The sequence below is a fragment of the Coffea arabica genome, chromosome 7c (genome assembly GCF_036785885.1).
Source record: "Coffea arabica cultivar ET-39 chromosome 7c, Coffea Arabica ET-39 HiFi, whole genome shotgun sequence".
NCBI classification, from domain to species: domain Eukaryota; kingdom Viridiplantae; phylum Streptophyta; class Magnoliopsida; order Gentianales; family Rubiaceae; genus Coffea; species Coffea arabica.
Window position 1 is genome coordinate 8979680 of NC_092322.1, and position 67404 is coordinate 9047083.

The 67404-nt window shown below is 37.0% G+C and overlaps 11 protein-coding genes and 1 non-coding gene across 13 annotated transcripts in view; 7 read left to right on the plus strand and 5 right to left on the minus strand.

Annotated features, from left to right (window-relative positions):
* The first annotated feature begins 2056 nt into the window (after positions 1-2056).
* Positions 2057-12550, plus strand: LOC113699488 (replication protein A 70 kDa DNA-binding subunit B-like). Of its 2 annotated transcripts, XM_072056483.1 has the most exons (18): positions 2057-2136; positions 2216-2247; positions 2391-2415; positions 2577-2681; positions 3991-4022; positions 4166-4190; positions 4354-4378; positions 4548-4624; positions 9925-10069; positions 10159-10429; positions 10514-10610; positions 10725-10849; positions 10950-11028; positions 11126-11255; positions 11344-11495; positions 11599-11719; positions 11799-12027; positions 12105-12550. In XM_072056483.1, exons 9-18 carry the CDS (start codon positions 9926-9928, stop codon positions 12230-12232), a joined length of 1476 nt encoding a protein of 491 aa, XP_071912584.1. In that variant the 5' UTR covers positions 2057-2136; positions 2216-2247; positions 2391-2415; positions 2577-2681; positions 3991-4022; positions 4166-4190; positions 4354-4378; positions 4548-4624; position 9925; the 3' UTR covers positions 12233-12550. The 2 variants fall into 2 exon arrangements, with proteins under 2 accessions (XP_071912584.1, XP_027075658.1); XM_027219857.2 differs by lacking the exons at positions 2057-2136; positions 2216-2247; positions 2577-2681; positions 3991-4022; positions 4166-4190 and having other exon boundaries at positions 2385-2415.
* Positions 5047-9795, plus strand: LOC140010515 (uncharacterized). The gene is made up of 7 exons (XM_072057796.1): positions 5047-5440; positions 5588-5817; positions 5893-6181; positions 6373-6540; positions 6644-7555; positions 7643-8999; positions 9090-9795. The coding sequence occupies exons 1-7, from the start codon at positions 5047-5049 to the stop codon at positions 9793-9795; spliced, it is 4056 nt and encodes a 1351-aa protein (XP_071913897.1).
* Positions 12551-17818: 5268 nt separating the features above from the next.
* On the plus strand, positions 17819-18923 carry LOC113698378 (NDR1/HIN1-like protein 6). The gene has a single exon (XM_027218187.2). It carries the CDS (start codon positions 18003-18005, stop codon positions 18759-18761), a length of 759 nt encoding a protein of 252 aa, XP_027073988.1. The 5' UTR covers positions 17819-18002; the 3' UTR covers positions 18762-18923.
* A 587-nt stretch (positions 18924-19510) lies between these two features.
* LOC113698344 (sm-like protein LSM8) lies at positions 19511-22567 on the minus strand. The gene is made up of 6 exons (XM_027218131.2): positions 22410-22567; positions 21112-21216; positions 20889-20929; positions 20732-20806; positions 19895-19947; positions 19511-19781 (listed from the first exon to the last, which is right to left on the minus strand). The coding sequence occupies exons 2-6, from the start codon at positions 21146-21148 to the stop codon at positions 19691-19693; spliced, it is 297 nt and encodes a 98-aa protein (XP_027073932.1). The 5' UTR covers positions 21149-21216; positions 22410-22567; the 3' UTR covers positions 19511-19690.
* A 1000-nt stretch (positions 22568-23567) lies between these two features.
* Positions 23568-27574, plus strand: LOC113699489 (WAT1-related protein At3g02690, chloroplastic-like). Its single transcript, XM_027219858.2, has 7 exons — positions 23568-24418; positions 24520-24567; positions 25007-25129; positions 25743-25892; positions 26583-26754; positions 26853-26913; positions 27114-27574. The coding sequence occupies exons 1-7, from the start codon at positions 23726-23728 to the stop codon at positions 27217-27219; spliced, it is 1353 nt and encodes a 450-aa protein (XP_027075659.1). The 5' UTR covers positions 23568-23725; the 3' UTR covers positions 27220-27574.
* A 160-nt stretch (positions 27575-27734) lies between these two features.
* On the minus strand, positions 27735-30609 carry LOC113700043 (uncharacterized protein At1g65710-like). Its single transcript, XM_027220468.2, has 2 exons — positions 29206-30609; positions 27735-28846 (listed from the first exon to the last, which is right to left on the minus strand). The coding sequence occupies exons 1-2, from the start codon at positions 30466-30468 to the stop codon at positions 27848-27850; spliced, it is 2262 nt and encodes a 753-aa protein (XP_027076269.1). The 5' UTR covers positions 30469-30609; the 3' UTR covers positions 27735-27847.
* A 3451-nt stretch (positions 30610-34060) lies between these two features.
* On the minus strand, positions 34061-35423 carry LOC113698149 (uncharacterized). Its single transcript, XM_027217855.2, has 4 exons — positions 35168-35423; positions 34896-34971; positions 34592-34767; positions 34061-34425 (listed from the first exon to the last, which is right to left on the minus strand). Exons 1-4 carry the CDS (start codon positions 35281-35283, stop codon positions 34350-34352), a joined length of 444 nt encoding a protein of 147 aa, XP_027073656.1. The 5' UTR covers positions 35284-35423; the 3' UTR covers positions 34061-34349.
* Positions 35424-40849: 5426 nt separating this feature from the next.
* Positions 40850-46976, plus strand: LOC113698324 (uncharacterized). Its single transcript, XM_027218108.2, has 10 exons — positions 40850-40979; positions 41069-41201; positions 41903-42460; positions 42594-44009; positions 44096-44420; positions 44522-44783; positions 44936-45152; positions 45301-45659; positions 46165-46299; positions 46450-46976. Exons 2-10 carry the CDS (start codon positions 41082-41084, stop codon positions 46502-46504), a joined length of 3447 nt encoding a protein of 1148 aa, XP_027073909.1. The 5' UTR covers positions 40850-40979; positions 41069-41081; the 3' UTR covers positions 46505-46976.
* A 2390-nt stretch (positions 46977-49366) lies between these two features.
* On the minus strand, positions 49367-53737 carry LOC113699281 (uncharacterized). Its single transcript, XM_027219532.2, has 8 exons — positions 52393-53737; positions 51511-51595; positions 51194-51290; positions 50996-51059; positions 50854-50910; positions 50625-50662; positions 50438-50519; positions 49367-49682 (listed from the first exon to the last, which is right to left on the minus strand). The coding sequence occupies exons 1-8, from the start codon at positions 53488-53490 to the stop codon at positions 49593-49595; spliced, it is 1611 nt and encodes a 536-aa protein (XP_027075333.1). The 5' UTR covers positions 53491-53737; the 3' UTR covers positions 49367-49592.
* Positions 53738-55101: 1364 nt separating this feature from the next.
* Positions 55102-55183, minus strand: TRNAS-AGA (transfer RNA serine (anticodon AGA)). The gene has a single exon. It is a non-coding gene; the product is annotated as a tRNA-Ser (tRNA).
* A 2013-nt stretch (positions 55184-57196) lies between these two features.
* LOC113699222 (protein DJ-1 homolog D) lies at positions 57197-60505 on the plus strand. Its single transcript, XM_027219422.2, has 5 exons — positions 57197-57390; positions 57501-57617; positions 58367-58807; positions 59357-59719; positions 60012-60505. Exons 1-5 carry the CDS (start codon positions 57325-57327, stop codon positions 60198-60200), a joined length of 1176 nt encoding a protein of 391 aa, XP_027075223.1. The 5' UTR covers positions 57197-57324; the 3' UTR covers positions 60201-60505.
* Positions 60506-66314: 5809 nt separating this feature from the next.
* Positions 66315-67404, plus strand: part of LOC113700155 (uncharacterized) — a 1459-nt gene continuing 369 nt past the window's right edge. Inside the window, exons 1-2 of the mRNA XM_027220661.2 lie at positions 66315-67087; positions 67287-67404. The exon at positions 67287-67404 is cut by the window's right edge and continues 369 nt beyond it. Of these exons, the coding sequence (XP_027076462.1) occupies positions 66798-67087; positions 67287-67404 (408 nt within the window). The 5' untranslated portion in view covers positions 66315-66797. The remainder of the gene's footprint in view (positions 67088-67286) is intronic.

Genomic DNA, 67404 nt, shown 5'->3' on the forward strand with positions numbered 1-67404 from the left:
TCTTAATGTGTAAATTGGATTAAATTACTTAGTTTTGTAACATCTAATTAACATATATAGTTCAATGTGTGAATGCAATGGCCTCCAATTGAACCCAATTGCTGACGTGGCGCTCTCCCATTGGTTGATTGGTGGTAGTCCTCCAATTGATTCCAATTTGATGAGTTGTCCTCCTCTGATTGGTTAATTGGTGGTAGTCCTTCCAATTGTTTATAAAAAATAGTGATGTGGCCAGGTTTGATTGGTCAATTGTGATCAAATTTGTCCTTTTTTTTTCTTCCCCTACAGATTTATTTTTTTGGCTATACTCGGGTGAATTGTTTTGTTTTTTTTTTTGCTTTGTTAGATGTTAGTGCAGTATTTTTAAAATTTTTATTATCGGAAAAAACACCTTTTTCTTCTACAATTAATTGTTCATTGGTTATTTGGGTCTTTTTTTTTGGCATCCAGCGAATTATATTAAAAAAAATTGTTTTTAAAATCTCCTTATGTAATTTATTGTTCGTGTTTATTTAATAATGGTGAAAAGATCATATTTAATTGGTGATCTCTTGCAGTAAAACGTATTGAAAAAATGTTCCGTTTAATTGCCATTTTTAAAATTCCGTTTTTTCCCTTGCTGATGTAAGCAAACATATATAGTTCAATGTGTGAATGCAATGGCCTCCAATTGAACCCAATTGCTGACGTGGCGCTCTCCCATTGGTTGATTGGTGGTAGTCCTCCAATTGATTCCAATTTGATGAGTTGTCCTCCTCTGATTGGTTAATTGGTGGTAGTCCTTCCAATTGTTTATAAAAAATAGTGATGTGGCCAGGTTTGATTGGTCAATTGTGATCAAATTTGTCCTTTTTTTTTCTTCCCCTACAGATTTATTTTTTTGGCTATACTCGGGTGAATTGTTTTGTTTTTTTTTTGCTTTGTTAGATGTTAGTGCAGTATTTTTAAAATTTTTATTATCGGAAAAAACACCTTTTTCTTCTACAATTAATTGTTCATTGGTTATTTGGGTCTTTTTTTTTGGCATCCAGCGAATTATATTAAAAAAAATTGTTTTTAAAATCTCCTTATGTAATTTATTGTTCGTGTTTATTTAATAATGGTGAAAAGATCATATTTAATTGGTGATCTCTTGCAGTAAAACGTATTGAAAAAATGTTCCGTTTAATTGCCATTTTTAAAATTCCGTTTTTTCCCTTGCTGATGTAAGCAACAAAATTGCTCTTTTTCTCTTTCGCGAAAATGCATCTATTTACCAATACTTTTCAGTTAATTGTTAATAGCTACTTAATAATGCCTTTCGTTTTTGCCATCAAATAGATAGTCTTTAATTAGCGATTTGTTGCTGTTGTTGGAAAAAAAAACCTTTCTCCTAAAACAAAATGATTATCGATTTTTACAATTGATTATTAGCAATTAGTTATTGCCTAATTAGTGCCAGTATGTTGGGTTAACAAAATAGGTCCTTTTTCCTTTTGCTAGCGCCCATATTTACCTACTAATTTATCGCTGTTAATTGTTAGCAGTTGGTTAATTTTCGTTTCATTTATTCTATTGTCCAATAAAATTATGTTTACTTGTTGGTTTTTCCTTGTCATTTTATTTGTCATTGTTAATGGTTACTTAATTGGTTGTCCTGCCTTTTTACCTCTTTATTAATCTTTTCCTGACAAAAAAACTTCTTCCGTATATTTGCCTGAAAAGTTGCACTTGCCCGTTGCTTGCATCGATTTTAGAATCTATTTTCTGCCTCGGCTATCACTTCCGATTACTTTCATTTGGTGGACAGTTGTATTTGATTGACAAATTAGGGCGTCTATTTTACAATATTACCCACCTTTGAATTTCAATCCGCTCTCTCTCTCTAATTGCGGTTCCTCTTTTTCTATTTCTTAATCAGGGTAATGTTTGTAAAAAAGCTATGCCGTCACTGTGGAGTCCTGTCAACAACCGCCTTTCACCTTGCTCTCTTCAGGGAAAATCCGGTGCTTTACCTTTGCACAGTGATTTTTAGCGTTGCCTGCCTTGCCCTAGCAGGACCTCGGCGGCTTACCATCATGATCGGTGGCCGATGTGCAGCTGCTGTGTCCTTTCTTCTAATCCTTTTCAGTTGTTCCTTCGGTCGACGCAAAAAAGGTGCCCCATCAACTTGCTTCTTCTCTTGCTCTCCCTTTTTCTAGACTTTCTCGCTGCTAATCTTCTCAATTTGTTTTAGCTTGCAAAGCTGCTGTTGCTGGTGTGTTGCTGGTGAGTGTCTAGCTCGGACCCCATTTGCTGTGTTTTTTTCCCCAAAAATACTCAGCTTATTACCTTGTTATTTTTCTTCATTCATCCGCTCCTTTCTTTTCTCGCGCATTGGTTTAATTTCCTGCATTTGTTTCGTCTTGCAGAGCTCCTCTTGCTGCTGTGTTGCTGGTAAATTTCTTCCTCCAACCTCATTTTACTTATTCCCTCCGCATTTGTTGTGTTTTTCTTTCCATAAATTAAAAGCTTATTCCCTTGCTATTTTTCCTCCTTCACCCGCTTCTTTCTTTTCTCACTCACCTGTTTAATGATTGTTTAATGAACCAATCCAGTTTATTGAAACTAAGATACTCCTGGCACAACTTGCATTGGACAACTACTGTTTCTGATGTACTTTTCGACGGGCTTGGAAGGAAATCTCATTCTAACTGATTTGGGTAACTTTTCTATATCAATAGTTATGGTACAAAATCAAAGAGGGTTGCTGTATACACCAATCAATGACCTATAACAGTTTTTTCTGAGGCAATGGGTACAAGGTTCCTGACCAGGATGGGCATGTAGATTCAGTAATGGATGTTGGGAGTCGGACAATTAAAGAATGATAGGATGGAGATAAAGGGCTTTGAGTTGCAGTGTTAGAGATGGGATAGTTTACCTATATTTTCCTCCTCTTGTTCAGATTCATGTGCCCCTTTTTATGTATAACGGTATTTAGGTTAGACATCTTGCAGCTCTGCTTCTAAGGAATGCCCCTTGATTTTGTTTCCTCATTATATACTTGCGGTCTTCACTAGAAACTTCTCTTTCTGACTGCTCCCTCAGAACAGCACTTATACCCCTACAAGAGTGCCAACTCCAGCTTCGCATTTGCACTCACAATGTTTTTGTTCTCTCTTTTGCCTGAGAAAAGAACATGTTTTATGATTGGTAGAATCAATTACGAAGTCAGGAAACTGCACTGCATTAATTATTTGCATCTCATCAATTTCCCAGTCCATTAGGTACCTCAGAACAGCACTTATACCCCTACAAGAGTGCCAACTCCAACTTCACATTTGCACTCACAATGTTTTTGTTCTCTCTTTTGACTGAGAAAAGAGCATGTTTTATGATTGGTAGAATAAATTACGAAGTCAGGAAACTGCACTGCATTAATTATTTGCATCTCATCGATTTCCCAGTCCATCAGGTACCTCGTAAACTTGGGTGTTTGATAACCCCATTAAGTACTTGACGAATTAAGTGCTTATGCTATTAAGTTTGTTTGGTAACAGAATTCTCCTATCTCTGAGTACATTGAGGGCCACTTAGCTTGTGTACAAAATTTAAAGTTAAAGTTTTATCACTTCATTTGTTTAATTTTTATAAACTTACACTTTCATGTACACACCTTACATACATATACACACACAGTTTCAAACATACACTTCTCTCTCTCTCTCTCTTTCGCTATTTCTCTCTCTCTCCCTCTCCCTCTCCTGCACAGAAATACATATTTTTCGCTAACGCACACTTAAAACATAATCTTTCTTGTACAAACACAAGAACTACATCTTTCTTTGCTCAAACATGGAGTATTGCACAAAACGCATTCTCTCTCACACATACACAAGCACACTTTCCATCTTAGTAGTTTATCAGTGTTAAAAGGTGATACTTAAAAGGTGGCCCATCAGCTTGCTTCTTCTCTTGCTCTCGCTTTTTCTAGACTTTCTCGTTGCTAATTTTCTCAAATTGTTTTAGCTTGCAAAGCTGCCGTTGCTGGTGTGTTGCTGGTGAGTGTCTAGCTCCAACCCCATTTGCTGTGTTTTTTTCCCAAAAAATACTCAGCTTATTACCTTGTTATTTTCCCTCATTCATCCGCTCCTTTCTTTTCTCACGCATTGGTTTAATTTCCTGCATTTGTTTCATCTTACAGAGCTCCTCTTGCTGCTGTGTTGCTGGTAAGTTTCTTCCTCCAAGCTCATTTTGCTTATTCCCTCGGCATTTGTTGTGTTTTTCTTTCCAAAAATTAAAAGCTTATTCCCTTGCTATTTTTTCTCCTTCACCCGATTCTTTCTTTTCTCGCGCACCTGTTTAATTTCCTGCGTTTGTTTCATCTTGTAGAGCTCATCTTGCTGCTGTGTTTCTGGTAAGTGTCTTGCTCCAAACTCATATTACTTATTCTCTCTACCATTGTTGACGTTTTCCCACGAAAAAATAGCTTATTACCTTGTTATTTAACCCATTAAGTTCTTTAATTACTCTCCATCCTATTAATGCGAGTTATTTTCTCTTGTTCTCTTTCTTCTCTTTTTTAGCTCTTGTCTGCTCGATTTTATTGTGGTGTCGTTGCTCTTCTTTGCTTCTGCCCTGTCCAGTTTCTGTAGCCAGACAGGTTGGTGCTTCTGCTTCTCCCCTGTTCCCTCTTTCTTTTATATCTTGCACTTTAAATTCCATCCCCATTTCTTGTATTCTCTACTATGCCGTTGGTTGCACCTTGTTTGCATCTCGCTTCTTTAACTTCTGAATTGCCGGGACTTAGTTACTTCTTCCCAGGACTTTTGAATGACTATTTAGCCTAACAAGGAGTTATTCATCTCCTGTTCTTGTACTATTACATTTAATGAATAAAACTTACATGCATCCTTGCATTGCATACTCAGCTGCCCTTGGTTACTTACTTTATGCATCTATTTCATTTTTTCTGATTTTTGTTGCTATTAAATTTTGTATCTTTCTGCTCATTACTTGCTCAATAACTATAGCTTGGTATTTTACAAGCCCTTTGCTATTGTACGCTCTAGACAATTAAAGTGAATGGGTAGAAGTTCTACTCGCCGCAAAAGGTATGCAGAAATGCCAGACATAGAGAAAAATGACCTTCTACGTCGTCGAAGAGAAGCTAGGGCCGCCAAGAAGAAAGAAAAGAGTTTTCCCTCGCGTATTCGCAAGGTTCCACTTGGTTATGTGGAAACAGGTGTTTCTTTCCCTGAAACACTTGCTGTCCCATGCGATAGTGGAAACCAACCTCTTATGCATGGCCAAATGTTAGAAACAGGGGGTTTTAAGAACGGCCATGATAGCACCGATGTTATTGCTGAAGCGTTACAGTACATGTCATCTCATGAATCTGCTTCCGGTTGTCTCCATGGTCATTCTACTTCCCCTACTAGGGAAATGCATTCTTCACCAGCAACGGGTATACTAGGAGGTACTGTTAGTGTTACCAATTCCTGACCTTTTCTTCATGTCCATTTCCTCCTTTAGAGATCGTCTTTGCTCTCTTCTCCACGGATTGACCCTTCCGTGTTGTTGTTCTGTACGAGTAAAAAAATAAAGCTTATTTTCCGCCCTGCAGAACATCCGCTCGCTGGTACGCCTAATCTTAGGAGCTGTCCACCTACACCCCTCCATGGGAAAAGGAAAATCTTAGGCTCTCATTCTCTTACTACTACGCCTGAACTTCATCTATTTAACAAAAAGAATAGGCGCTCTGCCTCTGTATCAGTTATTGATGACCTAACAGATTCTCTGAAAACTCCTTACTGTGACAAAGAGCTCTTGCCTATGAACACTCTTTTTGAAAATGTAGTTCAGTATTGTCCTTTTACTGGATTTTCCATGAATTCTGATAAACTTTCTTCCCCTCTTCGTGAGTGACAGAGTTCTGGAAAAAAAGCTGCTTACTCTGAACCTCTTGTGTTACCTCACCAAACAAGCAGCTTTTCTCTTCTGTATGCCGGAGCCAGGCACCGCTTTTGCACTGACATACAAGTCTTACCTGATAATGAGCTTTTTGAAAATATTGTTAAGTTCTCTTCTTTGCCTGATTCTTACAATGACTTTGAAAGAAATCAGTCTGCTTTAAATGATGTCCATAGAGAATTATATCTGCAAAATGAAACACCTATCTCTGAGAAACACTCTTCTGCACCAGCTTCTACTTCTCAAGGTATATATTCCATTGCCTTTTTCCGTGTGATTGTCGATACTTCTACGGCTGCCCTGTCCGCTTATATCCTCTACAAAAATATTGTATTTGTCAGTTCTATTTGGATGGGCCTTTCATAGTTTCCTCGCTTTGCTGACTGTCCGCGGTCAAATGCTTCTGCATTTTTTTATTCAGCTTATTTCTTTGTATAGTTACAGAAATCCCTTCTGTTCGAGCTAGAACGTCTAACAAGTCTGCCAAAAAAACCCGTGTTCAAGGGAAAAAGGGTCACCATCGTAGTTCTTCTGCCCTTCTATCTAAAGATCAGCCTTCTGGTCAAAATCATGGTTCTCATGGACGTGTCAGGAAGCAGGCTCCCGGTTGGCTTTTTAATTCTTCTTCACTTTGTATATCTCGCCAGCTTATGTTATTAATTGGATTAATAAAGTTCCGTTCTCACCTATAGTTTGGAATTAAATGCAGCTAGACCTCGCAGAGGTCGTCAACAGGGTCTTTTCCAGCTTGATGAGATCCCTCATGAAGCCACTACCCTTCCAAATGTTCCTAATTGTGAACACTGTGGAGCTAAAAGGTTCTATTTGGAACCTCCTAGCTTTTGTTGTTCTGGCGGAGAGATCTCTTTAGTTATTCCAGCAATGCCTTATGATCTGAAGCGCTTGTTTATTGGAAATGATGAAGAAAGCACTCACTTTAGAAACAATGTTCGAACCTACAATAATAACCTGGGATTTACGTCCTTTGCTGCAAGATATGACCCAGAATTGACCAAAAATACGAAAGGTGTTTATACTTTTCGTATTCAAGGCCAAGTCTATCACTTCCTCAACGGTTTGACGCAGTCAACCGACAAACCATCTGGAATTCAATTCTACTTCTTTGACACTGATGAGGAATTAGCAAAGAGAACTGGAAACTCTGAAAAGTTGCGCGAAGGCACTTTAAAATTGCTTATGCGCATACTTTTGAACAATCCTTACGCCAAATTCTTTAAAAGTCTCAGGGATATACCAAACCTTGATAGCTATAGGATCGTTCTTAACTGTTACCCTGGTTTAGACCAGCGCGTCTATAACCTGCCATCTACCTCGCAAGTTGCTGCTATATGGACTGAAGATGAAAATGAAACTGTAGACAGGAGTGCTCATATTCAGGTTTACACTCACTCGCATACCAGCCATAGAATTAATCATTACTATGGCTGTTATGACCCTCTACAGTATCCTATTCTTTTTCCTCGAGGTGAATGTGGATGGCACCATGGTATTAAGAGACTATATAAGAGGAAAAGAAATGTGGACTGCTGTGAAGGCGATTCTAATGTTGACCCTTCTTCTGTTAGCGACCCTTCACACTTAATAGACTTAGAGCGCAGAGGCAAGTAAATCACTTACTGAATCTACGCTATTAAATATTCACCTTATAGCATCTTCTTCATCGAGAAAATATTTTTGTCTTATATAGCTGTTGATCGAGGGAAGCGCGAGGGAGACACGGTGTCAGCTAGAGAGTATTATTGCTACAGATTTCAAATAAGAGATGATGATGAATCAATGTTATTGCACTGCCTTAGGCTTCTACAACAATTTTCTGTTGATTCTTATGTGAAGATAGAGACTTCAAGGTTGGACTTCCATAGGCATCAACAAAATGTGATAAGATCGGAGATCCTCCAAGGTGTCTTGGACAGTGTTTCTATAGGGCAGTCCGAGGGGTCTAAAGTCGGTCGGAAGATTGTTCTCCCATCCTCTTTTATAGGTGGTCCGAGAGACATGAGACGCCGGTATCTTGATGCAATGGCGCTCGTTCAGAAATATGGTAAACCTGATCTTTTCCTTACCATGACCTGCAATCCAGCATGGAAAGAAATTCAGGACAATCTAAAGTATCATGAAAAGCCACAGGATAGACCAGATCTTCTAGCCAGGGTTTTTAGAGCTAAATTTGAGATGCTCAAATCTGAAATTTTGAATAAACAGATTTTTGGTGAGGTCGCAGCATGTGTCCATGTTATTGAGTTTCAAAAGCGCGGATTTCCTCATGCTCATTTACTCCTGATCTTAAAACCTCAGTCCAAGCTGCTTAATCCAGAATCATATGATAGGGTGGTGTGTGCGGAGTTGCCCGATCGTGCTCGCTACCCTCACTTATACAATCTTGTTGTCAAACATATGATCCACGGCCCCTGTGGAACTATGGATAAAACTTGTCCTTGTATGAGAGACGGTACCTGCAAAAGCCACTATCCTAAAGATTTCTGTCCGCATACAATTCATGCTGAAGATGGTTATCCACATTATAGAAGAAGGGACGATGGCAGAAAAATAAGGGTCCGAAGGTTTACTCTTGATAATAGGTGGGTTGTCCCTTACAACCCATACCTCCTTGCTTTGTTTGATTGCCATATAAACGTCGAGATCTGTTCTACTATAAAACTGGTGAAATACTTGTACAAGTATGTGTTTAAAGGTCATGATCAGGCCTCCTTTAAGATTGTGACTGATGGCGGTCCTCCTGATATTGATGAAATTAATGAGTTTCAAAAGGGCAGATATATTTCGGCTCCCGAAGCTTTTTGGCGTATCTATGAATTCCATCTAAATGAGATGACTCCATCTGTTTATACACTCCAAGTTCATCTTCCGAATCAGCAGTTCGTTTCCTTTGATAAAAACTCAGATCTCTTGCTGTTATTAGCCAAGGCTGATTTTTTGAAAACTATGTTAACTGAGTTTTTCAAAATGAATGCAACAAATGCAGTCGCTGAAAATCTTAAATGCTTCTATAGAGATTTCCCTCAGCATTTCGTTTGGACTCCTAAGTACAAACAGGTTAGATAATACACTTTTAAGCTATCTTAGCTGCCTACCTTATACCTTTATAGTTTCTAACTTAGTTCTTCTATTAACAGGTTAATAAGTTATGTTTTCCCAGATTTAACTCTCTATTCTCGGGATCCTTATAGTATGATCTGTAGGTGTATTCTTACTCCTAAAAACAGTTCAGTTGATGAGCTAAATGATATCCTGATTAGGAGGTTCCCTGGAAAGCTCTATACCTACACTAGCACGGACAGAACTGTTGACCAGCGTCACCAGGGTGATTATGAGGATTTTCTTAACTCTCAAAATCCAAAAGGCCTTCCTCCTCACAAGTTAATGCTAAAGGAAAACTGTCCAATTATATTGATGAGGAATCTTAATCCTCTAGAAGGCCTCTGTAATGGTACTAGACTCATATGTAGAGAGCTTGGGCATCACACTATTTCTGCTGAGATTGTTTTTGGCCAGCATCAAGGCAAGATTATCCTGATTCCAAAAATGCTTCTACAAACTCCTGATAATGAGAGGAATGGCGTTGCCTTCGTAAGAACACAGTTTCCAGTCCGCCTTTGCTTTGCATTGACCATCAACAAGTCCCAAGGACAAACTCTCGACTATGTTGGCATTTATTTACGTGAACCTGTTTTTTCTCATGGTCAACTCTATGTAGCTCTGTCCAGAGCCAGAACCTCATCTGCACTCAAAATTCTCATTGTTCCGGGGACCTTTGAGGGTACAAAAATAGACTGCAAAACTAGAAATGTTGTATTCAATGAAGTTTTCCAGTTCAGTTAACTGTATATCTATCTTACATTCAGGTATATCTAGATAACCCCATCCCTTAGCTTACTTGTTCATGCGATTTCATCCATATCCAACTTTCCAGATTACAAATCTTTTGCCTTCTTTTTTTTTTTTTGGCAGAATGGCTGACGTACTACCAATCAGAAATATCACTCCTAACATGAAAAATTGGTGTTGTCTTGTAACTATTCAAGAAAAGCAACAAGTTACTGATTCAATGGGGACACCAACCAAGAAACAAAAAATGATCTTCTATGACTCGGAGGTATTGTTTTAGAACACCTTTTCCAGACATAGCACTTCTTCGATCTTGCACTCACTTTAATGAACTCTTTCAATTAATCTTCTTAACAGGGTTCTAGAGTAGAAGGCATCATTTTCAATGCTGACATTCCGAAGATGAGCCCTATTCTTCAAGTTTACAAAAAGTACAGGATCTCAAATGCTGATGTCAGAAATATTCCAGAAAAATTTCAGACATCTGGCTTGACTATGCAATGGGTGATAACTGCTAGGACTGTTATTGAAGAAGTTAGCAGAGAAGAGGACATCATGCCTGTTAAATTTTCCTTCACAGAGTTTGCAGATTTAGCTCAATATATGGATGACAAAAGCAAATCTGTGGGTAAGTTTTAGCTACCTTTGAAGTGCAAGTTCGGCCTAATCAAACTTATCCTTACTTTTCTGAGGTGCCTTTGATGTCTCATAGATGTTCTCGGAGTTGTAATTAGTTCGTTGGACAAGAAAACGATAAGTAAGAGCACCAAACAGTCATGTGTTCAAAAATTTGTCCTCCTTAATGAAGAGTAAGCGTCATCTTTTTATAATCCTATCACTCCTTTTTACTAGATCTAGCTTGCTATTTTTGTCATCCTCTTTGTTTCTTTGAATGCTGACTTATGTATCAATGTCAATACTAGGTCTCAAACAGTGATGCTATCTTTGTGGGATAACTTCTTGAACAATGAAGGACAGATTTTATTGAATAACATTCAGACCTATCCTGTTGTTATCGGCCGAAGATTGAAAGTTAACAACTATAATGGTTCGGTGAAATGCTGCCCTTCTGTGTGATAACATTTATTTACTTATTAAAATGCTTGCAAATCATCCCTGAAATCTTTTGCTGTCTATTTATCTTCTAGGAGTTTCGCTGTCTACCTGGTTCGATTCTGCAGTCCTTGTTGACCCGCCCATACAGGAAGCAAGGGAGTTGAAAAATTGGTTCAGTGCCTTTTCCTTTGCTTCTTTCATAAACATACAATATACCCTGTTCTCATTTCGTTTTCCTTATTCTCTTATTTCATCGTTCTTTCTGTAGGACAATGAGAAATACTAAGTTAATTGCGCAGCTCATTGAAACAAAGGCTTACATTAAATACAATCCTGAGCTCTTTCTGAAAGCTGACCAGAAGACTACTTTAATTTGTAATGTTTCTCTGTCGCAGAAGGTGCTGAGACTCTCTTGCTATTTATCCACTTTTCTTAAAATTCCTCATGCATATTTAGCTTTTGATCTCATTCCTCGTTACCTTTTAGACTGCACTGGTCAAGGCAAATATCTCTTTTGAAGACATTTTTCAGAAATATTGGTATATGAGCTGTGGAAAATGTAACCGTGCTACTGCAGCAGACTATGGCATTGAGTTTACCTGCAATTCATGCAAAGAAAAGAGCCCTGCTGTGCCCAGGTGCTATATTATTAAATCATCAGCATTAAAATTACTTGTAAATTGTACATGATTACGCCATGCTTAAATCGGTTACCTAATGCACTATATGTTTACTTTTCAGATGCCGGTTCGACATTGATTTAAGTGATGGCAGTGGAGTTATACCAGCCTCCATCTTTGGAGACCTGGCAGAGAAACTTCTCACATTCACCGCACTTGAAGCAATGGATCATTTTAACCAGGTAATTTTAAATTCCTATCATTGTTAATGAAACCAGCATTCTATTCCCAATTCTCATTCTTTTTTTGCGTTGCCTGTAGAATCGCGAACTTCCTCTTGAGTTTGTTCACAGTAGCCTGAAAACAAAGACATTTCTGCTTCATATTAAACCAGTCCAAGCTCAATTAGCGGATGCTAGGCAGCGTTATACCGTTTTGCATTATTCTGAACTTGGACAAGAGATTGATTCTGCTCAGTTAATTGGCCAACCAGATGCTTTGCCTATCTCAGCTGAACACAGAGTTCAGACTGCTCAGCTGCTGACTCCAGGTTGGCCACCATAGCTAAAATTTTATCAAATAGCTTCATATCTTACCAGCATATTTAGCCAATCTTTATTCTTGTAGGGGAGAGTAGCTCTGGTTCAAAGACTCGCCTCCGCCTTGCTGATAAGTTTGATGAAGCAGAAACTACTGCCATTGATGACTTTGCAACTGCTACTGACAATTGCAGCAAAAGGACAAAATTAGGCTGAAACACCTTTATCCCCTTTTGGCTGCTGGAAATTGGATATTTTTTGCCCATTTCATCTGCACTTCTATATGCAAAACAGATATAACTATAAACCTTTTGTCTTCTGTAAATGGTAATCTATTAAACAACTTTTGCATCATCATTTAACATTGATGATTGCTTTTGTATCAGTGTTCGTGCCAGCCGTCCAAAGATGAACTGCAATCTTCAATCCTGAATAGCGGGGAGATTTTTGCAGAAATCTTTGGATTCCTTGCAAGAAACTTACTTTGTGCATCCTGTCAACTTTAAGATTTATATAATTTGAAGTGCTTTTCTATTCCTTTTCCCTTTTTTTATGCAAATATTCCATCGATTCTTTAAGCCTCCAGTTATGTATATACAGTTCCTTTGTTATTGCACCTGCCAGCTTCTTGGCTACATACACGTTATACATGCAAGTCCTATTGCTCCTATGTGTATTGATTCCTTGACTGCATATATGACAGACATGACAAACATATGTCTATTTATGAGTTCCCTTCAACCAATTAAACAGTGCAAGCCGAGGTGGATGTTAACTATATATTGTGGCCTTTTCATGCTGAATGGTCTTTTCATGTGTTGAATGGTCCCCTGCCTAATAAATACCATTGAATGGTCTTTTTTATTAATTGTTCTTTACCATCCTCTACTGCAATCAATAAATTTCTTCACTTATGATGGAAAACAGGTCTGCGCTCGGCATTAAAAACACCAGCAAAGGTGTTTGTCTGTGCTTTTAAATCTTCATAAACTGAAGCTGCCTTGCATTCGCATACTTTCTTCAATTGATGCCTTCTTTTTCTCCACTTCTTGAACCTTTCTTCTATTAGTTCAATGTCAGAAACAAGCTGCACAACAGCACCAGACCTTCATCTCGCTAATAACAATTTAACAGCTTGTTGTTTTCTTCTCAAATGCATCCATAGAGGACAGGTTCAACCTTTCTTTATGCACATCTAAATGATCTAATTTAAATGTTTACAGCAGACTTTATCAACGTTATTTATATTCTTCTTGTTATCCAGATATTTCCTTCTCAATTCGAATTATTACTTGCTCAACATCGATCCAGCACAATTAGTCTCAGAATTGGACTGCAACAATGGCCTATAATGGTCACTGACCATTCATTTGGAGATGGCTGGGATGCTTTCTGCGAACACAATAGCATTAAAAGACATGACATGCTATTACTTCGCCATATTGGGAGTCTAATATTTGACATTATTCATTTTTCTGAACTACAGACCCAGGCTTACATGCGCTGGACAGCTCCCCTGCCAAATCTTTTGCAGACAAGCTTTTCTCCTTTACAAGGTTCAAACACCATACTACCTATCATATATTCTAATATATACAATATATTACTTCTAATTCGGTTCATGCTTCGTAATTATTGTGAATAACTATTCAGGCGGTAGGCAACAGCATGTAGCTTCCTTAATGCAACCGAATCTCTATCAGAATTTATCAGCTTCTGTGTGCTTTTACCAAAATTTCCATTCAGCAACTCCGGACAGCTTGGTAAAAAAAAACCGCCCATATCTTCATTCTTTTAATCTCTTTTCAAAAAACCTTCTTCTCTTTCTGCATACATTCTAATTTAAATCAATTACTACCAGCAAATCCCGCGCTTTGTTGATCATTTCGTAAATCACGAGAGAACTCCCACGTTGCTTATCAAAACTGGATATAGAACCACTCAGATTGGTGTCAAGCATTGCCGCCTTCAACGTAATTGGAGAACTTTCGTTCGTGAACACCAACTGCAACATAATGAAGTCCTTGTGTTTATTCCGGAATCAGAAACTGTCTTCACGATTTTAATCTTTGATGATACCGGTGTTGAAAAAATTTTCCCATGGTATCACACATTTAATATTTATTCGGATGTCTAGGAATCCAACTTCAATATATGATGTACTCTGCTTATCATTAATTAAATAAAAACAATTTGCCATTTCCCATCAACTACAAGATTTACTTTCGTTAATCGGTCAATGACAATATAAAAAATATATATATTCTTATGCCTCATTTTTTTTAAAAACAATTATACCCCATGTCTTCTTCCTGTGAAAAAATAAATTATTTAAGCAACAGTAATGACAACATAAAAAAAAATCCTTCGCCTATTTTTACTATTATGCATTACCAAAGTAGTCACATATTGCAGACTCATCAATCTTAACAAATAAAACATACAATTTATTGGCTTTTGAATATTTTGTAACTCTTGTTATATTACCGCCAGTAAATTACGATTAAAGTGGGCATTACTGGGCATAATACATTCCTCCACCGCGCAACGCGCGGTGATTCCCCTCCTAGTAGACTAAATACACATGAAAACTTTGAAAAGATACTATTTGATTCTCACTTTTTAAAAAAAAGAATTATGACATGACATGTCAATGTAACACGTTTTTTCCTTTTTGGAGCAAATGCAAGGCGTGCATCTTCGTGTATGTGTGTGTGTGTAACACATTTGAAATCTCTTAATTCATTTATACCATATAAATTTGTTTTTGTGTGTGTGATTGTCTTATATTTTTGTCAATGATTTAACCCCTCTATATGGTAAGAATTTTTGTGAAGCATATCATATGCTGAAGTATAAATGGTTATCATTGACCAGCCAATCCTTTTCACGATTAGTTGACAATAAGCAATTAAAAAGATATTCATGTCTGAGTGATCGTAGTTGTGAAGTGTATTTACTTGGCTCTTTCCTTTTGATTGGTATACGTTTTGCATTTGTTGTATTCACGTCATCTATGATTTAAGTAAAACAACGCTGTTATCAGTTCAACTACTACAAACCTTAAAAAAGTTTTAATCCTTCCATTATTATAGCAGTATATTTTACCGCAACTTAGTCCTCTTTTTCATAAACCAATAGTATAATTTTTTGATTTAACATTCTACAACAACTACCACTCCTAAACTACAACCCCCCCCCCCCCTCTCCCAAAAAAAAAAAAAAAAAACTACTATGAGTGTGAAAAGAAAAGGAAAAAAAAAAGGATCAAGTCCAAAACAGTGCCATTTTTGTTGAACAACGATTGCGAGTAATGACTTTTGTTGTGGTGCTGAGAAATTGGTTGAAATGATGGATGTAATCTACGACACACGTTATCTTACTTTACATCAGATGTAACTTTCAATCTAATAGTTTGAAACGCTTGAATAATGAATACTATCCTATTGGCTTAGTCTGAAAAAAATCATATCAAGCTAATATCCTTTTTCCCTTGATTCGAATCTAGATGGAGTAATATATCTATTATCCAACTATTTGCTTGTAATTAATATCGAAATGATCTGAAAGTTTTGTTATCTTGTTACGTTAGCATTTGGATCTTTGCAATGAATACCGTGGAAATTTTTCATGGATTGCATTTTCCGTCATTTTTCATGGAAAAATTACTGTAGCGATTTGATGTATGTGAGGGAAAAAGATAATAGGGAAATGTGATCACGGAAAACAACACAATTTTTCGGCGGAAAACCGCAATCCAAACAAGGCCATTCATCAACCAAGAGTGATGTGCCGTGTAGATTCATCAAATGATTATAATTATTTGCTAATATCCTTTTAGAATATCTCATATGTTAGTTCTTAATAAGTGAGATTAAATAAATTTAGAAAACTGTTCAAATTAACCCAAAAAAAGCTACCTGTTCAAAGTTTTTTTTTTTTTTTTTGGAAGGTCAAATTAAAGGGCATCATTGGTAGTGGTGCATTATGTGGAGATAATTATTATACGGCATAGCATAATGAACTTCCTAATATTTTTTGGGGTGTTTCATTTGTTAGTTTTTGAAAAGTGAATTTAAATGGGAAAACACACTTATTTTTAAATGAAGAGATTTTTTTGTTAGTGCATTTTTTTCAAGCATCACATGAGAAACAGCAACACGTGTAAAATGAAGTCTTCTGATACCGCGTGGCGCCTGATGGTAACTATGGAAGCTTCTTAAATAGACAAATGGAGATGGGGTTTGATTTGGCGCAATTTCTTCTCATCAGACGTCAAAAGGAGTAGGCACCATCCAAGATTTGCGTGTAAACTTGTGTCGGCCATCCCATGGTAAAGGCAAAAGCATAATTACAGTGATAATCTTCCTTATCCTGTCACAGTGTATATATACTATCAGTATTGAATGAATGACAATTATATAAAATTTAAATTTGAAATTTAACTTTTGTACACTTATCATGAATCTAACGGTGATAGTGTATATATTATCAATGTTTATAAAAATTACTCGAAAAAAAAACCTTTCTATACCATGCATGTGATTTTGTGTAGTTCGATTGACAGTGAAATTCTTGGAAATGTGAAAGCTATCAAATACTTTATATACCTAGAATCCATTTTATTGAATTGTTTAAATCCTAGAGTTTGGCTAACGACTGGGCATTCGATGTTTTGAGGGTTTATTTTGTATAATATGGAATTAATTTGAGAAAATATCTGAATGTGAAGGTGCATCACATAATGCATTTGGTGTATTTTAAGTAAAGTTTATTCGACATGAGATATAATACAAGATTACCATTTTAGAAGGTTTAGGATCAACAAAGAAAATGATAAAATCTGTGTGATCAAGTCCAACCTGACTAATCTAATAGAAGAATAAAAGTTTATAGTTGGCTTAGTAACTAAGACTCAGTTTGACAAATGAGTTTTTTGGATGTTTATTTAAAACTTTACAGTAATTCACTGTAAAAGTTGTAGGTAAAAATTTTGAAGTGTGTAAATTTTTGGATATTTTGAAATGTACAGTTTAAAATTTTTGAGAAGTTTTTTTTTTGAAATTACCATAATTAAAGTTGTTAAAAAACTTGTGGCAGATAAATTTGGAATAAAAACTTGTTTATCAAACAGCCCCTAAGTGATGGTAACAAAAGCGCGCAAAAAAGGTTGGGAGTACAAAGTGGAGTTGATGAAGTTTCGATCCTACTTCTGAACTGCAATATAACTCTGATTGGTTGTAAAAGTAAATGCTCTGGAAATAATTATGAATTGGTAATTCCTAAAAGTTACTAGAACTTGACATCAGCTTGATCCTGAAATATCTTTCCTCAGAAGAAAAAAAAAAAGTCTTAAACTATCTTGATTAAGCACAAAATTTTCTATTTTTTTTTGGTTACTTTGCCAAGTCTTGGAGCTTAGTCAATGCTAATAATTTTCATCAACATGTGGTGTGTACGCGATTTATTCGTTCGCCATAATCCTTCCCCTTCCCTGAAGTTCCCCTCCAAACTTGCACAGAATTTATGACTACACGCATCCATGTTTGACCTTTAAAATCTTGAATAAAGAGCCAAAAACGACCATTCTTCAAATTAATACAAAAGGCATGTGAATACTCCCTAATCCATTATAGTATCATTAAAAAAAAAAAAAGAGCCCTCCCATCAGATAAAGACTGTTTACCCTCTCAATCTTCTAAAGTCAAAATAAGGAAACTTCAGCCTTCATGAAACTGTCTGACATAGGACTTTCGTCATTATTTTATGTACCGGTATTCCATGCTCACTTTCCTTACAAAAAAAGAAAAGGGAAAACCACATCCTTTTTCACCAAGAGCTCCTACTCCTTTATAAAAATCAACCCTTTTGGTCCCATGAAACAAAACTAAATCACAAAACCTGAAGGAAAAACAGCAGAACCTCTGTTCTATTACACGCTACCCGATTCTGGCTCTACCTTCTAAAACTTCCGACTCTTTCATCAATGGCTGATCATCAGAGGATTCATCCGGTCCGGGACCCTGAAGCCGGGGCACCCCAGAGAACAACAGTTCCACTAGTTTCCGGGGGGGCTCCCCAGTCAGAGAAAGGTGATCCAGAAGGCAACTACTATCAACCACATCAAAGAACTATCCCTTATTCATACTCAAAACCACCAAAGAGAAACTGCTGCAAGAAGTGTTTGTGTTGGACACTGGCCCTCATCATACTTCTGATACTCCTCATAGCCATCTCTGCTGGGATCATATACCTTGTTTTCCGACCAAAACTCCCAAAATATTCAGTTGACAGCCTGACCATAACGCATCTCAATCTCAACAACGACAACAGCTTATTTGCTACTTTTAACGTGAACGTCACAGCTAGAAATCCCAACAAAAAAATCGGTATATACTACGAGGGCGGCAGCGATTTGAGAGTCTATTTTACGGGGACTCAACTTTGTGAAGGTTCATTGCCAAAGTTTTATCAAGGTCACAGGAACACCACTGTAATGAACGTGACTTTGACCGGACAAACGCAGGATGCAAATGGGCTGCTGCAGTCTTTGCAGGCCCAGGAGCAGACTGGAAATATTCCATTGTTTCTCAGGGGAAAAGTTCCGGTGAGGCTGAAGCTTGGGGGATTGAAGTTGATGAAGTGGAAATTCTTGGTAAGGTGTTGGTTGAACGTGGATAGCTTGACAACTGACAACGCGATTAGAATTAGAGATAGTCGTTGTAAGTTTAGGTTTAGGTTCTAGTTATTTGCTTCATATGGAGTCTATATTCCCGCGGGCCGGCGATTGTCATTTCTTTCTGATTTTTTCATTTTTTTTGGGTGTTTAGTTCATTATTGTCAATAAAAGAAGAGGAGGATGTTTTTCCCTCCCATACTACTATAGACGATGAATAATTCTGTGACTCATCTGTATCTTCTTATACATATTTCTTTTGAGATTTTCATTGTGTTTACTTCCTGTGTAGCACAAGCACATGCATCTTGGTTTAGACGGTTACTTGATGAGGGCTTGAAAATTCTTATCCTTCTTTGCGCTCATTCTTCCCTGTTAAAACGGTTGTGGCTCGCCGAAGTTGTGGTTTGAAGATCAAGCAATTGTAGCTTAGGAACACGCTCTCGATTATAATAAGCTGAAAAATAAAAGAACAAAATTCGGGAAACTTCCTAATGTTGGAGTCTTTTAAGAAATTACCAGGGCAGAGTATTTAGAGGACATTTTATGATAGTGCCTTATGGCGGATTAGCTTCCTTTTGCATGCATGTCTAAAACCATTCGAGGCCAGATTTCCCCCCAAAAGAAACTATTACAGGGCAACACCTGAGTTCTTGATTCTGCAGACCTGAATCAGAGCTACTCTAGACGCCAACTGCATTCTATCCTAGTTTACCTGGGTAATGTAAAAGAAAGCAGCGTGTTACTTGGGGCTTAACCAATCTTGCCGTATCTCCAAAAGGCAGAAATATGACCGGGAAAAAAAAACACACACACAGTTGAAGCCAGTGAGCATCTCATCGCACTAGATAATTCAGGAATGAACAGTACCCAAGTAACGATATCAATTCAGGCAACAAGTTTGGCCTTGCATGTTACACACAAGTAAGACATAGTAATCTTGGTCCTTTGAAAGCTAGGAATTCTTAGTTTGCATGCTTATACATGTTTCTTCTAGGTTAATGAATTACTGGCTTCAAGGGATGAGCTCTCAGTTTGGATAAATCCAAGTTTGCATCTAACTCTTCATCTAATTCACCAACGATGCTTCTGCAAAAGCGAAAACAAATGGCACCAGATCAGAGGAATCAGCTTTCTCAAGGACCACCAGAACAGAGCGTGATAACCAAAAGGAGTAAATACAAGGACACATTATCACATACATATTATCACCCCTAATGATGTAGAGACCCAATACAAGTTGCTGGACACCTTCCTGTAAATTAGAAAAAAAAAAAATTAAAACTATTCAGAATTGTAAAAGAATTTCTCCATATAGAGATGCAAAAAGACAGCATGAAGAAGAACCAGAAGTGTAACACGTAGGAACTCCCAGGAATTATTCTTATGAGGCATGTAATATATTCCATCATCAACAAGACAAAAAGTTGAATCTAGCTCATACAAATTAAGTCATTCCATCTCAAACAGTTGTCTGTTTATCTGAATACCAAGACAGAGATTTTGCAATGCACCAACTAAAATTATGATCTCACCAAAGAATAATCCCTTATCTACATTTTAACTCATGGAAATTAACCCAAACATGAAACAAGCTTTTAAAGAGATAATTCCATGGACATTTGAGACTTCAAAAAGCTTTCAACATTAGCTAAAGGCAAATGGAAGCTACTATTTCAGATGGATTCCCAAGACAACCTAAAAGAGACCAGAAACTAATAAACTACCATTGACAAATTATCTTCTTTAGAACTACTTTACAGCAAGAAATTTGACAGGCATACAGAGATGAAAACTAAAATGGCAAGTTTTTGGACGATAAAAAAAGAAAATTCCAAAATGGATGAATGGCTTTCAATCTATAGATTAAGCAACAAATCAGAAAGATGAGACAGCAAAAGCACCAGTTTCCAATATAGTTCAGGAAAAGCATGCTAAAAACTGAACTAAAAGAAACTAAGGGCTCTTCAAGAATAAACAATCCACAAAATGCATCATGGGCACAAGAATGTGGCTCCTAATAAAATTCCCAATCAGACCTTTGTAGAATACACACGCTCATGAGATTCATCAAGAATTATATTGGTAGCCTGGTCAAAACCTTTCAATATTCCCTGCACAAAGAAGTTTCTCCAGTCAGTACAACAATAAAGTTTCTAACTGCATTTTCAATTGTTGACTCCAGCATGAACTGACAACTATGTTGCGCCCATCATTTGTGATAACAGAAATTGTTTCTGCAAACAGAATAATGAAATTCTGTTAATGCCAATAATATAAGGATTAACAAAACCCAGTGACTGGCTCTACAAATTATGTTCTTGCAATAACTATTCTCTAGCCAGCATTTCAAAGAACATTCACTTCATAAGCTTACTAAGAAAGACAAATAACTCAAACCAGTTCAAGAATAACTTACGGTCTACAAGAGACTCAAGTCCTGGCCCCCCAGACATTCGGGAAATCCAATACAAATAACACTGGATTTTGTTGAATGCTGATGTTTATAACTTTATGAAGAAGGCTGCAAGGAAAAAGTCAAACTTGCTAAGGCACATTATCGACTAACTAAAGTGAACAGGTTTTGATTGATGTACAGCAGATGCAGCTATGTAAATCACTTCCAATAGGTGTCCTCCGTATATCCTACATTTACTCTTCCTCCCTGTTGCCCATCACCCCAACCACCCTGACTCAAAATAGAAAATGAAAAAGAAAATTCCAGTATTAAACATAAACTAAACAGCTATTTTGGGGTTCCTACCACAATTAGAGGACTGAACATTGAAAGTCTCAATTTCCGACTCTATAGGAGCAAGTAAAATTTTTAAACCCTCACAAACCAAGTAGACTTAAAAGCTTAAGTGAACCTGGCCCGAGTCCCATCTAATATTCTCAACTTCAAATCCCAAGAAGAGAAAAGAAAAAGGAAAAGGAAAGCCAAGCTTTTAATGCAATCAGAAGTGGTGCAACATTTCTGTAACTCTTAAGTGTTAGTCAAAACCAGAAGTATGCAAAACTTATATAACACATTTAAGATTCAGAAAATAAATAAATAAATGAAAGAAATGCTTCGCTGCTATAAGCTAGCCTATTTATTCTAACTTTACTCTTCAATGTTCCTCTCTTACGTCCACCAAAAAGTCTTGACAATGTTATCTGCACTACAAACAATTCGATAAGCCCCGTTGCCTCCACGTATAACATTTGCTACCAACACTTCCTAACCGAACGTCTCAAAGCCGTAATTACTTTGTTCATCCATGAGCCTTGCACTTGCTTGGTAATAGTGCTTAAAAAAAAAACACCGTATCCCACTTTCTTGCAAATTCAATCAAAAGTTAAACTAGTTTTGAAAGAGCCCAGAAAGGGATTCTTTGCATACCTGAAAACTATGGAGTACCATATAAGTTCATTAAGCAGGGGAAAAAAAACCGTCTTGCGTTTTTAGCGCTTATTTTCCCATACAACTTTTTCACACTCATTACCTCGATTTAGACTTCCAACCTCAAAGCTACCGTTTAAATTTTTCATCAATGACCAGAAACTTCATAGCTTTTGCGGCTTCTTTAAGCTCAGGAATTTCACCAAACAGTTAGTGTACGCCAATTTATCAAACCACCCAAAAATACGTATGCAGGAATTGTAGACGAGGTTATATACATGTACAGACAAACAGACATAACATAGGAAAAAGCATCCTGTATATCTTCGTACCTTTGCAGTAGAGAAAAGAAGCCACGGGAATTCCAGAGGAGGCCCTGCAAAATTCTTGTGCTCAGTATCGAATTTTTTTCGTTTTCTTCTTGGTATTGGAAAGAAGGAAGGGAATAGGCAGAACGAGCAGGAGTTGTTTAACCTTCATTCGATTGAGCCGTACTGGATTTGGGTTGTTGGGGTAATTTAGATTGGGCCTGGAGTAAAGTTGGATGGGCTTGGGTAAGAAAAGTAATCAAAGAGATATAGGTTTTAATATTTGTATATTATAACCCCCAAAATTTGGTAAGTAATTCCATGATGCCCCTCAAGGATTTGATAAATAATTCTACTATTCCCCCAAATGTCTTCAAGTCAAAAGGAGTTGATTGGACCCTACCAATTACAAAATTGACAATTCCTTGATACCTTGTTTTAAAATGAAAGGTTGTTTCTTTTATCACACAATATCGATGATGTACGAAACTGTACTCTTAATTTTCTTAAATAATTCGATGATACCTTTTGTTTCGATTTTGCCTATTGAAAAACTTACAATTAAAACTTGTAGATACAATAATATGAGATGCTGATTGCCCCTCCTCCTCCTCCTACTCCCTAAAACAAATCTTCACTGTGACAAAGAATATTCTATAAAATCAGAAAGATTAAACAATTGCAATAATACTTTAAGTTAATTAAATTCTCTCTTTATTTTTTTTATGCTTTAGTGTTTCTGTATGGAAGACGATGGTTAACAACATTTTTAATTGAACCACAATGAGGGTATTTCAGAATATCAATTGGAGATTTGGCTTATGGCATCTTTTGAGTGTATTGTGTTATGTAGTACTCCACCTAACAAGTAAAACATGAAGGAGAGAAGTGTGATTTTTGATACCAGAGGGAGGGTTCCTGCATCTGCTCTAATCTCAAGGGAGGATTGTGAAATTTCCCCTTTCTGTAACGCAGCGAAGTCGGGTTTGATTTTGTTCCGAAATCGCTACGTGCACTGCACACTTTTTTTTCTCTAGTGAAGTCGATCCCTTTTTTGTGATGAAAAAAGAGGGGAAAAAAAACCAAAAAACAAAAACAAAAAGAAGCTACTGTCTTTGATATCCCGCTGACGTGGATCTCTTTCTTCTTGTTATTTCCCTCCCAAAGTCTTTCTATTACTACTCTATTTTCATCCTCAATTAGTCATTTATCTCCACTTCCTCTCCCAGTCTTTGTTTCCAACCTGTGCAATATCCAATCTAGCTTCTACTTTGTGTTCAAAATCAAATATTACACTGATCTGCTCTTGTATACTTCTCAGGGTAGGGAAGGAAGAAAAAATGGCGCTGAGTTGCAATTTTTGCTGTTTTTCTTCTTCGTTCTCCATTTTTCATGGGCCCCCAAGCTCCTATTCTTCTAGTAGCAAGTCTGTTGTAACCATTCTTAACTGTTGCGATTCAACAAAATCCACCAGCCTACAAGTGAAACTAAACCCAAGAACCAGGAATACTTCATCATTAACTTTGGCTAATAGTTATTTCTGCGACAAATTTCAATCTAATTTCAAAGTTAAAGCTACAGAATCTGAAGTAGAAGCGAGCCCATTTACGAAATCAGCACAAGAACGAGGAGAAGAAGTGGACTGCGTGGGTACAGGGCAAGATGTTGAATGTGTGGTGGTGCCTTCAACTGCCCCATCTTCTAAGCCTTTGGACGATAAACTCCCTCAAAACCCAGGAAAAAATGATCTTGATTCTTCTTTATCATCATCAAATTTGGCTGGGGAGTTGGTGGAGGCAGTATGGGAATGGGGTCTGTTAATTTCGCCTTTTTTCTTCTGGGGTACGGCTATGGTGGCCATGAAAGAAGTTTTACCAAAAACAGGTCCTTTTTTCGTCTCTTCTTTTCGGTTAATTCCAGCTGGCTTGTTGTTGGTTGGTTTTGCTGCTTTCAAAGGTCGGAGGTTTCCTTCTGGCTTTAATGCTTGGTTTCCTATATTTCTTTTTGCTCTCGTTGATGCTGCCTGTTTTCAGGTATCTTTTTGTTTTTTGTCTTGTGTTTCTATATTAGATTGTGAATAGTTACATTTAAGCAGCACTTTGTTCTCTTAAACGTGTTCTTTGATGGTGTCCAGGGATTTCTTGCTGAGGGATTGGAGAGGACAACTGCTGGACTAGGCAGTGTACGTATGTTAAGCTGTTGAACTTTCTTGCTTCTTGAGTAGACGTGCAATTTGTTAAGCTAATTTTTGGAGTTAGTGGAAGCTGAATTTAGGTGCTTCAAATGTGGCAAGTTGTTAATTTACTCTGGTTATTTGAAGAGAGAAGATATGTCATTCAGGAGATAATTGAGGTAGTTTCCAAGGAAAAAATAAAACCAATAGAAAGGCTTTGCACACTTGGTTTTTTTGGTAAGAAAATTACTACTTTCAAACTTGTGTTCGTTACAATGCCATCATGTTCTTAAATGCTAACGCATAACGTATTTTCATCTTAGTGGTATACGTTACTTGTCAGTTGTGAACGTCTTGGTTTAATATTCTTGGTGCCTGAACTTCTCAGTTTATCTTTCAATTGACATGTTTGAGAAACATAATAATGGTTGTGAGCTAATTATTGCAGGTAATAATTGATTCACAGCCTTTGACGGTGGCTATACTTGCTGCTTTATTGTTTGGTGAATCCATTGGGTTGGTTGGAGCTACTGGGCTCGTGTTTGGTGTCGTTGGACTTCTGCTTCTTGAGGTACAATATGCAAGACTTCTATTTTCAACGAAGAAATGGTTAGTTAATATGTTCGCTCTCTGCAATTTTTGGAATTCATGGACAAGGTGAAGTTGATTCATCATTTTTTGAAGCCTTCTCACTTTATATATTATACATAGATTTGTTATGTGCTGGATAATATGCATAAGAAGTTTTTGCTACTTTATATATTATACATAGATCAATGTAGTCTACTTGGAAGTTAAGTAGATTGAGTTTGTCTCATCTATCGTAATTAGGCAGTCACATAATTTGTTTCATCTTGTGGCTAGAAGTTTTTTTGGTCAAAAAGCACATGGTGTTTGGCTGGCGAATTTAAGTAGCTTCTTAGGCAAAATATTGTACCGCATTGCTTTGGTTATGTCTGTTGAACTCAGAGTTTGAAACAGTAAGCACAGCCCTTGCCAAACAGCTTTATGCCTGTTGACTCAGAGACTTTTTGTTTCGAGAATTATTGACTTGTTTAATCTACTTAAACCAGCTTTTTGCATCAGTGTGACAAAATTTATGAGTAGTGAAGGTCTTCGTTTTGAAAACCATGAGCTTGCCTAATCTAATTAAATGGTCTATTCTCATCACTGAGTCAATGTAGGTACCGGCTATATCTTTTGACAAGAGTAACTTTTCTCTGTGGGGAAGTGGTGAGTGGTGGATGCTTCTGGCAGCACAAAGTATGGCAGTTGGAACTGTCATGGTCCGTTGGGTTACCAAATACTCTGATCCCATCATGGCTACAGGGTGGGTAAGTCTGGAAGCTTTGTTTCTAGTTTCCAACAAGTAAATGTCTTGTTACTCTAGAGCTCCAACAAGTAAATCCAGTGTCTTCACACGACAACCTTCATATGGTTTGTGTTTTTGGTCCTGATTCCCAAATATTTTTTTTGTAGAGTTCCATTGTGGTGTAATTTTTTTTCACATACCTGTGATTAGAAAGTTGGTGGGAAAAGAAAAGGAAGATATTTCTAGGCCTGCCTTGTTGGAAGGATCTGAATAGAGTGGCGAAAAGTGAGAGGATTTAGTATAGGTTAGAAACTTACTTTCTGTTTGTCAAAAAAGACTTAACTTTTTCTCTTAATATGGAGATAAAGAGCAGAGGAGATTTAGGGTTTCCTGTATAACTACTTTGCCAAAGCAATGACCACAAAAGGGTGTGGAATGAATCTAAGATCATCTTTTTGCTTTCCTAAACTATCAAAGAAGATTAGATGAACTCATCTGCTTCTCTCTCCTATTCTCCTGTCATCACGTCAGGTTTCTCTTCTTTATATCTTTTGTTCCCTAAACTCCCAAACCAGGTTCTTGGCTTGCTGTTTCATGCTACAAATAGGAAATATGAATGCTTGAAAGAAATAATAGCTCATTCCTATATTAATCTAGATAGAACTTTATCCTGTCCAAGATAGGAACCTGAGAAGTGTGTATCCTGCTGCAGCACATGGTTATTGGTGGCATCCCTCTTTTAGCAGTCTCCGTTCTTAATCATGATCCTGCTCTCAGTGGGAGCTTTAAGGACCTTTCATCGAATGATCTTTTGGCGCTTCTTTATACCTCAATTTTTGGAAGTGCTGTAAGCTATGGCGTATACTTCTACAATGCTACAAGAGGTATGCTTCGGCTTTTCTTGCTTTTTACGTACTTCTCTTACTGTTTGACATACCATATATGAATATTGAAGTTGACTACATTTTACTTTCAACTTCAGGCAGTCTCACGAAGCTCAGTTCTCTTACTTTTCTGACTCCAATGTTTGCTTCAATCTTTGGGTAAGAGCTATTCCATCATCAGAACTGTACCTTCTTTGTAATCAAACAAAGTTTGCAACAACATGAACTGTGTTTTTTCCCCATGGAGAAGATTATATCCTCGATATATATTCTGATGACTTGCCCATGCATTGTAATCCTCTTAGATGTTTTCTTTTCTGATCTTTAACTTGATCTAATTTATCTATTCTAAAACACAGGTTCCTCTACCTTGACGAGACCTTCACTCCCATACAAGTCATTGGAGCACTCGTAATTGTGGCAGCTATTTTCATGGTTAATTACAGAACTTCTGAAGAAAAATGACTTTTCTTGTAAAGAAAAGCAATATATGGTGGGAGATATTAGATACACCGTGTGGTGATGCCACTAATACCAATCACCCACCAGCAGGTAATTGTGATGGGACCCACCCAGCAGGTAATCTATCCTTCTTGTGGTGGTCAGATTTCCTCAAAAAATGCAGGATAATATAGCACTGTACAAATGTTGGTAGGATTAAGACTTTAGGAATTGAACCGTAGTGATGATTAGAAACAAGTTTAGGCAGCAGCATAGTTGTAAAGGCGTGCTTCTAAAATGTTGTGTATTTTCCATGAGATGGATCGAATTTAAAAACGACTTCGCTCTATTATGTAAATCAGTATTCTGTATTTCAACATACCAGCATTGTTACGCAGACAGGAATTGATAATTGTTCCAAGAGGTCACCGGAATTGTGCTTCCTTTTTACGAATTTTTCATGATTATTTTCTGAAAAAATCATGTAGTAGCTGAACTACGGAAGGCATTTCGATCAAAGCTTTTGGAAGCAAAAGAACTGGTTCCAAGCAAACAATTTTCTGAACAAGTACAGTACAAGGAAAGTTGCAAGTTTGCAACAAGAATTGAATCATTCTGTAACTACATTTGACATCTAAATAGACCAATGAGTCTAGGTTGAAGCAGCAGTGACTGCGGGTACGGACTGGGGTCCTCTCGATCCAATTCGACCCCTTCCTATCCCATATTGCTGTTGATCAGAATCGCTCTTCTTTCCATTCAATCTTCCTCTAGGTTCTTCAGCGTCATGACCAGACTTGGATATGGCATGTCTCTGAAATCCCACGGGGCTTACGCTGTCGTCCCTGATATTAGACCTTGAAGAGGTCCAGCATTCAGTTGAATCAGCTGAATTAGGTTCCCAAGAGGAAGGGGAAACCCAATACTGTTGGCCACCTACAAAGCTGTTGCTTCCAGAAGATTCTTGCTCTTCCATATCTTCCCCTCCTACAGTGCCACCCCTACTGACGGTGACATACTTGTGAAAAGTTGGTTGCATTAGATCATCAGTGACGACCACCTCAGATTGCACAAAAGGAGCATTGGTATCTAAACCCTTCATACCAGCGGGATTATGAGCTCCGAAAGAAGCGTTGTCGTAAAGCTTGTTGAATTGCTCAACTGTGGGAGCCCGTCTCTTGTCCTCTGAGAAGGCACTCGACAAATTTGAGCTGGTGCTGGAATTCAGGTCGGCAACTGCTTCGAGTATAGAGCAGGCTTTGGAGAGGCAAGGTGGGAGGGAAATTGCAGGGGTGCTGCTCTTTTGGTGAAAGTTTTGTATGTCTTCCAGCAACAATGCTGTATAGGATGGTGAAGGATTTGACAATGTTTCAGGATTAATATCAAAGTCACGGGATAGCCTAGAAGACCTGCTTCTGGTTACTCCCTGGGGTTTGAGGCACTCAGGGCCTGATGCAACCGTGTTCACTGCAACATTGGAGGTGATTGCTTGCGGAGCCTGGGCCACTTCAGATATCAGATGCTGCTGCTCCTTATTTTTTAAGTTCAGATTGGTCGCACTGTGGTCTGCAATACCTTTACTGCTGCTAATTTTGTTCTCAGCACCTTGGACTGCAACTTTGTTGTTCGTTGTGTAATCAGAATTTGGCTTCTGAATGGGTATACCGAGTAGTATTAGACTAGTCCCAGGATATGTTACTCAAAGATGTGGAAATAGCTTTACTAATGATCGTTCACCTCAATCTAAAGCGTCAAGAGAGACACTATAGACTAGCCTTAATCCACACAACACTGGAGATACAATGCTGTCCAATTTGGGTATTGCAGACAAGAGAGGCTAATGTGAATGAAATCATTAATGTATCCCACATTATTTATTTCATGTATCACTAACCTCAAGCAACAGTGGTATAAAGAAAAACAGTAATAAGTAGGCTTCACTAACAAAATAGAAGCAATTAAACAAAAAAAATGTTTCATGACACCAAATAGTGCTCTGAGCATGCATACCTGGGTGTTGGTACTGTTAGGGGCCTTGCTACCAGGCAAAGACATATTTTCAGTAACCACATTTGTGTCAATCTCACTCAAGGGATTTCTCCTGTACGGAGAATGTTCTGCCTTCCTGGAATTGCTTCGACTGAGCGACATCGGATGTTGCTGGTTCTGATTCTGGCTCTCATTCAAAACGTTAACATTCCCCCTTGCAGGAGAGCGAGCGCGAGGAGAAGCAGCAGTCCTTCCACCCACAGCAGCATCACCAGCACCCCCAGCGTTTCTCTTCACCTGAATCCTCTTAACAGCAGAGGCTGAAACAGTCTCATTTCCTCCACCAGCACTATTACTCTTGTCCATAACCAAAGATGAAACAGTAGCAGGAACAGAGACCATCTTTCCAGGCCTATTACCATTACCACCATTACTATTTCCCTGTGACGAATTGACGCCAGTAGAGGCAGTAGTAATAGCAGGTGATTCAGACCTCCTACCAGGAGACCTACTCACCCTTCTTCCACTTCCATTGCTACTACTACCCCGTTCTCTGCTACCCGACCTCTGCTGCTGTTCTCTTTCCCTACTCGGAGTCCTCCTCCTTCCCTTAGACGGTGACCCCACCGTCCTAGACTGCCTCTGTCGCTGTCTATGGCGGTGGGACCTCTCTCCAACCACCCCAATGTCATCATCATCATCCTTATCAGCAGCAGCAACATTATCCTTACCATCACTACCATTATCATTGTCAAAATCGTAACTCCTTTTCGAGCCCGAATACTTCCTTCCCCTTTGGGAAGGAGCAGGATTTTCCCCATTATTATTATCACCAGATCCACATGGACCCGAAAGATTTGCCGCCTTTCCAGTGGAAGAGCTTCGACTAAGCCTTCCACATTGTATCAGAATAGCATCCACTTCTTCTTTAGTACAACTGGACGTTCTCACAGGCGCAGCGGCAACGAATATCCCACCGTTATTACTAGCATTATTATTACAGCTATTCTTCTTATCAGCAGAACCAATTTTCCCTGACTCGAGCACGATTTCTGGCGCAGCCTTTTGCTTCACATCATCCTTCTCCTCTTCGGACAACAGTCTATCGATGTCATGGCTCTTTCGATGTTTGATGATGAATACTTCTTTTTTCACAGTTTCTTCTTCGGATTTCTTATTTTCGACGTGGGGCTGGGGTTTAATTTGCTGGTGGAGTGGATTTGGATTAGGAAATGGGGTTGTACAAGAAGAACAAGTGCTCTTCTTGCTCAAACATCCACCCATGCTTGTTTTCTTGGCTAAACAAGGAAAGAAATGGGGAAATTACAGAGTATGGCAAATTTGAAAATCGTGTAACGGATGGAAAGAAAGAAGAAGGAAAAAGATAGGAAAAAGGGAGGGTGCAGGAATCAAGAAAGAGAGAGAGAGAGAGAGAGAGAGAGAGAGGAAGAGGATTTCAAATTCAAGAGAGAGAGGCGGGGGAAGGAGCCGTTAAAGAGACATGTTGGTGTTGTTTTTTTGGAACTAGGGAAAAAAATAAAGAATATTAATGATGTCAGTAGGACACCACCATTACTACATCAGTACAATTTTTTTAAAAAAAATTTTCACTCCTCTTTTTGGGTGCGTAGGAGTGGGATAGGAATCTTGATCTTGATCCTCTTAGAAAATGTAATTTCTGCAACGGTCCTCTGCTTTGGGCACGTTGTTCCCGCTTTAATTATTTGTAGGATTGGCTGGTTACTTAATTGGTTGTGGATTCACAAAAAAGATTTTTTGTTCCACGAATTGGACAATTGTTTGTTGGGCGTTTAGAAATTTTTTTGTTTCCACGACTTTTGGGGAAATAGTAGTGTGTAATGTAAAATGATAGTAGATGATTTTAAAAAGAATGTATTAAAAGTTTCTAAAAACATTCATATAATTATAAAATAGCCAATGCCAGCAAACAAACTCGTTACTAGTTATAAATGAAACATTTTACAGAATCACGTTTCATTGATCATAGTTGATATAACTTTATGATTCTGATAAACTCTCAATATGGTGATAATAAATATGTGATAGTCTCTAAAAACGGTATAATTTTAAAAATAGCCAATTCCGAGTAAACTAAATCTATCATTAATTATAGATGAATCATCTCATAGAATTGTGCTTCATTGGCAAATGAATCATAGCTATGATACAACTTTGTGATGGGGTAAAATCTCAATTCAGTAACGAATATGTGATAGTTTCTTCTTAAGAAGAGGAAGTGCATGTTGCTGATTCATTACGTATCAAGCGTTTACAAAAAGAAAATGTGTGTGAAATCTTTCTTAGTTTCATACAAGTGCCAAATTCGAAAGAAATAAACATCACATTTGCCAATGATTCTATTTCCTCATTGAGCAGCTTTTTACTATTATATGTAGTCAATTTCCAAATCATGATTTTAGTGGCGGGTGGGTGCAATAGAAAGATTTGATACTGGCGCTCCAAATAATAATTATGATTGATTTGCTCCTCTACCAAAAGGAAGAGCCATAAAAGCTTTGTGAGTCAACAAAGGGAAGGTTCATTATGGTTAAAAGCTTTCAATAATAATGAGAACACTAATACTTTTATTGGAAGGGTCATTTGAGAACTTCGTGGTTTGTTTCTTTAAATTGAGCTTTTTTTTTAAAAAAAAAAAGAAGTTTAAAGCAACAAATATTTTGTTTGGTACTTTGATTTTGTGAATAGATCCTATTGCTATTTGCTGAGGTTGCATTTACAGCGGGAGGGAGGAGGGCTGAGGGCAGGGGAAATGAGCCCATTTGCCAGTTGATTATTGAAATTCTAATATATTAATCAGCCCAAATTTTGATTTTATAGGTGGAGTAAAGTTAAACATAAGTTAGAAAAAATTTATTTTGCGTAGAAATGTATGTGACCTTCCATCGTTTATCTACTTCAGCATTATAAATAGAGAACTTTTCTGTCATGCTTAAAAAGTTTGTCGTATATCACTCACTACATATTGCAATAAATATAGGAAAATATTGTTTGCACTTCCATTTTTGTTAATTACATTCCCATTATCATTTTTATCATAAAATTTTTATGTATTAGACTGTATAATAAAAAAAATAGAAAAAGTGTAATTAAAAAAAATGGAATATAAACTACATTTTCCTAAATACTACTCCCTCCCTTTTTTTATAACTGTCGTTTAAGGAATTTGCTCCTAAGTACTTTTATCTGTCGTTTTACTATTCCTATGCAGCATTTATTATTTTTTCACATTTTTACCCTTTTATCTCTCTTACTCCTAGTAATTATTGCTTCTCTCTGCCCTTCCATATTCTTTTCTCACCCTTTTGTTCTTCTTACTCCTAGTATGTTGAACCATTTAATACAGTGAGAGAAAACATGGGTGAATGGAATAATTAATGAGGGTATAAAAGGAAAGTGGTGTATAGATTTAAGCAATGAAAACTTTTCTTAATTGACGTGCAATTCTTTAAACGCCAGTTATAAAAAAAGGGAGGGAGTATATGTTACACTTTCACTCAAAAAAGCATAAATCTTTCTCGAAAATGGAAAAGAAGAGAAAGCGTCCGGGCGCAGGTCCAAAGGCCGATGACATCGCCTTGGGCCAGTAAATGTGTGGTCAAACTACTCGTGTTGGTTAGACATTGGTGTGTGATGGATATTGGGTAACAAACCCAACGCTTCAAACTAAGAGATGGTCTGCCCTACCCAATCTCCTTCCTCGTTTTACAAATTTTTACGTAGGACTTGGCATGTTTAAATTCAATCTTTCCTGACATCAATGCGGTTGTCGCTAATCCATACTCAGCTCCATCAAAACCAATGGATATGTTTTTATAATAAGGTCTTGTGTCTAAAGAGCAATCTGGAGTTTTGTAATCCAAAATGATGATATGTTTACATCAATGAATTTTACAACATTTGAAGCTTTTGGCCTTACTTGCCTAATATTTTTAGGATAAATCTTTATGTACTGTTAGCCAGTGTATATACCGGTAGATTTAAATGCATGTCATATATAAAAAATTCAAATCGAAATGATACGACATGCATTTACATTTCTGTAAATGTATGTACGTACTATCTGTGTAGATAAGAAAGAATAATCCATATTTTTATGTATTTCTCGACTTGAAAGTTGTTGTCACTCTTACCATACACATCAAAAGCAATGGATAAAAGACTAATTAAGAATTAAACAATCCTTATATTTGTTTAATAATAGGGGATTTTTTTAAGAAATCAAGTAATAATTGTAGTATAAGAATAATCCCTTACACTCCACTCTAGAATTTTATCACCACGTGAACAAGGTAAATTGTCAGAAAATATTTTGCAATGCACGTATCATTTACTTTTTAGAATAAAAGGAGTGGTTTAATGTTTGTTTGGATAATAGATTTTTTACGGTAATTTTTTGAAAAAAAAAAGAATTGTAATATTTTTTTGATGTGATGTATATAAAATAAAAAAATAATTTTAAAAATATATTGATGGTGCAATCAAATAAATTTTGACAAATAATTCACCATCCAAACAAACATTTAACATTATTGACTTTGAGTAGTTGCCTTCTTGGTGTTTATGGTCCAGTTCTAGTCTATAGACTCCGTACTTCACCGAATACGCTCTATTGCCCTATTGCTAATAGAGAACGGAAGATACCATTTATTCATCTCATCAACCAGCGTTCTCGTTGGACAATCCATTTGTATTCCTTTATTACTAAGTTATTATCTCCTTTTCCCTTAACATTAAAAGTCAAATTGCTACAAGATCCTCGTCCTCTCATTCAGCAGTCAATTGAAAACCAATTCTGGCAATCATTATATCAGTCACCAGACAGATAAAAAAATGCTTAAAGAATAAAGGGAGATGACAACTTGTATAGACTTTTGACAGAAAGTAGTAGTATACATTCAGTCGTATTCAACTATTCTTATTCTTGACAACATCATCACATTCGCGAAGTTACCACTACAACTTTTTACTCGTAAAAAAGAGCCAAGAAAGAAAAATACTATACCTAACCAAACAAGAAAACTAGAAAGCACTAATTAGTAAAGCAGCACAGAAAAGTGATCAACAGAGAACGCCGACGCCCAAAAGGCCCGCAGGGATGACGATGCTCAATCAGGCCACACAGCTCATGACAGAAGAAGACTGACTCCAAAAGAGACGGTGCAGAAAACTAGGCCGAAAATTGCAAGCAGCCAAAATTTCCTGCGGAAGAAAAATCAAGTAAACAAACTGTAATTCCTTGATAAAAAAAAAAAAAGAATTGGAAATTTTGGCCTAATAATTTGCATGATCCGCGACATAAATCATGGAGAATATGAAATCCATTTTTTTTTCTGGTTTGAATAAATAGGAAAATGGGAATACTGACCCAAGGCCGCCGAGACGATTATCAGGGATACCGGTGGAATAGCCTTTGAAATAGAAGAAGCGAGTAACGATATACAGTATTCCAAGGGCAGCACTAATGATTGGGTGCTTGATCCCTCCTAATACCATCAATACGAAGAACAACGGCATCGATTCCAGTGAATTCTGATGGCCCCTCTGCATCCACCAACATTTAAAAGGTCAAAAAAAAAAAAAACCCCCAAAACACAAACTTGAATGATTGAAAGGGGAAAAAATTAAAGTAATGATTAAGAACTCGAACGTTATCCCAGAAAAGGGCAAACCTGAATGCAATTGAAAAGCTTAGCATCCTTATTTTCAGCTTCTGAAGCATACAAAGTTGGATAGGGAACCTTGTACCTATGCAACATCAAAATTCAGACACCGAATTAGAGAAAAGCAAAGCTCCAAAAGAACCCAAAAAAAAAAAAAGAAGCAAGAAATTAAGAAACCCATCTTTGATAAGTAATCCACCCATCAATTAGATAAAGATGTACTCGAAACAAGAATTTGAGGGGAAAAGAAAAAAGAGAGATAAAAGGGAAATGAAGAATACTTCTTGCGGGCTAAGCCAACTTGGGCAGACATATAGAAATTGAGAAAGATGTAGAGGACGATAACAAGAGGAACGTATCCATATTCTTTGGGTAGAAATTCTACTCCTCCGGACATGGCGATTCTGAAAATTTTGATCTGATTTTGTTGAAGGAAAAGTGGAAGCTCAGTGCTGCGAGAAACGAGAAGCTTGAGATTGTTATGGACTTTCTCCGGCCTTATAGGCTTATCTCGTTAAAGTTTACCTGCTTGTCTTTCTTCCCAAGGCAGATCGCAACTGGGCTATTGCGTTTTGACCCGGTCCATCAAATTACGCTGCCCATTACGAATTGTGCCGTACATTTTTTCGGTCGATACCTTTTTTTTTTCTTCCTATTATCAATTATAAATTGAAAATTCATCCTCTTGAACCAGAAATGAGAAAAAAAAAAAAAAAGGGACGATTCATACTTTGTAAAGTTCACTTGCTCTGCATTTCTAAAGTTCAAACGAAAAGGTACTAACTACTCGTCAAGAATTCTAGTCGGTCGAAGATGAAGAATAAAAAATTCACATGATTTTGATAACCATTTACAATATTTTGCATGACAAAATTATACATGCGCATATGTACTACGTATAAGGGATTTAACAAAAGATTTGAAATTCTCTCAAATCACTTCGGGTTATGTCGTTGCTCCAATCAAAATTATCCAATAATGACCAAATAAAGTAAGCTTTTACGTTCACACCGAAACCAAAAAGGAGTAAAGCACTTGCTACTTCCCAAATACTATCAATATCTTGTTTCAATTCTATCGAAATTATAAGGCTAATATAAGGCATTTTATAACTAACTTGATCCCTTTATGAAGGGAATTATTCGTGCTGCATTCTCAATACGAGCTTCTGAAAGCGTTTGTAACACAACTTATCCTATCAATTGTCACAGCCTCATTAATCATCGATGGTAGCAAATAATTACCTGCCATTTTCTGTGATGTAGAAAAGTGGAACTTTATAAGTCTCTTATGAAAACTTATATAAAGCCCTGGTGGATAAATATTTGTTATACCAGATGCAGCGGAACAGAAGAACAAACAAGAATAGACAAGAACAATTTGGGGGAAATCAGATTTTATTAGAGTTGTAATCGGAATAGTTTACAGACTAAAATAAGGTGTATATATATACAACCAAACAGACTGTACCAAAAAATAGACCGAAAATAAAACAGACACGGTAACTAATATATACCGTAAGCTCATGAATCGAGACCCCCGTACAGCTCAGCGGGGGTTGAAAATCTAATTCAAGACATCTCAACAATATTTAACCAGTGTGATGCACCCTGGAAGAGTATAGGAAAATGCTCCTTTGAGTTGTCTGCAATAATAATATATGTAGATTCAACTACGTACTATTGTTACCAAATAAAAATCAAGAAGACTCAGAAGGGGCTGCGGCGCACACAAAGTAAGAGACTTTTGAATTGAACTACAAGAGAGAACTTCGAGTCATAAAATGGTCGAGAAAATGAACTGGTATCTTCTAGTAATATGATCATTTTGTTTTTCTTTTTGCATAAATGTGTGAATGTTTTAGTCTAAACATGTCAAGCTTGATTATTGATGGTGGCATGAATTGAGGAAAATAATAATTAATTAAAAGCTCATGAATCGAGCATTTTCTTGGGTTTGGAGCACAATCTAGAAAACCAGCCTTTTTGCCTTTAGGTGTTGGAGGGCATTTAATCGACATTAATTTCCCTTTCCTATTATGTGGTACGAAATAACCAAACTGTTTGACTGCCCACAACTTTTAATGTGCAACATTTATGTGATAAGTTGATCAATTTGTGGTTTCACTAGGGAAACATTAATTAAATACCAAAATTTTCTGTTTTAACCATTCGTTAAAAATATCTCTCACATTTTGTAAAATGATTTTTTTCGTCCCTCACTTTTAAAAATATATTTTTACGTCCCTTACAAATTCACATTGGTCAAATTTGATCCGTACCTAGATTTTCGACTAGTTTCTTGCTTGAATTCATCACGTGCATTGCATGTGATCATTTTTAGGGGTATAATTGTCAAATTAAAATTTAAATAATTAGATCTATAGTGTCTTACATTTCACCAAATGAATTGTTTCGTCCCTCACATTTGACAAATTAAATTTTTAATCCCTCACATTTGACAAAATAAATTTTTTCATCCCTCATTGATCATGTGTATAAATAGTTTTTTTTTTTAAATCCATATATATATATCTCTATTTGATTTCACCTGAACAATACGAATAGCATGTAATATATCTCTATTTAATTTCACCTAAACAAACTAATTGTAATTATATATATGTTATTCAATAGATATATACATGGGTTTAAATCTAACAATTGTGTTTTAAACCCACACACATATACATTTGATTTTACCATGTGAATCTCTTCAATATTTGTAACATTTCTCTTTTGGTAATAATTCATTTATTGAGTTGTGTAATAAGGCCATCTAATTAATTGGTCTTATTTCGAACTCTATAGTCATGTTAACAAATTACAGTTTAAATATGAAATTTTTACTCGCGCACAATAGTTGAATTTCTTACCTTGTAATTGGTTTAAAATTTGAAAGTGTCAATCACTTACTTCTTTTTGTCATACTTTTCTTTTGTTTATTTTTTCTGTCCAAATTTAATTCGATATAAACACTTGATAATATTTAGGATTAACTGTCTTCTTTATTTTCAATTTTCGAGTAAAGAGAAATGAACATGAGTGAAAAACTAATAATTTTTTTAAACTCCTGTATATATCTATTTAATTTCACCTAAACAGTACATTCAGACAAAATCAAATAGAGATATATTACATGCTATTCATATTATTCAGGTAAAATCATATATATATATATGAGTTTAAAAAAAAAGTTATTCGTACACATGATCAATAAGGGATGAAAAAATTTATTTTGTAAAATATAAAAAATGAAAAAATTCATTTTATGAAATGCGAGGGACGAAATAATTTATTTTGTGAAATGTGAGGGACAAAAAGGGTTATTTTATGAAATGTAAGGGACAATGGATCGAATTATGTAATTATGATTTGACAATTTACCTTTAAAAAATAATCACATGCAAGGTACGTGGTGGATTCCGACAAAAAATTAGTCAGAAATCTAGATAGGGACTAAATTTGATAAATGTGAATTTGTAAGGGACGTAAAAGTACACTTTTAAGAGTGAGGGACGAAAAAAGTCATTTAACAAGATGTGAGGTACGTTATCAACCATTTTCCCTTAACCATTTAGTCCAAAAAAAAAAACCACTTAGTCCAATATTGCTCTCTTTGATTGAGATAAATTAAATAACAGACAATGATGGTAAACAATGAAGGTAAGGTAGAGAATCTGGGTACATCTTATAATGTTTGGCATCAAATATCTTGGTCTATTGACTACTTATACATCACTTGCACAATCTGAGGACTCAAAAAGCCTCCATATTCACTTTATATATTCTAAGGCTTGAGGAACATCACAATGGAAGAGGGTCACAAACGGCCGGATGTCTGCAAATTAAGTTGATAATGAGTATAAAACACGTGATTATAATGTCTCAACCAATTAACATTGCAATGAGAACTTCGCTAGTTTTGGGAGCTCATCACCATCGGTCGTGAACTCGTACGTGAAGTCGCTGTAGCATCTGATTCCTTCCTTGTTCGCTCCATTATCACCCTAAGAGGACGCCATATATGCTTTCACGATGCATCCGATTCCTTCCTTGTTCGCTCCATTATCAAGCCTTCCACCTAAGAGAAGGCTGTGTACGATGATGCATCTACCCGACAAGAAGATTGTTAAAGAAACTGGACTTTCATCTCAAAATCAATTGGATTGAAATATCAATGTGAGATGTTCAACTAACACAGATGATACTGAACCAAATATGAAATCCTCAGGGAAATCATGAATGCACTAATCAACAACACGTTTGATTAGTTCTTTATTTATGTCACGCCCAGCTCCTAATCATGGATTTCATTTCTATAGTTGTTAGGTTGCAAAAGTCATACTATTTCTAGTCCATGATTGGCTGGGCAGATGCGGGACTCAAGGCACCAGTAGACGTAGCCGGTGAATTGGCCTCTGGTTTGTGTGGTGCATTTCTATACTATTTAACTAAGACATGTTGCCAAATCGAGGGTCATCCATCGAAGCACCAAATTTCCTTTTCGAAATATGTCAAAAAAGTTAAAAAGTTGCTTTTAATGTAAGTATTTTCTTTTTTTTTTTTGGGGGGGGGGGGGGGGGGGGGGGGGCTGGGGGGGAGACGAGGGGTTGGCGGTGTGGGAGAGGTCTGATCTTTGGGTATTTTCATGTAAACTCTGCAGACGAGAAGGAAATTGTCCTTCAATTACACAAGACAATTCAATTTTCGCAGTCTTTAGAATTAGAAACGACACATGCAAAGTGAAAAAAACCAAGTCTCAAATTCTAATAAAAAGCTTGTTTTGATGATGATTAGCATCAATTCAACTAAATGAATTGACGTCTCAGCAAATGTTATATACTTTTAATAATTACCAACAAACCATCTCGTTCATGTTTTGCACTATTCTGGAACGTCTCATGGGCTTTTACTCGACACTTTGCAGGGTAAATTGCTTTAGATCAAACAGAAAATAACAACATGAAAATTTTTCAAATCTTGTGCACGATGAATTTCCTTTCATTCCTACGAACGATGCAACTTCTCATATTCTTTTTTTGAAAAAGTAACTTCTCGTATTCCAATGGCAGAAGGGATTATGCTAAATTCACATCCTCTATGTATTAATAATGACTCATATCATGAATGCAGATAACTTGTAGTATCTCATATTATTAGTACTAAAAATTACACCAATTGTAAATTTTTAAAATGTAGAACGTGAATTTAGCCCCTCACATTATGAACATACATTGAAATGAGCCAAAGTGTTACGACTTAAAAACTACCACTACTATGCATCGGATTTTTTTTTTTTTTTTTGGAGGTTTTCATAAAAAGAAAATCGAAAATGTCCAAAATATAGGAATTGTAGAAGACAACTGCCGAGATACGTGCAAAAATTCCAGGTTTACATTCATTGGAACTGTCACATCGTATAAATATTCATATTCCTTCCCAAGGCAAGAGTAAAGCACACCCTATATAACCCTCTCATCCCTTGATGTGCCGTATATACTACTGCCACTTTCATGCATTAGTATTATATTAGACAGGCCTATTTAGCCATGGATTTGTAAAGTTATACGTACTAGCTCTTCTCCAGTTCTCCTACATCTACATTGAATCCGTACGAGACATTATTCACTCTCCCCAGTCCAATTACAAACTGTAAAGACCGCGGGAAATTCTGGCAGCCCCTGCAGTTTCCTTCATCGTCTAAGTAAGGAAAACCAGACGTCAAAATGGCTTTCATTTTTATTCCATCAGCAACTGCATTTTCCTTCGTTTTACTTTTTGGGCTCTATTGAAGATAAATTTTTTTTTAGCTCTAGTATACTGCTTAATACGTCGGTAACTTGGTACGCAGAGGACTGTTTGGGACTTGAATCTTCCTGGCTACTCTTGCTTTTGGTCTATAGGGTTGACTACAAGTCAATGTTGTGCCTTTTCTTTGTTTCACATTCGACAAACTTTCCTTGTTGTGCTTGTACGGAAATAATACTTTTGATGATCTGTATAAAGTTTTAATCCTTTTTCTTCTTTTCTAAAGCATCTTTCTTAACCTCGAAGGTTTCCTGGAGTTTCCTTGTACATAATTTCTTCGGGGGTAAGCTTTCAATATCATTTATCCGTGCATTTGTGTGTTTTCCTGTGCGTGCTACTGTGATATTTGGGTAAGTTTATTTCATCATTTAGGAAAGAAGGAGAGATGATGATGAGGAAGGCGAACACAAGGAGGAAGGAAGAATCCAAGGGTCTGGGCTTGGTAGACTTTGTGTTTTCTTGGTCTATTCCTGATGTGATGAACAAAAATCTTTACTCTGACAAGGTAAGGGATTGATATCAGTAGTTCCTTTTGAGATTTGATATAACAAGATATTGCGTTTTTCCCCCCCTCAAATGCATTTTATCTATTTGCCCTGCTGAAATCATCTTAAATATGCTTATGACATTATGTGCGGCTTAAGTTTGCCATGCATTGAAATAACTAGTAAGAATTTTCCCCACGTACATACAACTGGCAACAAAAAGAAAATTTCAGGAATGAGGTACATAAATTTTAACCATTTTGAAGCAATAGTAACGGTCTGTTATTAGCATTAGATGATCGAGACTACAAAGAAGATGACCACTAAGCTGACTGGAACTCGAATTGGAAGGCTAACATAGAAAACTGAATGATTCTTGATGATCCTCAATTGCTCGTGCATGGCGTAGCTAAACATCCTGCAGATTGAGATTTCTCTGTTCGTACTAGATTGCTCTTGTTGATGTGATGCTATTAATTTTTTGTAATCTTTGATTATTGCTTTTTAGACAGTGGATTACAGACACAATGCATTTTTAGTTTACTGCTCTATTAATTGCAAAGCTGTATTCTTTTCTTCTTCCTCTTATACGTATGAGGAGAGGTTAACAATGCTTCTGAGCCCGTGATGGCGTAGGTTGTATATTCCAAAACGCATAGTGAATTAGGGACTATGAATGTATGCTGTCACTGAATTCTATTTTGGTTTCATTTTGAGACAGGTGAAACAGGTACCGGAGACATTTCCGTCAACTGATCATTACCTGAAATCATTTATCTACCCACTTATTGAAGAAACGCACGCTGATTTGTTCTCAAGCATGACAGCATTGTCTCGTGCGCCTATGCGTGAAGTATTTGATGTAAAAATATCAAAGGATTATAAACCTCCTAAAGAGTTGTACTATTCCATTTCATTGAAGCAAATGGGAATGAATGAGAAAAAAGAAGGAATCTACGAGCCTGAGTTTGGAGATCTTATTGCACTTACAGATGTAAGGCCAAAATGTATTGATGATTTGAACAGGCCGAAAAGACCATATCTTCTTGCTATAATTCAAGGGATGAAGGATGGAGATTCTCAGAAACTTCCTATTTTGTCGTCAAAACCTATTGAGTTTGAGAAACATGAGGATGGAAAGGGTAAAAACAGGGACAAACTGTTTGCTGTTTATCTTACTAACTTGACAACAAACATCAGAATATGGAAAGCTCTACATCCTGACCCAGAAGTAGTAAACATGAAGATTATTAAGGCCATAATGCCAGTTGATCCGAATGTAAGATTTACTTATTTTTGTATGTTCTTCTGAGAAATATCAACTCTCTTTTAGTACATTGCAAGAGAAATAGGAATTGAAAATTTCAAGTTTCCTTCTCTTTATGATGTTCATAATTATTTGTCATTTGTAGGTTGGACGGAATTGCACTCTTTGTTCTAATGGAGAAACTAAAAGAGATGCTGGATCACATTTAATTGCAGCCATTCAAAATTTTGGACTAGATGAGTCCCAAGGAACTGCTGTTTTAGATTGTATTACTACTAAAGAGTGTCACCATCAAAATTCAGTCAAGCTGATATGGGGTCCTCCAGGAACAGGAAAAACAAAGACAGTAGCTTCTCTATTATTTTTGCTGCTACAGATGAAATGCAGAACATTGACTTGTGCTCCAACCAATGTTGCGGTGCTGGGAGTTACAAATCGGTTGATGACTTTGGTCAGGCCATCTCTCGAGTGTGATACTTATGGACTAGGGGACATTCTTTTGTTTGGAAATGGGGAACGAATGAAGATTGATGATTATGAAGAACTCCTTGATGTATTTCTTGATTACCGAGTTACTGCTCTTTCATGTTGTTTGGCTCCATTGTCCGGGTGGAAAGGCAGTACTGAATCTATGATACGGCTGCTTGAAGATCCTGAGAAACAGTATCAGCTGTATTTGGATAAAGAGAGGGAAAAGGATCAAAGTGATGATGAAGAACCTCCCAGTGATGAGAAGGGTGAGCTGGAAGGAGGACTATTTGAAAACATTAATGTAAGTGACAGCCAGGGGAAAGTGGATGAGATTGACAGTCAAAGCTCAAAAAAGAATAAGCCTAAGTTCTGGAAGAAAGTTATTGTTCAAACTTTAAAGGAGAACAAGAAGAAAAAATCAAAGGACAAAGCAGCTTCTAAGAAATCGAAGCACAACATGGAGGGGAAAAATATTGCTGGTAGCAAGACAAACAAAAGAGAGCCAGACAATACGTCGGTTACTCTTTTGTCATTTGATGAATTTTTTATCAAGAAATTTAAATTGATTGGGAATCGGCTAATATTTTGTATAACAAGCTTGTACACCCACATGCCTACATCTTTCATTCCAATGGAGGTAGCAAAGAATATGAAAAGGGTTTCTGACATGCTGCAAGCTCTTGGATCTTTGATACATAAGGTCACTTCTGCTAATGAAGGGCTAAGAGAAGTCCTCTATGGAACTGAAACTGCAGAAAGAAGGATAAGACACTTCAATGAGTTGCGAAGGACTAGAATGGGATGCCTGCTAAACCTGAAACATCTTCAAGAAAAAATCTCTCTTCCAAGCTTCTCTGAAGATTATCAAATTAGAAACTTCTGTTTACAGAGAGCTTTCTTGGTCTTTTGTACTGCTTCAAGCTCAGCTAAGTTGCATGTGGAAGGAATGGCACCACTGGAATTATTGGTCATTGATGAAGCTGCACAGTTGAAGGAATGCGAGTCCACTATACCCCTTCTGCTACCTGGTATCCGCCATGCTATACTTATTGGAGATGAGAAACAACTACCAGCAATGGTTCAAAGCCAGGTTTTCCAATTGAACATGTTTTACTCGTCTATTTTTAGAAATTTAACGTATTTCTGTTTCTGACTCTTCTGATATGTCTTAAGCAGATATGTGAGAAGGCCAATTTTGGAAGAAGTTTATTTGAGAGGCTAGTGATGTTAGGTCATCAAAAGCACCTTCTCAATGTTCAGTACAGGATGCATCCATCGATAAGCTTATTTCCAAATAGGGAGTTCTATGGTAAGCTAATAATGGATGGTCCCAATGTGAAGGATGTGAAGTACAAGAAGCGCTTCCTGAAAGGGTCCATTTTTGGATCATACTCATTCATTGACATCAACCCTGGTAAAGAGCAGTTTGATGACAAGCATAGTAGGAAAAATCTCGTGGAGGTTTATGTAGTTGCCGAGATCATTGCTAACCTTCATAAAAGTATGCTTCTCTGCAAATTCTAGAGTATCATATTTTTTTTCTCCTCTTTCTTTGGACTTGTATGCAGTTAAGCTGATATCTCATCGTCCCTTTCTCAATAGGGTCTCTCATTTCAAAGCAGAAGCTCCGTGTTGGCTGCATATCACCATACAAAGCTCAAGTTTCTGCAATTCAGGAAAAACTTGGCCAGAAATATAGTACGGACACAGACAGTGACTTCTCTGTTAATGTTCGTTCTGTCGATGGATTTCAAGGAGGGGAAGAAGATGTTATAATTATTTCAACAGTGCGGTGTAATGGGAGTGGATCAGTTGGCTTCCTTTCCAATCATCAGAGGACAAATGTGGCTCTCACTCGAGCAAGGTATGAATTTAATGTAAAAGAAACCTGAACGTAAATGAGTCTCATAGGTACTCTCTATTTCTTGAGTTTCATTATATGTTTGGAAAATTATATGCGTGCAAGATGATGCACAGACACGTAGTTTGTAGTAGCACTTATGGCTTGATTTACAGGCACTGCCTTTGGATATTGGGAAATAGTGCAACCCTCGTGAATAGTCATTCCGTTTGGAAGAAACTAGTATTGGACGCAAAGGCTCGTGGTTGTTTCTATAATGCTAGAGATAACAAGATCTTGGTTCAAGCAATTTCTTCTGCCTTAATTGAGTTAGGCCAATTTGATAAACTACTCAGTACCGACTCAGTGCTGTTCAAAACAGCGAGGTGGAAGGTATGTCTCAGTTGTCATACTAAAGTAATAACTTGGTCGGCTAGTTTGTTGCTGTTTTTGGCAGGGTTTTTTTTTTAATGCTCGCTATAATTTCCTTTTATAAGTGGTGTTGCTGACTGACTCAACTATCCTTGGGTTTATACAATAGGTTTGCTTCAGCGATGATTTTTCAAAATCACTAGCAAGAATTCGGGATCCTGAGATCTGCAAGGAAGTTCTTTCTCTTCTAGTGAAGCTTGCGAGCGGCTGGCGCCAGCGTCTAAGTGACACTAGTAGAATTGAAATTAATGGTACTTCTCTGTTGTTGGAGACGTATGATGTGAAGGGTCTGAAACTGATGTGGACAGTCGGCATCCAGAAGTTCATTTCAATTGACATGCAAGTGATAAAAGTTTGGGATATTTTGGCAAACCCGGAGATACCAAACTTGGCAAAGCAACTTGACAAGATATATGGAAACTACACGCTGAACACTGTGAATCGTTGCAAATTCAAACGGATGGAAGGGTAACTTTACAATCTTTATAATCTTGTCATAGTGAATGTTTTGCACTAGTACATTCTGTTCGAATGGTATTCTTTCGGCCTGCCAATTTTTATCGTTCTTCCTTGTTCAGTAGCTTCATAACCAAAACAACTAAAACATGGCAATTTAAAGTTTCTAGAGGTTATAGTTTGATGTTAGTATTGTCAAGCTGCTGCCTTCAAGGCCTGCATAATTTCATAACAAGAGCGCCGCCCCTGACCTCACCATTCCTGGGATTGACTAACTGGTTGTTTGCTATGCTGTGCATTCCACGTAGAGGAGCAGCTGATTCTGGCATAAAGTCACAAACTCGTTTCTCTATCTTTTTAACTTTTCCTCTCACACTCATTTTTTCGGTCACTAATCTCTGTTTGCATTGCCATTCTCAATACTTAAGCGCGTACTCTGGATCCCTATCTTGTAGAAACTTAATAGGTTGTTTAGCCAAAGTTAAGAGCTCAAAAACGAAGGCTTCATTTGCTGCAGGAATTTAGTAGTTCCAGCCACGTGGCCATCGGAATCAAAATCTGTTACTGGTGATGATCCAAGCGAACACTTGGCAAGTAAATTTGCCGGAATCAGTCTAAGGGATGAGCCAAGACCGTCTACAAGGAGTAACAGGTGAGTATCTAATTCTACAAATTGTCACTTCACTTGATTGAAACACTTGCATCTTTAGGTACCGTCCCAGAACACAAACCACACCACCACATTATGATTTTCTCCATCGCCTTTTCCTCCCCGAATATTGATTTATGTGTTGTTTACCAGAAGTGCGCAAACTCATGGGAAGCACCACAACAAGTGGAAGAAGTCACAGAAGTGAAGCTCGAGTGAGACAAGATCACTGAAGATTCTTCTTGCGTAGTCTATGCAAAAGTCGAAAGTTTCTATTGTCGCCTGTGTTACTTGAGCTGTGCCTACTGTCCATGGTTAATGCGGGGGATGATGCTTTCTTGAAATCAACGATTTATGGGCAGCAATTTTATCAGTATGTATTGATGAGTTATGGAGGTACCAATCCAAATTATGTTTGCAGTAGATTAAATTTACCTGAAACGGTGAAACCCATGTGTAAGAAATTCAGGAAAACTTGACTTGGATGGGGATTTGACAGAACTTTTTACGAGGACAAGGTGTAAATTAAAGGATGGTGCAGTCCAAGTCCTCTTGAAACGCCAGAATATTAATGGGTGTCTTCAGTGCTATAAGCAGTGATGAACCCTCATTATATAATCTTCTAACGTTTTATATGTAATGGTTTCTCGATTTTGTAATGTGAAATGCTTGTCATGGTATATATGTATATATATATATTTACAAAAAAAAAAAAACTTACATTATAGTACTGTGTGATAACGTTTGCTGTTTTTTTCCGATTATGTTTGCATTTCTGCAAGCAGCGCTGAAGCCTCGTTATATACTCTATTTTGCTTCGTCTTAAAATGCTTGTCATGGTTCATAAATGAAAATAAATAAATCCTAAATTTCATATTTGTACCCTTGACACAATATTCAGTTTGGAAAAAAATGTTAAGTTCTATTTCCGTAATAACTAATGTTACAAACCATTTTTGTATTTCAATTCTTTACATCTAGAAAGTCTATCAATCATACGACAAATTAATCTGCAAAGACCTCCAACCAATGTAATGTCAAGTTCTGCAAAGCAAATCCATCCCGAAGGAGAGAGAATATTCCCACTTCGGAAAGAGCCCGTTTTTCTCATCCACGAAATGAATGAATTCCAAGAACAGATCTGCACCTACAGAGACTGCTTCGGCCAAGGATACTAACATTGAGGCTTACCACCTGCAAAGAAAAGAATCTATCATTGCCAGCATGCACCTTTTTCTGCTACCTCATTCTATTCTACCATGGAAGAATTCTTCATCAGGAAGACTTGTGCTTCATTTGCTGCAGGCCCTTGGAATCAAATTCTGTTGTTGATGATCCAAGAACGTCTAAGAGGAGTTTTAGGTGAGCATCTACCACTGGAAAAATCTCACATCATGGCGAGGTTCCAGTACAAGGGCACTGCACCGAAACACATATCACATCCCGATATTTTTCCTCTAAACTTTCTCTACTTTGATTATTGATATGTTATCTTGGTCAAAACTTGGTAGAACCGATTTTCAAAAATCTAGTGAATCAGATTGTGCGACACCAGATAGTGTGCCACAATTTAGACCATTGGGTCTCTTGAAGACCTGGTCTACTCAAGTGTGAGCCGAAGCACAAAAGTTATCAAAACCGCTCCTTAAACTTAATAGATAATTGACACCTGCTTGAGAGGGCAAGGCCCCGTACCATGGTCTGGCTATGAATTCTCTCTGTCCTCACCCCGTCAAGAAATAGGCCATAACCCAGAAAGGAAGCGTGTCTTCTCCTCAATGCGATCATTGATTCAATCTTGATGGTTTGTTGTAAGGCATGAAGGACTAGTAAGAGGCTATGAAATTTGGGGGAAAAAATTGAGAATCAAGAAGAGTAACTAAAGCAATAAATGCGCTATTGTTAGATTCACAATCAGACACTGTAGTCACTACAGATTGACGTATCATTGTCCTCGAATAGGCTCTTCGTCTATTTACATGGACAGACTTGGTTGACGGGAATATCCAAAAAACTGGACCTAATTAAAAGTTTTTTAAAAAATTGCTCTACAAAGTTTTTGAAGATTTTGGGCGGGCCACAGAGTTAAGAGTTTCATCAAATTGGATGGTGGAGCATTTAAATTGTGCATATTAAAACACAACAGTAAACAGTGGATTTTGTGGAGTCGAGGAGGAATTATTACAAATAGATCGGTGGGATATGCAAAAGTACCGATCGAGTGGTGAGCGGCCAATTCTTTCCGTAGGACAAAAATAAGAGAGTTGCTTAAAATCAGTTGGCGTGTAGTTTGAAATCAAAGCTTATATGACATGGCTTCTGTCATGTGCGTATGCTTCTCCTTCCTGCAAAGTACACAAAATCTTCCTCGCTCCTTGCTGTCGTAGGCGGACAGGGGCCTCGTAAATTCCATTTCAGAAGATGATCCAAGGACAAACTTGTGGGAAATGGAAATTGCGAGTGAAGGGAAACTCGTCTCTGCTTGAAAAATGTTCTCTTCGTTTGGGTCTTTAAGACTATATAGTTTGGGAATTGAGATTCAAAGAGAGAAGACGAGAAAACGATACAGATAGCCCGCATGGAAACCTGATTCCTGGAGATATTTTCTGTAGGCTCGTTCATGCATGGAGAAAGGGTGACAGGGTAGCTGATGGATTAGCAAAAAAAGAAGTCTAAGGGAGTGGCCAGGACTGAAGATTTTGCAGGACCCCCTTAGAGATATCAGGAGCATTCTGCATGAGGATATGATTGGGGTTGTGACTCCAGGCTGCCAAACAGCTAATGGGATTTTAAGCCCTCCAATGTACCCCAAAAAAAAAAGGGAAGGGAAAGGAAGGAAAATTTACTTGTTTGGGAGTTTTAAGTGCAAAGGAAAGAATAGAAAGTGGAAGGAAATGGAGGAGCAAACTGGTTAAGAAACTTTTCTTCCAAAAATGGGGAAAAAAAAAAGGGACGAAAAGTTCCACTTAACTTTTGTAGATTTTTTCAAAATGCCAACTTACCCATAAAATGTTAAACAACAACTTTTGTGTCCAAAATCATTTCTTTTCTTTCATACACTCCCGATCAATTTCAGAAGAAAACCACATCTTTTCTCTTCTTTACTTTCATAACTTAAGTAGAACACTATTTGCTTCAACCAAGCTACAACATCAAAGGACCACTCTGCATAGAACACCCAAGGACCCGAGATGGGAGAACAAAGTGCTAATACAAAATCACCACCACTAAGCCTTGACAGAATTCTTCAATTAAAATATCTTCGGATACTTCAGCAGGATTTACCTGGGACATGGTCAAAATGCTGAGATGAATTTCTGGATCTTTGACTGTGCCCTTTCTTTCTCTTCAGGACCTTCCAGGTCACCAACATTGCCGTGATATTCCTGTTTCCAAACACAGTTAATGCAAATCTATGGCAGCCTACCAATATTATTGGGCTTTGTACTCTAAATAAACATAAACAAGATATTAATATATTTCTTTTTATGCAAAAACAAAGTTTCTGAAGCCAGCCACTAACCAAGAACCTTAACACCTGATAGTGGCTAAAATTTTAAACCTTCTGTTACACACATCAACTCCTTGGCATTTCCCACATCATTACCTCCTTTATGGTATTCAATGCAGTCTATTTTCAACAACTTGCTAGAAAAAAACAGAATTTCATGATAAGATTTCCTATCAAACAAATGTTCTAGCAAATGAACAAAGAAAATACAATTTGCATCATCTGTCGAAGAAAAGTTATTCAACAAACATGAGATACCAAGTTGGGCAAGTGGGTGCAAATGCCATCTGGATGTTAATTCTATTGATAACAGACACTTGCACCAAATATAAGATAACTGCCAAAGTTTTCGTCAGCATACAAGTCTATGAACTTCATGCTTATACATGGGACTCCACGTATTTTTTTCCTCAGTGTCTAGTACTTCAAAAGCTGACAAGTCTCAATGCTCTTGCCATGTTGCATCCAAGTTTGTACAAGTCTTCACATGCTTATATAAGACATGGTATCAAAACTTGCAGAAACGCACCCTCTAACTTGCAGATCAACCATATCAAATCCATGGAGTAAATCTTGGAATAGGTAAAATAATGAGTAAATTGGCTGCAAAAGTAGCTCAAAAGTGAATACCTGAAGTACGTCCTTGACATCCTTCCTAGAGAGCTTATTCTGCTTCAATAATAGTTCGATTCTCGCTCTCATCTGAGGATGCCTACATTACAACAATAAATCATCGGGATAGCATGAGATGAGATTAAAGACACCAGATACAACCACAGTTCAGAAAACAAGCAACTCATTAGACACCAAAACTTACTCAGACGTCCAAAGATGACCAAGAATCACAGCAATTAACTGCACCAGTTTAAAGAACAAGAGAGAAACATCAGATGATGTTACTGATTATCCAGGGTGATATCCTTATCAAATAAATCAGTAAAAGGTGAATAACTACATATGCAACAAGACTCGTTCAGTTTAGGTACCAGGATAGAAGCAAGTCTAAACAGTACAATAACAGGTTAAAAATAATAAGTTTGTTCAACCTGAAGAGTATATAGCCCAGAGTCCAGCTTTCTGTTGTACTTTTCCTCCTCATCCATCTGCAGTTATATTCATGTCATTCATGTTAAACATGGTTTGATTAGACAGCAACAGCTATAAAAAGAAATCTAAACATTGTACAACCTCCAAATCGTCAAGTTCAATATCATTCAATCTTTCTGTCTCTGCTTTCACTCTATTGGAATATCTGGAAAGGGGTAAAAATGTAGAAAAGTTTAGTATTAGAAAATACTACTAGCCTCATGAAATAACCATTTGGGACAAATCATCTGCACTCTAAAATAGGGGAAAAGAACTAGTGTTCTGAGCTCATGGTTTCACCTCATATATAGCTCCATGAGCCGGTCTATCTTTTCACACTCATGCTCCACAAATTTAATTAACAATCTTTCCCTTCTAGAACCCCTCAAGATTCCACCTGTCATGCGATGAGAATAGAGGTTATACATGTGCATCATACATTTGGCAAAAGTACACTACATTACACAAAATATGCAACGCAGCCTGTAACCTTATGCTTGTTTCTCTTAATTTCTAGATTAGCTGAATATATAATAACAAGAAATGCTAATATACACTCAGAGGAGAAAAAAACAAAGTTCATAGAAAATTTGAAAGACATTCACTTGCCTTCTTACCAAATAATGACGCAATTAGTGATATAAGGCGCTCTTCAAGTTCCTCTTTGAAGCCTTTTTTTTTGTTCTTCTTGCTCACAGGAATCTAACAAAAGTAAAATTCAAGTGTTGCATCATTACCAATTTATACTAATATCACAATAAATTGAAACTAAAATCAAACATTACACTAGTGGCTCATAGAGAGAAAATTATAGGCATTTTAATTGCAACATTTTATGACAGATAAAAGATCCACTGAAATATTTAATCAGAAAAATGACAGATCACACCCTAGTTCACATTGAAACACCAATATCACAATAAATTGAAACTAAAATCAAACATTACACGAGTGGCTCACAGAGAGAAAATTATAGGCATTTTAATTGCAACATTTTATGACAGATCACACCCTAGTTCACATTGAAACACCAAAAATGGGAGGGGGAAAGGATAAACCAAACAAAGAAATATTGAACCATATATAAATTACAAAATAATAATGATGATGATGATTATGACGATAAATAAAATAAATCTAAAATAATGAATGAACATACAGATCACTCGCACACAAGTACGAGTAGCAAACTTACAAACTCCAAAACGCCACTCTATGTAATATCCAAACTTTTATTTCATTCCAAGTTTGTTTATCCTAAAACCAAAAATCTGCAGAGTTCAACCACCTTTTTTTTTCGGTTCAAGCAATAACCTAGTAAATTATTAGTGATGAAAACCATTTCTATTTATATAGCTCACGAGTAGCCACACCATAAGCATAGTGAATGTAGCATTTATAGTAATAACTACTCCAAAAGCAAATGAAAGCATATAATGGATGGCTAATTTGCTAGTGTAACTCAACACCTATGCTGGAAAAGGGAGAATTGAACTTGCCTTACCCATAAAAGCTGGAAACGCAGTCTTCAACCCCATCACATCAATAAACCTCTCACAAGCAGGCGGATAATTCGTCATAGCAAAATCCAAGGCCCTGATAGCAGACCCGTAGCACAATTTCTTCTGGTTCATAATAATAATCATCAACTCCACCCCCTCGGCCTTCACAAACTTCTCTTTATTTTCCAAAGGCATCAACAAACAACACAAACAATCAAACAAATTCTCCACCATTTCCTCTTCATCCCCAGTTTTCGGGTCCCTCGACTTGTACATTGCCACAGCCTGGAGCACAGCATCCACCCCGTTCATCTGCCCCAACCGTTTCTGATTCGCCATGCTATTCTGCAACAAAATCGCCAAAATCTCTGAAGCATACTGCTTATTACTGTCAAACTCCCTCACCTTAATCTTCCCAACCAACCATTTCAGCAATTTCGTCCTCTCGCAGACCAATTCCGCCACCGCCGGCTTGATTTCAATCAAATTCTCAATAGTCGACAGAGTGCTATAAATAGCCGCTGATTCATCAGGGTCGGATTCGGACAACCGACTCAAATTCTGAACCAAAAGCTCCAGCGCATTGTTCTCAATTAAGGCATCGACTAGAACATTCGCCGGCTCGTCCTTCTCCTCGCCGTCAAAAACGTCCTCGTCGGTGAGGTCTTGGATGAGCGAAACGGCGTCAATTGCGATATCGGTGTTGTCGTGGTTGAGCAGCTGAGTAATGGAAGCGACGGTGCCGAGGGACACGAGCTCCGGGTAAAGTTCGGGTCCACCGGCGAGGATTTTGAGCTTCTCGATTTCTTCATGGAGCTCGACTTCGGAGTCCGCGAACTTCTCGGGTTGATCCGGGTATTTTAATCGAGCGGCGGTGTTGTCTTTCAATCGCCGTTCGAAGGCCAGTACGAGCTTCTTTAGGGTTTTAATGTCGAGAGCTTCGACGGGGTTTTGCTGAGATTTTTCTAGGGCTTCGAGTAAAGAGAGGTCTATTTCTTCGCCATTGGAGGGGGCGGAGGCGGAGCGTCCGTCGTCGCCGTTGTCGTAGTCGGAGTAGTCGCGTTTCCTCTTCGCAGCGTGGTTCGCGACCTCCATTGTTGGGAAGAGAGTAGTGTTTCTCTGCGCTGCTGATTTGATAACGGTTTTGGACGATTCTAAGGTGGGCTTAGATTAATGGATGGAGATTATTGGGCTCATATTCTGCAATAAGGTTACGTGAGAAAGAACTTTTATTGATCTGTTCCCTAATCCACGGCCCATCTAGTATTGGGTGGCCAACCCATTCCCTTGCTGCAGAGAATATACATTTTCCCTTTTTATTCCATAGAGATGTACGAAACCTGCCAAAACTCTTCACCAGATTGTGCTTAAATCGTTAGATGGCAAAAAATAATAATAATAATAAGGAATTCTTTATGAACTTTTAAAAAGGTTCTATAGCACTTTTTTACCCTGTGGCTTAATATGCCTCCTTAATTTATCATAGCAACATTAATCTACTTAAACAACCATTCAACAGGGGGATATTTTCAATCAGAAGAGTAGTTTCTTTAGGGTGCTCTTCAATTCAAACGACGTGTGCCAGTTTACAATTTTTCTAAAAGACTTGACTAGTAATTTCAGTCACAATTTATGTTTCTAGCCATATTTTGCATGGTCATTTTTTGAATCCCCATTTTTAGAGCTAGCACTTGGGTTTCATGGTAAACTTGGGAAGAAAAAACTAGTCTTTTGACCCTCATCTTCACGTGAAACATTTTGGATTATTTTCTGTATAATGTATACAATTTTCTCTATTAAATGTATGACACATAATCTGAATTTAAATGTATGTTATGCATCCAGCCGTTGTAGTGTATAAACTGTCATGTCAGTATATATAAGATTAACGCAAACATTTTTACCAATCAAATGAAGAAAAGAGATGATAGCTAACTTAAATTGAGAATTGAATGCACTAGAAAGATTTCTTCAAATTGGAATTGGTCTATTATCAAGCGATAGTGGTGATAACTAAGCAGCAATATGTCCGGAAAGGTAAACGGACAATAGAAATGGTAAACTTGGGGTCTAGCAAGACAATTCACCAAAGGTAAAAAAGACAGAAAACTCATTCTCAAGGGGTTTGGGGGGTCTTTACTTCTTAGCAGCGGGGTACTCTGTGGAGTTTCTATCCCACATCGGAAATGGGGGGTTGGGTTAGTGTATATAAGTCCCCTGAACGTCTTTAAAAGTTGCCGGCTTTTGAAGATTGTTCGGGGATTCAGGGTTTATAAACACAAAAGTCTGAGTTTTCTCAGTTTTGGTAAAAAAAAAGACAATTCACCAAAGAATATTTCAACTTTTTTATCTCTTTTTCTAGAGCACTTGGTTCTTACGGTAAACTTGGGCAGAGAAAACAAATCCAATCCATTCGTGGCTCTCTTTACATGAAACGATTTTACCAAATAAAGCAATTGATGGAATGGACTAGAAAGGCATCTGCAAATTGGTCTGGGAAATGATTGTGATGATAAATGATCTGCAAAATGGACAGCACAGGTAAAATAAAATGGGCAAATAAAGCAATTGATGGAACATTTATAGTTAACTAAATTGATAATTGACCGAAGGTATCTGCAAATTGGTCTGGGAAATGATAGGACCGAGTGGCATCTGCAAAATGGACGGGACAGGTAAAATGGGCAACTGACGGGAAGAAAAAGGCGTGGACGGCAGGATTCGAACCTGCGCGGGCAGAGCCCACATGATTTCTAGTCATGCCCGATAACCACTCCGGCACGTCCACCCGTGTTATGTTAGCACTGTTATTGTAATTGGTTTTTATTAATCGTTCTGAAAGAATTTTTAGAGATTCATTTGTTCATCTTGATTCAAGTATAATTGCATTAGCTTCACCTGAATATTGGAAGAATTACATTGACCTCCCATTGGATTTATATAGTTCTTGGATCACCTACAAATATGGAGTTATAGGTGTATGGAACTGCTGAATTTGCTTTTTATCGTCAAGGTTGGTTAATTACTAGAGTTTGATAGTCCTTTTGGTGGCCACTGGTTGCCAATTGAACCCTAATTAGGCAAATAATTTACAAAAATATTGGCGATCATAAAGTGGCAGGTAATCGAAAATTGCTTTTGAAAAAAAATACTGACGAAAAAGAGAAGAAACCCGCGCACGCGGGGGGTGAGGGGGGAATGTTTAGACTAATATTGACATTTTTATTATGAAGTATAAAATAGAACTTTTTATTCAGTTTCCTAAGATTTAAATTCCATGTCCTTAAAGATTGATTGTAGAATCATGTTTACGAAGTTGAATAGAGCCCAATGCCAAGTTTCTCCTACATTCTTCTCCTTCCCAAAATTTCTCCAATACTCCTCTTTCATAGCTGTCGTCTTCTCCCCAATCCCTTTGCATTGTCAAGCAGCCCTCTTTTATTTTTCCTTCTCTCCTTCTTACTTGAGAAAAAGCAAAACTTACACTAAATTTAAGAGGAATTCAAGGCTATAACTGCTATTGCAGCCATCGCCTGATATCGGTGCCGAGTAGAAGAATTGTCAAGGAGCTGGAATGTTCTAAAATGAGCTCTCGATCATTTTTAAGAATTGGAAGTGTTTTGGAAGGGAAAAAAAAAAAGCTAATGAAGCCAAAATGGACTTTGCCTAAAGCAGGGCTAAAAGAGTTTAAGGAAATTGAGGTTAGAAATTTGAATAAAAAATTAATATTTCATTGTTATTAATGTCCAATCAAATGATCAAAGCTAACACAAATGATCCAACGAAAGGGATTAAAGGAAAGGGAAAAAAATGGAAGATGGGCTCACTTGGTATCCGAATTGAATCCATCTCTTGCAATGTGTAATTTGGTTTATAGGGCTAAACCTCACTTGTAGTCTTGGACCCAAGTTGGAAACTAGTCTAGCATGGTAATATTTCATTCAAAAATCATTTAGGGGTGCAATCAAATTTGAGCAGCATACTATTCTTCAAGCTCAACTCGAATTAAAAAGCTTTTGCTCAAATACATCAAGCTTTTGAAAGTCAAACTCAATTTTATTTTATATTACTCGAATTCAAACTCGAGCCTACTTATTGAGTCCAATCAAGTTTAAAAAATATAAATTTATATTTTATTTAATTATAAATAAGAGACATTTTATACAAACAAATAAAATTAATATGTGCGTGTGTAAGTGATTAAAATCAAACTTGACTCGTTAAGTAGGTCGAGCCATTCGAACTTTATCTTGAACTTGCTCAATGAGAATTCGATTTCGAATTTTGACGAAGCAAACTCAATAGGTACTCAATTAAACTCATCTAGTTGGCACCTTGCACTTCTAATCAAAATAGGCCTTGGACTCATTTAAGAGATATACAAGGAAGGTGGCTTTGCTGTTCCAAACATGCTCACGAGGGGAGTTTCTATATTTAAACTAAATATCAAATCTTTAGCATTTTATACTCCTTGATAATGCAAAGTCAAGAATCTCGAGGAAGAATTCTCCTGTAAACAAATCTGCAGAGATAATCATGTGAATATATGATGCGCCATTCGTAAAAAAGTAGACTAGGACACGCTCTGGCTAATCACGATCTGATTTTTAGCTGACTAGTGTCGTTTGCTAATTGCTCTTTCGCATGCCATTTTCTATTTTTAGTTTCCTCCTGCAACTTTTATATTTACAAAACCACCCAGACAAGAATTGCATAACATCCCTTCACAGTCCAAGGATTCAAGGGCGTTTATGACATTCAAGAAAACACCCCTTTTTGAATAAAAAATTGACCTTTGAAAAGGCCTGGAGAAGGATACATTACTACAGTTCCTTTTCTTGTTTCTTCTCCACACCAGTGGCCAAACCAAGAGGATCAGTCCCAGAACCTCCTGCTCCACACACAAGAATCGAGAATCCCCTCGGAAGAATGGCTAAACCCAATGCTCAGAAAAGGGTTCTTTTGTTATGCGGAGACTACATGGAAGACTACGAGGTAGGTTCTCTATTGTTCATATTTCTTTTGTAACTGATAGAACGATCTAGTATAATGCAAGATTACATTTTTGCATAGTTAATTATGTGGTTTGGATGTTAAATTCCTAGGTGATGGTCCCGTTTCAAGCATTACTGGCCTATGGAGTAGCTGTTGATGCAGTTTGCCCCGGGAAGAAAGCTGGTGACTTTTGCCGCACATCTATTCATCAATTGTCCGGTCACCAGGTCTGTTGTTTTTCTGTTTCTCTATTGACTGTACTTTTTGAGGAATACCTTAAATCGGTGTCGAGGATAAGTTCATTTGAATATTTTGAGTTGGCTGTAGAACCCTCATGTAGCAAATTAATGGTGAAGAAGGTCTACGGTTTTGATTGAAACTTGGGAATTCGGATGTGGTACTTTAGTATAAAGAAATGAAATGAATAGATTGATCGAGTATTACTTCGTCAACTTCTCGTCTACAGATACTATTAAAGGTAGTGTGGTTGTTGTATTTAGGAAATAGGAAGTAGCTGCTATTACTGCTTACTTTAGTTGGACTGATAAGTTCTTGCTTTTAATTACACTTTCTAAAGCAAGAGCTAGTTATTCAATTAAGGATGTATATTAGTAAGATGGGATTGGGTCTTTCACTGTATCCAAACATGGCTGTTAATGCTTGTTTAATTACTCTTATGTATGTTATAAAGCAAATATTTGTTTTTGCTCTACATTTGAAGTTTATGCATGGGAAGAGGTAGTGCAGTGGGTGAGTGGCTGGGAGGGTGGAGCAGGGGATGAAAGGCGAAATGTGCATCAAAGTTTTTCCACAGTGTATGAGCAACATATTTGGGTTTCTCATTCCGTTTTATCTTCTCTTACTCTGGAAGAAAAGTTTGTCCTGAGCAATTAATTGGAGAAAAATCAATCTGATTTTTGTTGTACTTCTCTAATTATTATAACATTCCTTGCTTTGTCATCCTCAACCATCTCAGACTTATACTGAGTCCCGAGGCCACAACTTTACCCTTAATGCAACTTTTGACGAAATAGAGACCGGCACATACGATGGGTTGGTCATACCAGGAGGACGTGCTCCAGAATATCTTGCCATGGATAAATCTGTTTTATCCTTGGCTAAAAATTTTGCGGATTCTCAGAAGCCTATTGTATCAATATGCCATGCACAATTGATCTTGGCAGCTGCAGATTCAGTGAAAGGCCGGAGATGTACAGCTTATCCTGCTCTCAAGCCTGTATTAATTGCTGCAGGTGCTCATTGGGAAGAACCAGAGACCTTGGCTTCATGTATTGCTGATGGCAATCTCATCACAGGAGCCACATACGAAGGAAATCCTGAGTTTATTAACCTTTTCATCAAGGGACTGGGTGGCAGCATAACTGGTTCTGCCAAACGAATACTATTTATTTGTGGGGTAAGCAGTAAGCTTAAGCTATCCTGATTTAACTTTATGCTAAACAAATCTGTTTACAGAGCTGTTGTTCGTATTTGGAATTTTGGCACCTAAATTTGGTTTGTATTCGACGTAGTTTATGGGAACTTTAAGATGCAAAGCATCTGCCGACTGTTATGGTTGATCTGCTGATGAGAAAGTAGACATAACTTCAGCCAGTTGTACCATTGAAAAACTTCTCATTAGAATGAGAAGTCTACATACAATGTCAAAATGGTTATGATTGGGGGTCCCATACAATCTAGTTTCCTGGTACTCAAGTAAGCTGAAGTAGGTAGTAGCCATCAAAGCTGTCTTGTTGCAATATGTTTATTGTCACTTCAAGCAATCATTGGTGTATGAGTGGCTTCTTGCCTTCACAGGTGGCCTATGATGTTTGACTGGCATTAACTGTGTGCTGTCACCATTGCTTTTCATCTGACCTCATAATTGGTTGTGTTGAACATCAATACATGGTTTTGCAATTTTCCATCATTTGCAAGGATTCACATTTGCTCTCTCCTGCTGCAGGATTTCATGGAAGACTATGAAGTTATGGTTCCTTTTCAGTCCTTTCAGGCTCTTGAGTGCCATGTTGATGCTGTTTGCCCCAACAAGGGTGCTGGAGACAAATGTGCAACAGCTGTCCATGATTTTGAAGGTGACCAAACATATAGTGAGAAGCCGGGCCATGATTTTACCCTAACTGCTGATTTTGGAGCTGTGGATGCTTCGAGCTATGATGCTCTTGTGATCCCTGGGGGCCGAGCTCCAGAATACTTAGCACTGAATGAGAGCGTTATAAAATTGGTGAAACACTTTATGGAGTCTGGCAAACCAGTAGCATCTATTTGCCATGGGCAACAGATTTTGGCTGCTGCTGGTGTTCTCAAGGTAATAAATATTTGAAGACCAGTCTTTGTTCATTATTTCCTCTTCGATAAATCAACCAAGGAATGGCCTGTGTCATGCTAGACAATGTTTGGATGATTACCGATTATTATATGCTTAGTAACCCTTTTGTACTTCCTCTTATGGATCCAATTCCTGTGCTTTCAGGACAGTCCATGTAGATTATGGTCATATTTCTCGTTCTGTGATCCCACATGATAATACATGGCTGAAATCTCCAAAAAGTTGTTTGGGCTGCCGTTTTCTAATTCTCGTTTTGATATATCCTTTGCAGGGAAAGAAATGCACTGCATACCCTGCTGTGAAGCTTAATGTGGTTCTATCTGGGGCATCTTGGTTAGAACCCGAACCGATAGATCGTTGTTTTACCGATGGAAATCTGGTGACTGGAGCAGCTTGGCCAGGTCATCCCCAGTTCATTTCACAGCTCATGGCACTGCTTGGCATAGGTGTATCGTTTTAGCTTAAACATCAGTAGTAACCTTCAACGATGTTTTCTGCTGCTAAACAAAGATGCATCTCTCTGCTGAATAAATGGTGGCGGGGTTTTCTCTCTGCTTTGTATGTGAAGGCTTTAGATGAGAAAACATTAATTTGCTTGCTTTCTTGTGTAACAATACAGTAGTGTTTCCTTCCTCTTGGGGAGATTTCCAATGGCAATGTTGGTTGAGGATGAATCACTCCAGCTAAACCCTTGTGTGCCAGTGCCCAAAAGAACAATACTGAGGAAAATAATACCATACGATGCTGAACACTCGTTATGATGGAGTTTGGTGTATTTTCGTGGCAGATTGGATCATGTGATATTATTTTCAAGCGTATTAAAAAGTGTTCACGAGTCTTCCTTTTTTTTTTTAAAAAAAAAAAAAAAAGCTAAAAAAATATACATATATAAGATTATTTTGTTAAAGAAGCACAAAGTAGCAATATTCGTTATTTGAGGCTTTTACCATTTTACGTAAAAGGTGGGAAGAATCTTTTTTTTTAGCTGAAATGGAATTTTTCCCCTTTTCTTTTCCTTACACGGTAACGTTGAACTTGCGAAATTCTGTTCTCAATCTACAGCTAAAAGAGGATAATGTCCAAAACTATTTGGAACATTTCACACATCAATTATATACTACTAGCACCTTTTATATATATCTATATATATATAATTTGTTGGGAGTCCATGTCGGCCATCCACAACGAGAGCCTAGAGAGATTCAATAACTGTGATAGGAAAATTTTGCCATCAGCTACTTCCTCAAAAAGAATGGGTATTTTAATCCAAAATCCAAAGAGATGTTGCTTTCAAGAGCTTTTTGACAAATTAATTCAAATTTTATCTTTTGCGTTATTCATTTATTTATTTTATCTTGACTTTTTATTTATTATATCAATTTGATTGTGCACCGAAAGTGGCTGCCAATTCCATGGTCCAATCTGCCGTTTGTGTTTCCGCTACATTTGACCTTTGCTCACCTCAATAAATGCTAATATACCAATGGCGGCAATTGCCTGATGCCACGAAAATTGAATGGATGACAAGCAAATATTTGACCACCAAACTTTGACTCAGTGATCACCAAAAAATGATCACATCTCCCTTTGAAACTCTAGATTAGAGGCTTGAATCTCATTTACAGTGAAAATAAATTCAACGGAGGTGTTAGAATAATCCTTTGATCTAATTGAGTTTATATACTTGCTAGTATTTTTTAAAGCTTTGATAGATTTCCCTCAATGCTCTTATACAATTCCCTTTCTTTGGAATGGGATATCTTAGATTATAAGAATGTTTTCATTATGACAGAAAAAAAAAAAAAAAAAAAGGGACCAGCAAATATTTTCCTGAGCAAAAAAGAGCAACCGGCCTAGCTACCAATCAACCAACCCTGGCATGGTCAGATCAGATGACGTAGAATGTTTGGATGAGGGGCAGGAGCGGTCATCAGATGGACCGTTTCTGAGCTGTTCACGGTCAAAATTTGGTTCAAAAAATTGTACGATTCAAATTATTTCTTGCATCTCGTTTTTTGCAACGTGTGTAGAGTCCACACAAATTTGTTCTAAAGTTACACGTCATGCAAACAAAGTTACTCACGTGTAAAATACATAAAATCACTAGAAACGATTGCAGTTCCTATTGCACCTGCAACCACCGTAGAAGAAGAAGAATGTTTAACAACTTGTCTCGTGATTGATAAGCAGTCTGACAAACGCCAACCGAGAAACCAAATGGTAGAAGAAGAAGAACAAAGAATTGAGACTAGTTTAGATTTTTAATCTACAGTGCTTTATAGAAATCTCAAGGTTAACAAAAGTCAAATTCAACAGTATTAACTACTAGTTGAAATCACTTCTCACTCAGTGATACGGTATGTCCAAATGTACACTACGGCCCGTTTGACAAATAATTACTACAATGTTGTCGCTCTCTCTCTCTCTTAATAGATAATGGAGGAACAACAATCAAATTATACCTACCTGAAATCTAAAGAATCGGGGATTTTAGTGTAAACGGTAGCACAACTGATGTAAACACTAACACAACAAAATGAAAAAATTTAGCAAATCTTTTGACACGTTAAAATTAGTATCTCATGGTTAATCTCCTCAATCCAATTTCAAACATCTCATCTCCCATCTTCAATTGCACCCTGCAGTCGCTGCCGTGACTACATAAACGCATTACTTACGTTCAAGCAGAGATGGATTTAGAATGGGAGGCAGAGCAGCGAGGCAACTAAAATCTTTTAGTTTATATGTATAAACTGACTATTTTGCTGCCACATTTATAAAATTTTGCTTATTTAGCTCCACTTCTCCAATCAAAATATTTAATTTATATGTGCAAATTAATAACTCTGACCTCGCGTTTAGAGAATATCACCCATCATTCTTCAACGACAAATTTATTTGGCATTCTAAATCATCAACTTATAAATAAATAACTACATATTTCATCTCTCACACTTGATTAAAACCACCAACAAACACTAAATTTTACCTTAGTCATTTTCTACTTCATTCTCAATATGCTTTGGGCAAACAAACCCGTTTGAAAAAAGTTTGTGATTTTTTTTTAATTATGATTTAAACTCATAAAAATTGCTTTTTCTTCACTGCACTTTTACACCCAAAAAAAATGACATAGTGGCTGTCTACGTAATTTTTCAATTATATTGTTTATATTATGTGTTAAACTTATACTTCCTCCGTCCCAATTATTTGATCCTGTTTCGAAAATCTAACTTTTTAAGAATAGTAGTTTGATTTTAATGCTTGTACTTCTGTTTTATCCCCTGAAATTGAAAATTTGAATTTAAATAGTAGCATGCACATAATTAGAGGGATGTGTTATATTAGAAAGGAGAGATTAAAAAGTGTTTTGAAATTTTTAATAGGATAAATATTTTAAAATGAAAAATAAGACACCTTTAAGAGTGTATCTCAACGCTTGTATGGTTATATTTATACATTACATTTACCCCAACTAAATTATTAGTACATTTCTGGCTGGCTCCACCATTGTTTTAAGGTACGTGTTGCAGAATAACTAACAGGTGATCGGGAAGGGAGGGAGGAAAAGAAAAAGAAAGAGAGACCCCTAAAACGTAGCGGCTTACGTGGATGGATAAGTATGGAGCAGAATGTGTAGTAAAAGAAAAACGAGTTGTTGAAATTGAGTGGTGCGCGGCCGACTGGCTGCTTGGCTGGTAGCCGGAACCGCTGATAATTGATGATGATTATTCGCAACTCGCAAGTCCATTCATATTCATTATCATCATCAAGATAGATAGTAATGCTGTCCAAGTCTCTGTCGTACGGTTCTGCATTTTCTTTGTCATTATGGGGGATTGGGGACAACAGTTGAATTATCTGAAGAATTTAGTCTAACCCAATCTATTAGCTGACATTTCTCTCTGAAACCCCAAAAAAAATTGTTTGAAAAAACCCACGGAGATTTGTTTACCTATTACTACTACTACGTTTTATATTAAAAAAGAAAAACCTTTTGAGTCCGTAATTAGGATTTTTTTTCTGAGAGCACTCAATGGATACTCATTACCGTATCTAAATTACACTAAACTTAAATACATATACACAATCCTGCATTTAGGGTACGTTTGATAAAATTGAAATTTGAAATATGAATCCATTAACTTAACTTATTGATTACATTTGAGTGCACGTTACATTAATTGATAAGTAAATAACTTATCACTTATCTTTTAGATCAAGTTTTGTCTAATGAATTCAAGGCCACTTATTTAATTCAGATATTCTATTTTGACCATCAAACGTAACTCAACATATTAAAATCTGAATCCATTAAATTTAAGTGCTTAGTTGAATTAACAAACAGGTGCTAAACACTTTCTTAAATTAACTGTATTAAATATACATATATATATATAATGATGTCGTCCCTCACTCGTAACGAGTATTTAATGAGCACCGGTTAATCTGACCTTAATAATTAGGAGTATTACTTTAAGCAATTAAATGCTCCATTTGGCCCTACCAGCCCTCAAATTTGTTGTTAAACCAGACAGCCATCTATCGTTTATCCGAATAATTCTATGCAAAAGTTTGGTGCAGCGGTGGGCATTCGTTTACTTCTACGGCTGCAATTAAAGAACTACTACAAGAATGAAGCCATGGGTGCGGTTGGCGTTAAATTTTCTCCATTTGAAGGAAATGGTTGCCAGTCCTTTACGTTCACGGTCAAAAGGTGCCAATAAAAGAATACAGAATAAGTTTTAGTTCCCTTAATCCTATCCACAATTGAAACTTGATTGGCTTTGGAATATTAAATGGCAAAGCTGAACGAAATATTAGCCTCACGTAATTGTCTCCAGTCATACTATTCCAGAGTATGATATGTCATGCTATTCCAAGAACGACATGTATAACAAAAAAAAATAGCATCTAATTATCTCTTGGATCAAAATAAAATAGATCAGTAAAAGCTCAGTTATAAAATTGTCACTATTGAAAGATTAAGATTGACAGATTATTATCCATCCTTTAGGCCAAATTTATGAAAAAAAAAAAAAAAGGGGGAAAAAAATGGCTCGATGGATCTGATAGGTGCTTTTGCCTTTGGAAGTACAACCCGGTTCTTTTTGAGAAAACGTCCATTTCTTTTCAGACGCCTTAAGAGAAAAAAAAAAAAAGAGACGGAAAGAGAGGAAATTGGAAGCTCAGCCATGCAATAAAGCTGATTGAAAGGTGGGGTGGGTAAAGGTAAATGATAACTGGAAATTTGAGGGAATTAATTGAATGAAAATCTGTGAGCGCCCCATGAATACCGATTTCTGATTGAGAGTCGAGTGGTGAGCCTTATCCACATCACAATCGCCTCGTAAACCAAACAGCAGCACGCGCTCGTCAAAGAGGCGCACAAAGTCCGTTTCACCCCTATTGAATCGACATAATTGTATTGGTAAAAGAGTTATTTTTCATGATATCGTAAAAATTTTGTTTCTCCTATATTTAATGTTTCTTCTAACTTTGAAAATAATTTTATTTATAGGAATACAAGTTTACAAGATTATTAGTTATGACTTAAACCCACAGTTGTAGAATGAATAAAAAAAGAATATTACATCTCATTAATAGTATATATAATTTGCTCAAATAGTGGAAATCACAGTCAACATGTAATGCAGTGTAAGGAATATTAAATTTTAAAAAATAAACTAAAGATTGAACATCAAGTCAATGTATATAATATATATAAAAGTCCACACACGTGCTATTATTTCATGTCAATATTCATTATGAATGCATTAATACCCCTTGACAGTTTACTAAATTTTCACAAAGAAATTCTTAACATTTCACTTGAGATGGTAGAAAAAGATGGGGAAAAAGTTGAAATAGAAAAATTAATGTGACTCTAGTTTGAAAGTTTAGCGGAGGAAATAAAAGAAGAAGATCATGATCTAATTTAGGTTGATTGTGTGCTTCATTTTAGCTAGGTTTATTTTCAGCTGAAAGAATTGTAATGCAATTGAAAACAAATATGGAGAAACATCATCTAAAAATTGAAATATTTTTCCACACTGAGAATTCAGCCTCCAAATACTAAAAAGGGAAATTATAATACTAAGTAACGGAACATCATCATTCTTTTTTTTTTTTTGTCTCTCTCTGCTTACTCGTTTATTTTTTTTTATCTTTTTCTTTTTGAGCATACTTGTAAGTTCCCAAACTAGTCTTGGAAATCTTATATAAAAGTCATTTTTGTATTAAATAAACAAAAATCTCAATGCTTAAAAACTTTGGTTGATTCAAATTACCTTTTTAGAATTTTTTCTTTAAATCACGTAACACCTTTTTTGACATAATATGTATATAAAATAACAACATGGTTAGATATAAAAAATAATTAAAAATATATTTGAAGAATATTCTAAACTCTCTTTTTTTCCCTTAAAAAATGGCCCATCGATCCAAACTTTGGTGTGCATAAATTGCAAGATGGGATGCATGTTTCAAATAGAAAAGAAATTATGAAAGCAAAAGGATAAAAAGGAATATAACATGAAAAGGATAAAGTCGACCATGCACCAAGGAAGCCAGCGACGCGGTTGAGCACATCCACAGCACAGATGAGTTGCGTGGGGACAAGAGGTGAGTGGGTAAGGAGGGCAGGGGACAAACGAAGGAAACAGGATAACTCCGAATCTTATATATCTTCCAAGTTTCAGATATGGATAGAATTGGAATAAGGAGTTGAGTGACTAACATTAATTAATAGTGCTTGCTCTTATCTTTTTCTCCTTAACTTCTCCCCCAGCCCATGCTTCCGTATCTTCACTCCTTCCGGACAACTTTCCAAGATTTCGAGGTATTTTAAGGTGACCCAATTCACAGGAAGATGTAACAACAAAAAACAGCAACTCAGATTACACCAGACCAGCTATTTCATTTTCCACCCCAGCCCTTAGAGCCAATGTTTCTTTGCTTGCTTGCTTGCTTTTGGAGTATATAGCAGCTCTCATCGATCGATCTCCTAGTACAATAGAGAACTGCATGGTACTAGATTTTGTTGAAGGTTTGAGTGATGATCAGCTTGAAAATAATGGATTCTTTTGTTTTGAACCAACAAAGCAACCATGGGATCATGGATGAGGAGAAAAAGGGTCTTGACCATGACGGTGCTGTTTCATCTTCCTCAGAAGTTTCGTCTTCTGAAGACTCAGATTTGTTTGAAGAAGTCAATTCTTCTGCCTCTTCTAGCACTCCTACTTCACCTACCTCAGCCTCAGCAAGTTCATCATCTGATCAGCTTACATCTGGAGACTCTGGACCTTTGCAAGACATGTCCTCTCTCCTTCAAGAACTTCCGTTCAAGTAAGCACAAAATTCCTTCTGTCAAAACAGAAAACGTAAACCAGGTTGATAACTTGATTTATCAGGCATGAGTTTTGATTATCTTGTAAAGCGGCGAAAAACAAAGAAAATTTGCATCAGATTCACTTTTCTTGCAAGCTACAAATACTTGCAACTGCAATGTTAATTTGTCACTAATTGTTTCTGTTTTGGTTTGTAGGAGAGGATTATCAAAACATTATAACGGGAAATCACAGTCATTTACATCTTTGGCAAATGTGAGAAGTTTGGAAGATCTTGCCAAACCTGAGAACCCTTATAATAAGAAGCTGAAATCA

What these genes read in the sequence shown, in the direction of transcription:
- LOC140010515 (XM_072057796.1), top strand. Translation starts at nt 5,047, where the DNA reads ATGGGTAGAAGTTCTACTCGCCGCAAAAGGTATGCAGAAATGCCAGAC. An exon ending in TGTCAGGAAGCAGGCTCCCG is followed by an intron (nt 6,541 to 6,643) that starts GTTGGCTTTTTA and finishes AATTAAATGCAG; the next exon opens with CTAGACCTCGCAGAGGTCGT. An exon ending in CATTTCGTTTGGACTCCTAA is followed by an intron (nt 9,000 to 9,089) that starts GTACAAACAGGT and finishes TTCTATTAACAG; the next exon opens with GTTAATAAGTTATGTTTTCC.
- LOC113699488 (XM_072056483.1), top strand. Translation starts at nt 9,926, where the DNA reads ATGGCTGACGTACTACCAATCAGAAATATCACTCCTAACATGAAAAAT. An exon ending in TGACAAAAGCAAATCTGTGG is followed by an intron (nt 10,430 to 10,513) that starts GTAAGTTTTAGC and finishes GATGTCTCATAG; the next exon opens with ATGTTCTCGGAGTTGTAATT. An exon ending in GAAAGTTAACAACTATAATG is followed by an intron (nt 10,850 to 10,949) that starts GTTCGGTGAAAT and finishes TTTATCTTCTAG; the next exon opens with GAGTTTCGCTGTCTACCTGG.
- LOC113698378 (XM_027218187.2), top strand. Translation starts at nt 18,003, where the DNA reads ATGGCTGATCATCAGAGGATTCATCCGGTCCGGGACCCTGAAGCCGGG.
- LOC113698344 (XM_027218131.2), bottom strand. Translation starts at nt 21,148, where the DNA reads ATGTCTGGGGGGCCAGGACTTGAGTCTCTTGTAGACC. An exon ending in ATGATGGGCGCAACATAGTT is followed by an intron (nt 20,807 to 20,888) that starts GTCAGTTCATGC and finishes TTCTTTGTGCAG; the next exon opens with GGAATATTGAAAGGTTTTGA. An exon ending in AGCGTGTGTATTCTACAAAG is followed by an intron (nt 19,948 to 20,731) that starts GTCTGATTGGGA and finishes TCTAATTTACAG; the next exon opens with GAAGGTGTCCAGCAACTTGT.
- LOC113699489 (XM_027219858.2), top strand. Translation starts at nt 23,726, where the DNA reads ATGGCGCTGAGTTGCAATTTTTGCTGTTTTTCTTCTTCGTTCTCCATT. An exon ending in CAACTGCTGGACTAGGCAGT is followed by an intron (nt 24,568 to 25,006) that starts GTACGTATGTTA and finishes TAATTATTGCAG; the next exon opens with GTAATAATTGATTCACAGCC. An exon ending in CTTCTACAATGCTACAAGAG is followed by an intron (nt 26,755 to 26,852) that starts GTATGCTTCGGC and finishes TTTCAACTTCAG; the next exon opens with GCAGTCTCACGAAGCTCAGT.
- LOC113700043 (XM_027220468.2), bottom strand. Translation starts at nt 30,468, where the DNA reads ATGGGTGGATGTTTGAGCAAGAAGAGCACTTGTTCTTCTTGTACAACC. An exon ending in CTAACAGTACCAACACCCAG is followed by an intron (nt 28,847 to 29,205) that starts GTATGCATGCTC and finishes ATACCCATTCAG; the next exon opens with AAGCCAAATTCTGATTACAC.
- LOC113698149 (XM_027217855.2), bottom strand. Translation starts at nt 35,283, where the DNA reads ATGTCCGGAGGAGTAGAATTTCTACCCAAAGAATATGGATACGTTCCT. An exon ending in GTTGGCTTAGCCCGCAAGAA is followed by an intron (nt 34,972 to 35,167) that starts GTATTCTTCATT and finishes GATGTTGCATAG; the next exon opens with GTACAAGGTTCCCTATCCAA. An exon ending in AGCTTTTCAATTGCATTCAG is followed by an intron (nt 34,768 to 34,895) that starts GTTTGCCCTTTT and finishes TGGTGGATGCAG; the next exon opens with AGGGGCCATCAGAATTCACT.
- LOC113698324 (XM_027218108.2), top strand. Translation starts at nt 41,082, where the DNA reads ATGATGATGAGGAAGGCGAACACAAGGAGGAAGGAAGAATCCAAGGGT. An exon ending in CAGCAATGGTTCAAAGCCAG is followed by an intron (nt 44,010 to 44,095) that starts GTTTTCCAATTG and finishes TGTCTTAAGCAG; the next exon opens with ATATGTGAGAAGGCCAATTT. An exon ending in AAATTCAAACGGATGGAAGG is followed by an intron (nt 45,660 to 46,164) that starts GTAACTTTACAA and finishes CATTTGCTGCAG; the next exon opens with GAATTTAGTAGTTCCAGCCA.
- LOC113699281 (XM_027219532.2), bottom strand. Translation starts at nt 53,490, where the DNA reads ATGGAGGTCGCGAACCACGCTGCGAAGAGGAAACGCGACTACTCCGAC. An exon ending in CTGGGCTATATACTCTTCAG is followed by an intron (nt 50,663 to 50,853) that starts GTTGAACAAACT and finishes AAACTGGTGCAG; the next exon opens with TTAATTGCTGTGATTCTTGG. An exon ending in ATGTCAAGGACGTACTTCAG is followed by an intron (nt 49,683 to 50,437) that starts GTATTCACTTTT and finishes GTTTGGAAACAG; the next exon opens with GAATATCACGGCAATGTTGG.
- LOC113699222 (XM_027219422.2), top strand. Translation starts at nt 57,325, where the DNA reads ATGGCTAAACCCAATGCTCAGAAAAGGGTTCTTTTGTTATGCGGAGAC. An exon ending in ATCAATTGTCCGGTCACCAG is followed by an intron (nt 57,618 to 58,366) that starts GTCTGTTGTTTT and finishes CAACCATCTCAG; the next exon opens with ACTTATACTGAGTCCCGAGG. An exon ending in GAATACTATTTATTTGTGGG is followed by an intron (nt 58,808 to 59,356) that starts GTAAGCAGTAAG and finishes CTCCTGCTGCAG; the next exon opens with GATTTCATGGAAGACTATGA.